Here is a 72,089-nt window from a genome sequence, read left to right on the forward strand (position 1 = left end):
CTGTCCCCAGGCTGCACGTGAGACGAGACCAGTGGCTGCTGTAATCGCCCAGATTGCCCGGGACCAGGGCCGACGTTGCCCTGAGGTCTACGTGGTTTTAGGTTGCTCGTTGCCCTGCTGTGTGTGGTGGCTCTTTGCAGAGGCCCCGAGAGGCGTGGGGACAGCGAGATCAGCCGCCTGGGTACCTGCCTCCGGAGACACAGGTGAATCCTGGGAGCACAGGCCCTGGAGGGTGAGTGGGAGGCGATGGTGGACCGCGGCCCCGGGTCTGTACCGCGTGTGCTCGGGGAGCATTGGACAGGAGTTAGGACGAGGGACCCATCCGGCTGGGAAAATTCCTCATCCCACTTTCTCCATCTGTACAATGGCCAGTGTTGGCACCGTACCTTAGAGCCACCCGGGAGCCTTTAAACATATGCTCCTTCCCCCCCAGAGAACTCAGTTCACGGGCCTGGGCAAGGCCTGGGCAGCAGCATTTCAAAGGCTCCCTTGGGCAGCCAGGGTCGTGCTGGTGAGCCCCAGGGTTCCTACAAGCCCACAATTAGACACCTGTAAGTTTTCTATCTGGGAAAACCAGCTCTCCGAAGCACTGAACTTGTCGGGCAAGGGAGAAACACCAATAAACTTATGTATTCCACAAACATTTGTGTGCAGAGCCCTGTGCTGGGTGCTGGGGGAGGGAAGGTAGAGGTGTCAGCTGTTTATCTTAGGCCACGTCAGGGTTATCAACTCATCTGCCCTCCACAGCCCTGGCAGGGGAGCACCTGTCCCCAACATCACCTCCCCAGGGAGCGTGTCCCCGGCCAGAGAGCAGGAAATCACTCAGTTCTAGTCCTGAGTGGCCCCCCGGGGGGAACCACTGTGTCAGCAGCCTGGGCAGTTCTCTGCTCCTCCCCACAGTTACAGTTCAGTCTAAAAAAGGTTATTCCGGAAGAGTTTCCACAAGTCTGCAGGGAGGGGTACACGTCTTCCTGGACTCCAAGTCCCCAGGTCCTGTGAGCTGAGTGACTCTGCTCCTGCAGGATGATGGCAATGGGAGGGGGGAGGGGAAGGGAACGGAGCAGGCCTCAGAGGGTCACTGTGGGGACAGCTGGCCCCTCAAACAGCGGGAGCCACAGGGAGGGGGCTGTGCTCTGAGCAGCCTCCCCCTTCAAGTCTGAAAGAGGCGGTGGTGTTCATTTCTGTACCCCTCCCCACACCAGTGGGACAGTGGGGCTCCCAGCAGGATCTGCACAGCTTGCTGACATCCCAGTGGGGCTGCAGCCCCACCCAATCAGATGCTCAGCGCTGCAAATGTCAGACTTTCCAGCAGAACGCCCCCCACCCCGTCCCTCTCCCTCAAACCTTGGGGCCCCCAAGTTCTGCTTCACTGACAGAGGCCCCAAAGCTACAAGACGCCTTTCCCTCAAAATCCCGAACCTTCCTTCCAGGGCTAGGCCAGGGCCTCTCACCTGGTTGACCCTGAGACACCTAGGGAGAGCCCAGCACCTCTTCTGACCCTGGTGCTGGGGTGGAGCCTGGGAAAGCCCATGGGGTCACCGAGGGAAGACAGGCCACACTGCCCCCTCACAGGACATCAGTCCTTAAAATGTGCCCCTCCCACCAGTGTGGGGGCCATGTGCTGACCTCCTGCAGCCGAGGGTTTGCTCTGTCGCTGTGCCCTGGATCAGCCCCATGCCTGGTGGGGGTGTTATGAGCATGTGCGGTGGGGGGGTGTTGTGTGGGTGGCGGGACGGGAATGACTGTTTTGGATTTCACCTTCCTCTGGAGAACAACAAACAACCCAAATACGTTGTTCATAGCAGCCGTTGTTTATAACAGACAAACGGGGGAAACAACCATCAGTGGACAAATGGATAAATAAATCCTGGTTTATCCACACAATGGAATATTATTCAGCCATGAGAAGGAAGGATATCCCAATACAATGTAGATGAACCTTGAAAACATGATGCAGAGTGAAAGGAGCCAGACAGAAGGTCACGTGTTGAATGGCTCCATTTATATGAAACGTCCGGAACAGGGCATCTACTGAGATGGAGAGCAGGTTAGTGGTAGCCTAGGGCTGGGGAGTTGCGGGGATGGTGGGGTGAGGCATGGAGGACACAGAGTTTCCTTTGGAGATGATGAAAATGTTTCAAAATTGATTGCAATGATGGTTGCCTTTATCTGTGAATATACCAAACCCCACCAGATTGTGCAGTGTAAATGGGTGGATTGTATGCGGTGAGAATTACATCTCAATAAATGTTAAAAGAAAAACAAAATAAGGACTCTCCCTCCTGGGCCTGCCAGAGTGGTGTGCACAGCCTTACATGCTGCAGGCCTCTGTCTGCACCACCAGCACCACCAACCCCAGAGCTTCTCCCAGGGCACAGAAAATGAGGACACCTGTTTGGCCGTCCTGCTGAGGCCCGGTGGCCTCCTGGGAGGTGCGGGTGAGCCTGGCTGGGCTTTGGCCCCGGCAACGGGCAGGGCTGAGCCTCTCGGAGCTCTGGCAGCTTCACTGCACTCACTTGATGAACCATCCATTCAAACCTCGTTCAGGGCCACCTCGGGCCGGGCCCCGGGCACCTGACTTGTCCCAGCATCTTGTGGCAAAGCTTAGTTTCTGGAAGCCCGTTGTACAACTCAATCCACCAGTCCCCAGGCATTCTCTGAAAGCCCCAATCTGGTGCACGAGGCCTTGAGGGGAACATGAAAAAATAGACACCAATAATACTCCACATCCCTAACATTAAGTTGGAGAGCTTGGTCTCAGGGGCACACACTGAACAATTAGATTAAAGAACAATTAGATGCAGCCACGTGAAGGAAAGAGAAATTAAAACTGAGCCAATGATAAATGAGCACCATATAAACTCCCGACAATTTACACAGCAGCAGGTAACTCAGTAACTAATTTAATGTAACCAAGTGGGCAAAATCCTGGGAAGAAGGATGTGGATGTGGGGGGAGGTGGGAGCCCTAGGACAAGGGGTCGTGCCCGAGACTGGCAGCTCTGACAAGGCCGTCCCCACTCTTGCTCCCTGGCTCTGGGGAGAAGAGCTGAGCGAGGCAGAGACATGTAGGAAGCATGTTCCGCCCCACATTCAGAATTATGGGGAAGGAAAGGAAGCTTTTGAAAGAAAAAAAAGAATGTAGTTCTCCAAATGAGAGAGAAAGAGAATTACAGGGTGAGCTCTAATCTAGATGGATATTTTTGCACAGGTCCTGCTTGTGTGGCTGCCTCCTGTTCTATTTGTGGTGTAGAAGTGCCGTCTTCTGTTTTAGGCTGGGGATTGGAAGGCACGTGTCCTCCTGTGGGCAGGTCCCTTTGCAGCAAATACAGCCACCCAAGGGCTCTGGGCAGCATGGTCTCCGGGATCATGCTCCCAGTGGAGCCCACCAGAGCCAGGCCCCCCTGGGGAGGCGCGTCTGCCCCTCGCCATCGTGGGGACAGAATTTGACCCCACAGCAGTTTGACTATTTCACATACCGCTCAGTGGCTTGTGGAGTCCAGGCCTGGGTCAGCTTTGAGAAGAACAGTAATTAACCCCTCCCAGAATCACCCACACGTTGGCACATGCCATTCAAAGCTGCCATCCTCAGAAAAGGGGATGACGCAAAGTGTCTCCGTCCTCATTCCTGGGCCCTGTCTCGCTCTAATTAAAACGTTCTCTTTCTAGTTAACCCTCGCCAGACGTTACAGCACCTACAAGTCAGGCAGAGCAGAGCTGAGCACGGGGCTGGATTCTGGCCAGCAGGTGGGGACAGACTGTGGCCCTGAGAATGACAAACACTATTTACAAGTTCCAAGAGTGAGGAACTGGGCATATATTTTTGGGTTGCGCTACTCAACCCACTAGTATGTATATGGTTTTTTCTCTTCATGTTCCAAGATAGTGCCCAGTTCTTAGACGCATCACAGGCCTCTGAGTACGTGGATATATTTTCTACTCTAAGGCAACATGTTTAGAAGTAACAGGGCCCCCATTTCTGGCCCCAGCTTTATAACAGATTATACGAGGACACTGGGCTCTGAATGTAACTTCATGTGCCTTCAAACACCCTTCTGTAAAATGGGGTCTCTAGGTTGTACTTTCCTTGTCATGAAGAATCCTTTCACTATTAGAGCTCATTGGAATAGACTGGTTTTAGAATGTTCTATGTGACGGGAAGGAAACCTGTTGGAACCGGCTCTGAGCTGAGGAGTCAGCCTGGGCAGACTGAACCAAATGAAATGACAGGGTCATTTCCAGTGATCTTGGAGGCCCTTTCCAGGTCATTTGTTAAATAAATAATTGGAGATTAGAAGTCAGAGCTCTTGTTTCCAACGCTAACTTGCTGCAGCAAATTTTAGCAAGCTGCAAGCTATCATTTACCCAAAGCAGCATCCATTCCCCCGTGGCGGGGTCAGATGCCGAGGCTCCAGACGACAGGAGAGTGGAGAACGGAGTAGGCAGCATTGCGTGGCATTGTGTGTTGTTTCAGAAATTAATTGTGTTGTATGAACAAGCGGCACCATGAAATGTAGAAACTAGAGTAAAGAGAGAAGCAAACCCTTGAAACAATGAGAATAAGATTACAGGAATCAGGTGGTGTGTGTGTGTGTGTATGTGTGTACACAGAATTCAGCACAAATAAGTACTGTCAAATGCAAAATGTTCTGTATTATTTAAAACTCTGAAAAGTTGTAGCTGCAAATAGTCTTTGGAGTCAGAGATTTAAAAGTTGTTTCAGGATTGCCTTAATGCAATGTTTAGGAGACACAGGAAACTAATTGACCCTATTGAGGTAAAATCAGATTAGAAAAATCAATTATGCTTTAAATGTTCATTTCCTCCCTACAAGCCTGGCATAGTACTGCCCACTAATTCCACCTCGAAGCATTGCCTATGGAGACAATAGGAGCAGATAGTTCTAAAAGGTCATTGAGAAATCAAAAACTTTGCAGATGTAGGGGGAAAAAAAGGCAGGCGTTGTTCCCTGTGGGAAAGTTTATTCATGTTGTTCAGAATTATTTGATTGGATTTAACCTTCAAATTATTTATTAGAAAAACTTTCATGACTAAAAAAAAATATTTTAACAAATGCTCTAAGATACGTTTAAACAAACAAACAAACAAACAAACAAGTCACATTTTCAAGACTCACCATACCCTGACCCACAGTTACACATGAGCCGCATGGAAGGCTGAACAGGTGACTTTAGCTCCATTTTTGCAAACAGATTGCGCATCCATCTACATCAACATGGCTACCATTTCCCTGTGTGTAAGTAAAAATAACTTGTTTCCATTAACATGTAGCACTTAGTCTGGAATGGAAATTAAACTCTCTAAGACAAACACTTCAGTGACAGACAATGCAAGCTCACAAGCATGCATTTTGTGTAGTTCTGACCGGCCCTTGTCCTACGGACACAGAGACCACATGTTGCATTGCTAGTGGTAGGGTCCAGGTCCAATCCTGTGGGCTCTTTTACTTTTGCTTTAATAAAACTATGTGTCTGGACACAGACTACCTGAGTCACTGCAGCCAACACTCCCGCCCAGCTGGGATTAGATACACTCTGGGGAGAGTGTGTGACTGGACACTCATCCATCTCTATCGCCCAAGAGACACTTATAGCCAGCACCCTATTGATAGTGGATCTTCCATGCCTTCGACTGGACGAAAGGATGCATTCACCTGGGATGGAATAAACAACCGGAAGTAGACCCTTACAGCCAACCCACGTGGCCAATTTGGCGGTCCAGATCAGTCTCCTTGTTATTTCCAAAATCATGTGTTGACAATAAGCTACATGCAGGCACAGGGCTTCACGATTCCCACTTATTGCCTGTCTTGTCCCAGCGACCCCTTAGAAGGAGGTATTAACTCTTAAGTTTGCTGTGGGAAGTGGAAACTGGGGGTCTTGGAGGCTAAGTTCCTGATCCACATGTGGTAAGAGACAGAAGGAATTCAAGGCTGTTTGATTTCAAAGTCTGTATCTACTGAATACGAAATCATCACAGTTGCAGGTTTTAAATGAAAAATGTGCTCTTGATTGGGGAACAACTTCAAATAGTGACACACGGGTGGAGAAATTTCTCTGATAAACACTTTAAAATAAAAACAGAAAGCCAACGTATATACTAGTGTGAAAAGTTAGTTGAAGTACCTTTTAAATAACTGAGCTTAGGGATGTGAAACGTGTCACTTTGCAGAATTACTGCCCTATCACAGTTTTCCAGAGAAGTATTCCGGTAAATCAGTATTAGTTTAGACAGCCATGTTGTGCAAAACGTGCAATTTCAATTATGTTGAGAAACTTTTAATGGGAATTTTTAGCGAACACGTTTACACATCTTTCTAATGCAAATGTAAGCTGAAGAAGAAATCTAAAAGACACTGGTGGTTAATTAGATTTGGTTCAGTTACATTTTCATTGACTTTTATAGAGAATACCCATGACATGCTTTAAACCACAAATAAATCAAAGCACAAAAGGTCAGAGGGCACCATGTGACACAAAGCTGCCCACAACGACCACAGAGGGTAATGCTTCTGGAAAACCAAGAGAATTCCAACAAACACTGAACATAGACCATGCAAGAATGCAACACGCATCCCGTGGATAGACATTTCTTGGTTTTAAAGTCTTGCTTTTCAGAGTCATCGTGTTTCCCGAAAGGACAGTGCCTCTAGATTACTTGACTCGTGCATTCACTCCCGTCCAGTAGTCAACATTTCTTTTCTACTTATTTTATGGTGCGTACAATTTCCCCCCTCTCCGTTTGAGGACCACAGACGAGGAGAACTTTGGAAAGAGTATACACCAAAGCCTCAGTGTGAATTGTGACAGCCTGGAAGCTCACAGAAGCCCACAGCCTTCCCTGGTCACAATGGTGACAGCCTTCAAGAAATAAAATCGCATCAGTTGTGGAGGCGGGCAGGAATGGAACCAGGCACCTCAGGTTACAGCAGCTCTATTTTAGCTCCATTAGTGTCATTACCAGTGATGGCCCGAGATCTACAAAGTGAGTGCATGTTTACGAAGGAGGACACTACTTAATTTGCCTCCAGTAGAGAAATGGGGAAGCACCAGAGTGACTCCACAGTGGGAAGCAGTGCAGGTGTTTACTCCCTCACCGCGCACTGCCTTACTGACCCACAAGGTTGACCGTGGAGCCAAGTGCCCCAGTTCACTCTGCCATGTGTCTAGCCCTGTTATGACCTGTAGATTCCTTTGCACACACCCTGTTCAAATACTCTGCCTTGATTATGTCTCTTTGGCCAGCACAGTGGGCTCTTGTGTTTCTTCTGCAACAAAGCTAACTAACATTGTGTAACCTTCCCGCATGTCAACTGTGTTTGGCCTTTTAAGTTCGTTGGGCGCGTCCTTCAGTTCAGGTGGGACTGAGGGCTATTCAGTACTACGTAAATTGGAGACTGTTAAAATCAGAAGGACAAGGTAGAATGTAGCATAAGGCCAAGGAACAGAGCTGTGTACTAGTTAAATGTCTTAGCAGGGAAAACAAAGACTGATTGTGATCCTGTGGATGAGGTCTAAGTGCCAATCGGGAGTGAAAACTCTGCCTTTGCACCAATTTCTTTTAGACACATTAATGGCTCAGTTCGGATGTTTCCCAGCCAGCTTGAAAGAGCTGTAGCTCCACTAACTCAGCAGTGGGCTAAACAGCATGTGCTTGGGTGTGGGCCATGGGAATTGCCGAATGGTCCATGGGCAAACCAGCAAGTGCCAGCTAGAGACAGGCCTGGGCTGAGTTCCTCCAGTTGACTTTGGAAAGGCCACCCACCTTCTCTGGGCTTGTTTCCTCCTCTTGTAGAGTGTATGATTTTCGAGAAAGTGACCTCCCAGAGTCAGTGGGTCTACCCTCCTCTGAGTTAGCAAGCTAGTTCTGCCCTTCCAGAAAGCAAATTCCATTAACAGGTTGTATGCCATTAGGTGGGTTCAGATAAGACACTGGAATATAATTCTTAGGTAAGGGGCCAGCCCCATGCGCCCTGTTAGGCTGTGCAGTTGGACTCCGTCCTGCCTCCTGAAATCAGATCTACAGACAGGCTCCGTGCAGGTGAGAAGTGGCAAAGACCTGCCCAGTCCTCCCTCCAGGGCCTCCTCAGCTCCCCCATTTCTACACCTGTCCTTCTTTCCTCTTCCCAGACGTAGCTCCAACCTGACTTACTCCATGAAACCTTCCCCAGTTATCAGTTAGGTAGCCTGCGTTTGCACAACTCTACCCTACCTGCCCTGCCATTCAGCATTTATGGGTCTTTGGTCTCAACTTTGGTCTCAACCTGTTGCTGGTTCCTATGTGTGTTTCTTGTCTTATAAGTTCCTCCAGGGAAAGAGACGTATCTCACAGTCTGCATGCCCTAAATCTGACTGAGTGGAGGGGTGGTCAGCACGTTTGGTTGACTGACGTGAAGTAGGGGATAGGAGAGAGCAAGCCAGTATGTGATTACAAGGGAATTATATTTCAACTTTCTGAGCCTTCATCCAAGGGTGTTCTAATCAAAGCCTGTGTGAATATAAATTTCTCGATAAAATAAAGATGACATGTAAAGATCATAGGACAAATTTTAGTTTCCCAAGCACTTTTCCTCACATGTAGGTCAATTCTCATACCAACCTGGGAAGAGTTTTACAGCCAAGGGAACTGAGGCTCAAGCGGTGGGCATCTGGCTTTCTAGCCTTGGTCTTTTTCACTAGTCTACAGACTTTCCTTTCAAAAAATAAGATCAAATTTCGATAAACGGAGTGAACTTTGGAGCTGAAAATTTAGGCCTAAACCCTGTTTTTTCTGAGATATGGATTTTTTGAGCCTGTGAGCCTTCTAGGAAATACCAGGGGTGCCAAAAAAAACCACGACTTGTATTCATCTTTTGTTATTGGCATATATCAAGTATTATAATTTTAATACAGTTTTTTCCTTTCTTAAAATGTGTATATGTTTTTTTGGCACCCTCTGTATGTGTGTGTATACCTGTGTGTATGTGTGTATGTGTTTGTATGTGCATGTGTGTGCATGTAAGTGTGTGTGTGTGCACGTGTGGAACTGGGCAGTAACATTGCTGCTCACATAGACCTCCGTGAGGCACAAGTAACCTTGATCTTCCAGAAAGCCTGTAAAGCACATGCAGGTCCCATCCATGGTGGCCTGCAGTGGGCAGGGGCTACCAGGGACAAAGCAATGAGTCCAGGGAAAGCAGTGGATGGAAAGGAGTTTTGGGAGGCTGGGAAGTGCACATACACTTGTATTGTTTTCTCCCTTTGGCTCTGACCTCTGGGTGGATTGGAATTCCTGATGGTAAGTAGGGGTGTAGAGCGGATGGGACGCGGATCTCCGTCCCGTTCAATTACGGCCCTGCTACCTCTCTGGAGAGGGAGGACCTTCTTGGCCTGTGTGGGAACCTGCTGGGTCTGGGTCTAATCCCTCCCACACTGGGCCTTGCAGGCAGGTGCACACTTGTGAAGGCTGGGCTGAGCCTGGAGGCCGGCACGACCCACCGTGGGGGCATCAGAAGGGCTGGCTATCTGACCAGCACCGCCATGTTTGCCTGTAAGTGTCCAGCCACCAGGAAGGGAGGTCTTGCTGCCGCCTGTGTCAAAGCAACAGTCGAATTTTCAGTTATTCCCCACCGCTTTTAAAAATGACAAGTCTTACCGACTCAAGTATTTCTTTCACCAAAGAGTATTTCTTCTATAACTTCCCGTTTCTAATGAACCTTCTGAAAATGCCATGCAAAAGAGATCCAAGTCATGGTGGAGGGAGAGGTAGAAATTGAGCCAAATGCCTCCTATTGCTGTGGACAGCAGGCCAGCCCTTTCTTAGGTTGTAAGGACCCTCCGGGCTGCATCTCGAGGGTGGCGTCCCCGGAAACAACTGTTCAACGAGCTGACAGATAGCATGGAGGTGACCCAGCTCGGGACATCTGGAGATTGGTCCTAATACTTACACAGGGTTCCTTCAAGGAAGTTACCTTTCATTTTACATTAGAAGAAGAAACTATCTGGAAAGAAAGAAACTCAGGTGCCTTCCCTAGCAAGCTGTCTCTGTCCTAGAGCTTTAATATCCACAGTGTGCTTCCATTACAACGAATAGCCAAGAGTCTAAAGACCACTCACTAAATGTCAGGTTTCCAGGACGGAGAACTCTCTATAGAGGATCAGATGAATGGACGCTTTAAGTTCATTGTCATTGAATTTCATGACTATTGTTACTCAGAGGGAACTTGAGCAGGAGGTCATGCATTCTCAAACACTGCTGCTTCGGCTGGACAGAGCTGCAGGTATATTTGGGACACATAAGAAAGTGGTAAAATGGTCAAGCCAGCAGTAAAGGGCAGATTTGGCAATGGCCAAAATGTGCTGGGAGGCGTCCACCCCTGTTCTCTGAGCTGAGGTCACAGGTCTGACAACCTTGACAGTGAACAGGTCGCAAGTAGTAGCCAAGACTGCCTGGGATTTTACGTAATCAGCAAAGGAGAGTTCCCTTCCTTCATTATGGGAAAGTACAATCGGCACCATTTCAGTTTGGCCGGATCATCCCTTCAGGTTCCGCTTTCTACTTATCTCCCTGCTTGCTTCTGGGGAACTTTTATCCACTGGATTTTCGCAGAAACTATAGGTCCCTCGGACTCATTTCCTGAACCTTGGTGTCATGCTTTTTCAAGTATTCGAAATATTAAAACTGTTAAAAATAGATTCAATATTTTCAATGGAAGCATAGCCCACAATGACTGGATTCTCGACTCAGTGTGTCAGGTATGCATGATTTTATTTAAAATGTGTCCAATAAGATTTTCCACTTGGATGAACACGTTTCCTCGTCCGGCATATTATTATAAACAGTATTTCCTCATTTCATGGAGTTTCTTAGAAAGTTCTAAGTAACGTAACAGAAGAGAGAAATGAACCTGTGGGGAGATTAAATAACAGGGACTTTAGATCTCAGCGAGGGAGCTCACGCATCCCGGCCTCGGGGGACACACAAGTGACTACGGGGTGAAGATAAACCCAGTCATGCAAATCATCGGACGATCACTTGGTTTCCTTTGGCAGTTCCGGCATTCCCTGTCGCTAGCACACGTGATCAAATGAGTCAGATGACTTCAGTGAATGGGAAACTGTCTTTTGCATTTGGTGGTGGGCTGCCCAGCTGGGACAAGACAGGAACAGAAACGCGCTGTCCGAGGAGCATCTCAGGATGTGGGAAGAGACTGTCCGCATCTCACCCGCTGTGGCGCTGAGCCCCAGGGAGCCGCACGCACCTGGCGATGGCAGCGTCGTGGGCCCCCATGTGGCCTCAGCACCCACCTCTCCTGTAAGGGCGTCTGGCCCTCGGTGGACAGACGCCCACCACCCCCTCGGCACCGAGAGCACATTGGAACCAAGAGGGCAGTTGTTGTGTGAAATCACTAGAACCTGGCAATATTACATTTTTGTTTTCGTGAGCCAAAGGTCATTTAGCACAAATGAGGTCTACATGTTGTCACATGGGGCCACAGAAAGACACGTCTTCAAGTGACGATGCCCTGCCAGGGAGAGAAACAGACACAGAGCACAGCACACATCTAGCGGTGACAGGGCTCCTTGGAGGATGAACGGTGTCACCGACAGGGAAATGGGGCCAGCAGGCCACCAGCCTCTGGTTTCCTGCCTGCTCTTCGGAGCTGCTGTCATGGAAAGAAGCCAAGGGCAATGTGACCGGGGCGCAGGGGCAGGTGGGCTGGGAAGTGTCACTACCTCAACATCTGTTCTAAAGTGACCGAGAGATGATCATTCATTTATGATCGAAACTTAATCCCGAACAGTGTCTGCTCCCTCTGTCTCTCTCTCTGTAAACACATCTGTTCATAAATAACTTAAACGTCTCTGGGCGTTCAGGATTCAGTTCCGGCTGGAGTAAAAAAGGATGGGGGGTGCTCAGCGTGGAGGAGGAGATGGTGGGTGTCCGTGTGTGTGGAGAGGCGGCGTAAGCGTCTGAGTCGCGTCGCAAGCATCAGCCGTCAGACACGGGCGGGGTGACCCAGCCGTACTTTTCATGCGTCTTCACCAAACTCTTAAAGGTGGCTTCTGCTTCCTTGCGACTGAAGGACTTTTTTGATTTTCCCGCTTTTCTACAGATCCGACCCTGCGGGAGAGGAAAAGAGAAATCAGGTTAGAGCCCCAGGAGGGATGGTTTCCCACGGTCTTTGTTAAAACACGCCGAGTGGCGGGCGTTCCTGAGGCCTGGATCTGTGTGACCAGGGCAGAGACTCGGGACATCGCGGCTGTGCTACAACACGGATGGAGGAGTCCAGGGCTGGCGAGGGGAGGGCAAGGGAGGCCCACAGGCTCATGTCTTCACAAATCCACGGCTCCCCCTGAATGTGATGCGGAAAAGCAACCTCTGCTGGTTCCCGGGAGGAGGGCCAGCTTTATGGAAAGCGCATCCCAGCTGCCTGCAAGCAAACATTGTTCTAACTCCTTCCCTCCCACCAAAGAATGCCTTTAATTATAACTTTCAGTTCCTTCCATAACAGTAGATATCTATGTTTATATACATAGATGAGTATACTTACAGTCATTTTAAAAATCTGATTTTTAAAATTCAAGCCCAGGAGTGATTAGTGAATTTCTTGGAAGTCATGTCACTGGGGAGGCATTTCTTGAGCAGAAGGTGGAGCCATTGTCATAGAGGGGGAATGCTGTCCTCCTGTCCTGAGTGAGGGGTAAAGGTGAGGTGCCAGTGCTTTCACCACAATCCCAGCAGATGTGGGGGCCCCAGGAAAGGTCCACAGCCCCTCACATGTCCCCCCCCCCAGTGACCAGCTGTGTTCTGGTCTGAAGATGGAGCATTTGGGTCTGCAGTAGACCAGAGGGTCTGATTCATGTTAGGATGGGTATAGCAGGCTCTCGACCACCAGAGAAGGAGCCAGAAGACACAGCTAATATGACCGCCGTCTCAGGCCACCCTTCCAGAGAGCCCTGGGAAATGATGTTTATTTGGCCTCAGAGGGAGTGAGCAGACTGAAGAGTACCCGGAGTCTGGGCAGCGGTGGACCCTCAATCAGACCGACCTGTTGTCACTCCCAATATTCCAACCTCATTCTTCATGACGCCTCTCCATGGCAAAGCAACTGAAACTCGCTCTTAGCCCCTGGGGCACATTTCCTGGCACTTGACTTCCCTTCTTCCTGGGAACTCTGCTGGTCTTCCTGAGTGTCTCATGCATGCATTTTGCTGCTGGGGTGCAAACACCCCTGAAAGACTTGGCTGAGTTTCCTCCACTAGCAATTGCATGCATACTATTCCCAATGTTCTCCTGCTGTCCATGAACTTTCACTAACAATTGTCTCTGAACGTGCCCTCTGCATTCCTGACACATGATATTTTTGTTATAGCACACCTGTGGGCATGTGTTGTCTGTGCTACAAAGTGACTTCAGTCAGAGCCAGGCCTCCCTGGGTTACGTCACATACCTGTTCCCTTGGACAGGCACTGAGGGCAGCAGTTACCCAGTGTGGCCGCTGGCAGGCAAGGTCCACTCAGTCTTAGCTTTCTCTGACAACCCACTGACAACTCCGGTGGCAAGAGCTGGACTGCCCTCAGATTCCACAGGGAAAATGGTTCCCGATCACTAGGATCTGGGAATGGAAGAGTGTCTTACATACTTAAAATTCAGAGCGTATGGCTCCTTTTCACCAGTGGCTACTAGCCTGATACCCCGGTGAGGAGTCAGAAATCCAGAGGCACAGTCGTGTTCTGCCCTCAGGACATCCCTGGATGAACCCGTCCATCTGCCGACCAAGGGCGGTACCACTTGTTCTGACGTACTGCTTGGTTCACAGCAAATGAGCTGCTAAAAGGTGAAGACTGGAAGAGAAGACAGGAAACCGCCATCCACTGCCGTCTAGAAAGTTCCCCACCTCTCACGAGGATATGACTCCTAGTTTTAATTTTATAACTTCCCACACTGCTTATGTGGTGCAGTTGTACTGGACAAAAAGGGACCACCAAGAGCTAATCCATGTATAATCAGCATCACCATGGGCTGAGATCCAAGTCCAAAGTCACTTCATTAAACATCCGCAAATGCATCTGTGTAGAAACATCGGCTTCGATGTCTGTGTACTAAGAGCAAATATCAAGGGAGAGATATATATGTTTGCATAAAATGCAAATTTAAACATCCTGATCATTCTTTTCTATAATACTGGAAATTTATGGTGATTTGAGAATTCTGAAGTAAAAGCAGCCAGACAAATACAAGCTCATGATAATCTTGGAATATTCTGCTGCTTTTGGCACGAATGCATACGTTGCCTATTCTTTGTGAAAGTCCCAATTGTTACAAAAAACAACAGACAAAAGCCCAAACGAACAGACCGCTCTTTGTTGCCGTTTCGTCCCGGGAAGAATTATGAACATGACGCCCCAGCACTTAGTCTGTCCGGGACACAGAGCCTGGTGTCAGCCAGCCGGAGTCGCACAGCCTTCAGTGCTCGCAGCTGTCCATCGAGAGCGGCGGTGTCTTCTGGGGTCCCCTGCACCCAGTTTACAGTTCACAGATGCCCTGCTCGGACTGGCTGCTTCAATATCACCCCGCGAAACACTGAGTTTGAAAATGATGCCTTACATTTCCTGGTTCTGCCAGGGTGGCTGGGCCTTTTTCGCTGAGATTCCCCTGAGGTGCATCCACACGGCCCCTGATGGTCCACGGCCATGCTACTGTTGAACTGGCTCCCGTTCTTCTTTCCAAGGTCCAGTCTCCTGGATTCTGGACTTTAAGGGAACTTTCAGTGTAACTCCTGTGACCCTCTGTACTTTCCTCTATAAGTGCGGATAATATCCGCTTCACAGTATCACTAAGAATGTCAGATAAGATACTGAATTTGCTTATTTTACAGATGAGGAAATTGAGATTCAGAGAGGTTAAGTAAGTTGCCCAAGGTCACACAGTCAGGAAATGCTGGAGTAGTGATTCGAAGCCAGGTCTGCTGAATTCTGCACTCCCCACCCCAGCACACACACACACACACACACACACACACACTCACAGACACATGTGTACACTCTGAAAAATATCTTCATGCAAATCCAATATTTCACATTTATGTGGCTAATTTCTCAGTAATGTCTATTTTAACAAGTTGGCACAAATATATTCATTCTATAGTTCTCCCTTGATTAGATTTTTCTTCTTACATTTTCCTTTAAAACATACTCTTGTGACATTTTGTGTTCCACTTGCCTATAATTACAGTTCTGCTCCTTTAAACATAGTTAGAATTTCCTGACGGCTCATGTAAAGTTTTGAGCTTCCTACACTCATTTCCTGGGCTGAATCACAGAGCAGCTACTTGGGAGTGTAATTGTTAGTCTAGCAGCACTCACAAAGCACAACCTCTGCAATACGGGTTTCAAATGTGTGCTGGGCTCCTTTCAGGCAGGGGAGACTTCCTGGAGGAGGTGTTCAGGAGCTGGATTCAAAAGACAAGGGGCATAATCCAGCCAGAAAGCAGGAAGGGAGGCCAGGAGGAGCTCGGGGAGGTGCTTCTGGGAGGAGAGAGAGGGAGGAGGTGGGGATGGGAAGCATGCTAGATCCTGGGGCTGTGGGAACAGAGTGGGTGGCTTAAAACAACAGAAATGGATCTTCTCCTGGCTCTGGAGGACAGGATTCCAAATCCCAGGTGTGAGCCGGGCAGTTGCTGGAGGCTGAAGGGGAGAACGTGCTCCATGCTGCCCCCTGGCTTCTGGTGGTTTACTGCAATTGTCCCTGTGCCTTGACTTGTAGACAAGTCAGCTTGCTCTCTGCCTTCACATGGCCTCCTCCCTGTGTGTCTCTCTGGGTCTGTGCCAACTCTCTCTTTTCTTACCAGAACTCCAGTCGTTGCATTAGGGCCCACTCTACTCCAGGATGACCTCATCTGAACTTGACATCTGCAAAGACCCCAGATAAGGGCACGTTCATGGGTTGCAAAGGGAGTGTTACAACTCTAATACATCTTTTTGGGGTCACGATTGCCCCCACTACATGCGGTAATGTTGACAGGAAGGTCTTCAACCCCCTCCTGCGGCATCTGGACATTTGCTGGAGGTGGCAGAGCATCGGGCCAGGTTGTCTTTTGAGATGGGTCACTTGGGAGGCAGGTGGCTGCCAGGAGGGGTGCTGGCCAGTTAAGTTATTGTCATGGTCCAGAGAAGATGGGTGAAGGCCTGGCCTGGGGCAGAGGCAATGGGGGTGGAGAGAAAGGGGCTGAGGCCAGCAGGGATGTCATTAAGGGGCAGGGGACCCAGGGCATCCATTTCTGATGGGGGAGGAAGCAGGTGTCTGGATAAGACACTGAGTCTCTGGGTGGTCCGGGCTCGAGGTGAACCCGGCACACAGTGGGGCTGGAGGCTGCTGGATGGAGTGCTTGGAGCTCTCCCATCAGGGGCTCCAAACGACGGGTGTGGCTGAGAGCCCACAAGGAGAGACGCCAGGGAGCGACGCCCGGCGTCCGCTCTGCCCACCAGCCACAGGCTTTTGAGCAAGTCGCGCTGCCTGCCCCTCGGTCTCCACGTGTGAGTCACATAACTGTGAGTCGCATACCACTGACACCTGCAGTGTGGGGGGAGCCCGTGGGGACGGGTACATCACTGGCCTGGTGTGCACGGTGGCAAGACGCGCACTACCAAGTGGGCACGGGAGAGCCTGCGGGCAACACTGTGTCAGGCGATGCCTTGGAGGGGTCACGGCGGGCCGGTGGGGGGCTCCGGCAATGGGAGGAGAATGTGCCGGCACAGGGGGTGGGCCAGGCCAGGCGGTGTTGGTGGGAGGCATCGGGGAGGGGTGCGGCTAGCGGATCTGACTGCAGGGTGACCAGGGAATGCCTGGAAAGCATCGGCCTTACCGGGCAAAGGTCTGCTCAAAGTGTGATGTTCGCTGGATTTATATAAAGTCAGAACTTCAAAAACTCTTGATTTCCTTTTTAGCCATCTCTGCGCATGGAAGAAAAATCCGGTTCTTTAAAAAAGTGCAGCTTAATAATAAAAAAGTCCCCAAACCACAACCTGTGTTTTCCACAGATTTGTGAAGTACCTGCCACCCAACAGACCTTGTGCGCGTTGCTGGAGACAGCAGGTAAGGCTCGTAGGCCAGGTGAATGAGAGGCACTGCGCTTAGCGGGGGGCCTGCTGGGTGGGGCAGTGCGTGAATGAATGAGTGAGTGAGTGAATCAATGAGTATAAATGGCCACAGTCCAGCTCCCTCCCCTGATGGGGCCACAGACTAGTTCTCCTATGGCAATAACTCTCATCAGGGCAAAGTAGAAGAGTAATGCCCGGGATGTAAAGCCATTTCACTCAAGAAGGAATGTTTCCTTACTGGGACATTTTAGAATTTTCCATTGAGAAATATTATGTAACCACACACAGTCTATTACAGTCTCTAAAATATTTTATCAAGTATTAGGTCATAAATGTCCTCAGATATTTGCTCTTAAACTTGTGAAACCTCTTAGGATGACAAAACCAGCATCAGTTTTGTGTCAACTTGGATAATATTCAACATCATCATAAAAGCTTTCTCAAGCCACTGGCAGCACCAAAGGCACAGGTCATGGAAATTTTTGATGTTTGCAAAACATAAACATCTCTTCCCTCTACATTTTAAAGAAAGTTCTAGCAATTATTGATTCTGTTTTGAGACAGATTGCATTTTCTTGGAAGAAGCAAGCAGAAAAAAGAGGAACTTTTGGCTAAAAATTTAAATGATATCGGATAATCATTTCAAAAAATGTTTTTGGAGATTCCACTAATACTTCTGCTTAAGCAGCTGGCCCCTAGTGGGTTGCGTTAGCTGCACTGGAGGCCGTCATGGCGGCTCTGTCGAGTGTTTACTGTGTGCCAGGATGGGCCCTGAACACACTCATTAAAAGCTTCTGCAGAGCAAGAGAAACCATCAAAACACAAAGACAGCCAACCGAATGGGAGAAGATATTTGAAAATAACACCTCTGGTAAGGGGCTAATATCCAAAATATATAGGAACTCATACAACTCAACAACAATAAAAACAAACAATCCAATTAAAAACTGGGCAGAGGACCCGAAGAGACATTTCTCCCAAGAAGACAAACAAATGGCTAACAGATATATGAAAAAATGCTCACCTTCACTAGCTATTAGGGAAATGCAAATAAAAACCACAATGAGATACCACCTCACCCCAGTTAGAATGGCTACCATCAACAAGACAAATAATAACAAGTGTTGGAGAGGCTGTGGAGAAAAAGGAACCCTCATACACTGTTGGTGGAAGTGCAGACTGGTGCAGCCACTTTGGAAAACAGTATATGGAGTTTCCTCAAAAAATTAAGAATAGAATTACCATATAACCCAGCAATGGTAATAGAATTACCACATGTCCCTTTTCTGCGTATCTACCAAAAAAATCTAACAACATTTATTTGTAAAGATATATGTACACCTATGTTCATTGCAGCTTTATTTATGGTGGCCAAGACATGGAAACAACCAAAATGTCCTTTGATAGATGTTTGGATAAAGAAGATGTGGTATATATACACAATGGAATACTATTCGGCCATAAGAAAATATGAAATACTGTCATTTGTGACAACATGGATGGAATTTGAGTTTATCATACTAAGTGAAATAAGTCAGATGGAAAAAGTCAAGAACCATATGACTTCACTCATATGTGGGATATAAAACTGAAAACAACAAATGAACAAATAAGACAAACAAACTCATAGACACAGACAACAGTATGGTGATTACCAGAGGGTAAGGGGGGAGAGAGGTGATAGAAGATGGTAAAGGGGTCACCAAATGTATGGTGACAGAAGGAGAACTGACTCTGGGTGGTGAACACACAATAATGTATTATAAAATTGTATACTTGAAACCTATATAATTGCCTTAACCAATGCTTCCCCAATAAATTTAATTTTTAAAAAAAGCGTTACCAGAGGGTAAGGAGGGAGGGGGGTGGGAGATGAGGGTAAGGGGGATCAAATATATGGTGATGGAAGGAGAACTGACTCTGGGTGGTGAACACACAATGGGATTTATAGATGATGTATTACAGAATTGTACACCTGAAATCTATATAATTTTACTAACAATTGTCACCCCAATAAACTTAAAAAAATAAAAAAAAGCAAAACCAAAAAGCCCTCCCTGAAACCCTACCAGGTGGGCTCTGCTATCATCAACCCTGAGGTATGGATGAAGAAACGGGCACAGACAGACCAATAATGCGTTCAAAGTCACACAGGATTCCAGTGCAGAACTGGAGGCCACACTCTGAACCCCAAGGCCAGACCGTCTTTCAGAAACATGGAGAAAGATCACGGAAATACGAGAAAGAAAACAAGATATTGACCATTCACTCCATGATTGCTGCCACCCTGGCTTTGCTGCACTGGTCACTGAACCCCCTCCATCCCTCCACACCCCAGTCAACATGGAGCTCCCGGCCTCCATCCCACACGTACCACAGAGTCTGCTTTACCCCTGAGCGGATCAGTGCATCGACTCTGCCTTCACCGCTAGAGCCCGGTCTTCCACCCGTCGTGTCCTGTGGACCCCTCTCGCTTCTGGTTCCTGTGTGATGGGAGCAGGCGAGCCTCCCTCCTGAGACACTCCTTTACTCACAGTCCCTATTCCTGCGGACGACTGGCAATCTGTGGTTCCATTTTTGCTGACACAGAATGCAAAGGAAGCTGCTTTTGACAGGCCAAGCCAAGGACACTGTGTTCCATTTTCACGGCTGAAACGCTTCTTTAGCACAAAACAGCCACTCCTTCCATGTTTTCTGTGGTGAGCTAATTCCAGCTGCCTCCGTGCGGAGTTCTGGAAAAGTCCCACGGGCACACCGCCTGGCCCTGGTACCACGGCACGCTCACTGGATGACCCATACAGTGAGTGAGGCATTGTCATCGGCGTAAACGCTTCTCCCTGGACCTGGCTCCGTTGGACAAACACGTGTTCACCTCACTGGCCTCAGCAACCGGCCTTCTTACCGAGGACAGCAGTCTGCTCCACCCTGAGCGGCTGACAGGAGACGGTGGTGTTTTCCCACCCAGCCTGACCTCCTAGGTCAGAACCCAGCCAAGCCTCTTCCCCACACCCTTGACTTTCCTCAAGGCACCATATTGCCCCTTCTTCTTGGAACACATTTTGGAAAGGATGAGGATCAGCTTCTTCCCCAAGCACCCCCCTGGTTTTTCAGTCTGCCTGTTAACCCCCTGTGGCCCTCCTGTTCTGGGGTGGGACCCTGCTGCCACCCAGCATGCTGAGGCTGCCTCCATCCTGCCCCGGCCTTGATTAAGGAAGGTCGGGGCCCTGGGGACACGGAGCCTTCCTGCTGCTGGGAGTCAGAATGAAAGAAGGGACGCCTGAGGATGAGGGTTTGAGGCAGAGGCCCGGTCTTCCTCTCCTCCAGGGAGAGCAGAGCCCCTGGGCAGTCAGGAGAACCAGCGGACTGACAGCTACCAGCGAGATGAGAACCCCACTGCCCACACCTCCTGCCTGTGTTCACTTCCTGACAGAAAGCAGCTATGCCGAATGGGTCACTCACTCCCGAAAGCTGCACACCACGTGCTCCCGACACTCTTCAGACCACAGTATGGTGGTTACCAGAGGGCAAGGGGCCAGGGAGGTGGTCAGAGGGAAAAGGGGGTCAAATGTATGGTGATGGAAGGAGAACTGACTCCGGGTGGTGAACACACAATGATGTATTATAAAATTGTATACTTGAAACCTATATAATTGCCTTAACTAATGCTTCCCCAATAATTTTTTTTAACTTTAAAAAACTTTAAAATAAATTTTTATTACACAAATGTTGTCACATAATTGGATATTTTTCTACTTTGTACATGTTATTCTTACTCTCCACAGAAGGGCTGCTTCTTAATTTCTCATCGGGTGATGGCAAGCTCTAAAATCCTGATTTTAACAGAATAGTAGTAAAAATGCCCCAGTGATTTAAGCTGAAAGCCGTACATTGGTACATGGCTCTTGCACTTAGTCATCAGGAACGTACAAATGTCTTTTTATTCCAAAATACAAGATAAATTATCCATAGGCATGGACAATGACAGCAGTAAATCATTGTATGTTGTCAGCTGAAACCAGCAACTGATGGTTATAGTGATTTTCTTGAACAGCAGCCAGCCTTTTCTCCAGTCATTTCCTTCAGCTGACTTCTCTGAAGTTCCAGGTGAGGAGCACTGCCCTGAGCTCCCTCTCACAGTTCTCATTAATAACGGTAAAGCACTGCTCTAGGAATTAGAACACGCCACCTCCCGCGCCGCCTCCCATTCTACCCATTCCAGGGTCTTTCTCTTCATTAGGAATTTCTGTGACTACAACTTCTGCTGTAGTCAACAGAAGGGCACTCTAGCAGCTTCCAATAAAGCAGTTCTCACAACCATAGTTGGATCGATGATTCCTTTTTCCACCATATTCACAAAATCTCCAAGCATAGCGTCATAACCAATTTTTTGATCTTCATTAGCTGAAGTTAACAAGCCTGAGGCTGGAATGCACCGAAGCAGGGCAGGACCCCCTCCGAGAACGACGCCTTCCTCAGCAGCAGCGTGTGTGACACTGAGGGCATCTGTGACTCTGTCTTTCTTTTCATTCACTTCAGCATCACTAGTCCCACCAACCTGCAGCACAGCTACTCCCTCTGAGAGTTTTGCCAGATGTTCATTTAGTTTTCTCTTTTCATATTCACTAGTATTTCATATTCATATTCAATCTGAGCCTTGTCACCTTTTCCCTTCAAGAGCATGGCATCATCTTTGGTCACAATGACCTCTCCAACTTCTCCTAAGTCATGAGACTGGACATCTTCAAGATTTAGAGTCAATCCTTCTTCTCCAAACACTGCATCACCACAGCGATAGCCATGTCTTTACGCTGGTTCTTTCTATTGTCACCCAAACCTGGAGCTTTGACTGCTACAACCTGAAGACCAACTTGTAGCCTGTTCGAAATGAGTGTACTAGCCACCTGCCATTAACATCTCCCCCAGTTATGACCAAGTGCTTATGGTGAGCATTGGCAATTTCAGGAGCAGGTACAACGGACTGGACACTGGAAATGTTCTTTTCACTCAATAGAATATAGGCATCTTGGGATTCACACTGCTGACCTCTCATTGTGTTAATAAAGTATGGAGAAATATAACCTTGATCAAACTCCATGCCTTCGATAATTTCTAATTCATCATTCAGTGTTTTTCCATCCTTTACTGTGATGACACCCTTTCTTCCAACTTTTTTCATTGCATCAGAAATGATATTGCCAATTTCTTTGTCTCCATTTGCAGAAATCGTAGCAACCTGAGCAATATCTTCAGGGGTTGTCACGAGTTTAGACTGCTTCTTAAGTTCAGCAATTACAGCATCAACAACTGACATCACACCTCTCCTGATTTCCACTGGATTAGCACCTTTACTAACCTTCTTAAAGCCTTCCTTGGCAAGAGAGCGTGCCAGTAAAGGAGCAGCTATGGTGCCATCCCCAGCCTCTTCATTTGTATTATTGGCAACATCCTGAACAAGTTTAGCGCCAATATTTTTATATTTATCTTTTACATCAATTGACTCTGCAACGGTCACACCATCTTGTGTAACTCTGGGACTCCCCCAACTCTGTTCAATAATCACTATTCTTCCCTTTGACCCCATAGTAACGGCTACAGCATCGGCTAAAAGGTCCACACCTTGAAGCATTAAGGCTCGGGCACCTGCAGCAAACTTTACGTCTTTGGTATACGCCCGAGTGAGACGAGGTGCCAGCGCCCTGGACGCTGGCCTAATCTGGCGAAGGATTTCATGTAATCGAAGCATTTCTGAGGGGAAGCAGAAGACTGCGCGCGGCAAGGCAAGCCGTCGGTGGCGAGTGAGGGACAGAGTACAGGCTGCACACCTACCCCAATAAATTTAATAAAAAACAAAACAAAACAAAAACTCCCCCAAAACCAAAGCAAAATCAAAAAGCCCTCCCTGAAACCCTACTAGGTGGGCTCTGCTATCATCAACCCTGACGTATGGATGAAAAAACAGACGAGAGGCCAATTGTGTACAATCGAAACCTATATAATTTTACTAACCAATGCCACCTCAATACATTTAATAAAATTCAAAAAAAACCAAACAAACAGAAAACTAAGTGTATTTCATAAAACACACTTTCTGGAGGGTCTGTGGTAAAATCCAGCATCCATACCAGGGTTGCTGGAAGGCTGGCGCATTGCACTTCAGCATTTCACTTCCATGGCTGGCGTTCCTGCTTCCTGCATCACAGCCCCTGCCTTCTCTGGCCCCCACTGGCTCCCACGCCTCCATCACCCCTTGTCTCCACCTTCCTACCCCGTCCCCAGCCTCTCACCTACACTGGTTTCTTGTTAAATTAAGAGCTCTGAGCATGAGCTGGCTCTGTGCTATGGCTCTGTGCTATGGAAAACTGGATAAAAGGAATCCAACCATCTAAGGGGTACACACTGTCAACCCACCTCCCCCAATTTGTTCATGCCACACAGGTGATGGTTCCAGAGTAGATAAAACCCTACACATGCTTTTCTGTTTGCAAGAACACGCAGGGCAAACATACGGCATTAAGAAACAACAACGGTTTACTCGGTGTTAAGCAAGGGGTGGGGACATTTCTGGAAAATGTGGTGTTCTGTTACCACCAAATTGTCTTACGATGTAATCAAGAAAGGAAGTTGGTTCTAACAAATTTCAAGTCTCTGACTGAAAAACTTAGAAAACTGAGGACTGATTTTGGCTGACCTAATAAAAATTAAAAAGTGATTTTCTATAAGTAACTGGGATGGCTATTATTACTTTTAGGTCATTACTTCAGGGACACTCTGATTTCAACTCTTTTATTTGTATAAAGGTGTTGCTATAGAATCTTTTCCTTTGGATTAAGAATTATAATAAGCAGAGAAAAGAATTCGGTGATCTTTGCAAACATCACTGAGACTCTTCAAACAACACAGACTTTATAACACGACGCGGGTCAAGCACGTGCCGTCACTATTCTGAGGGCTTCTCAGTCCTCAGTCGGGATGGACTGCCATAACATGGCTCATGATGAGGAAACTGAGGCACAGAGTGGGACTGCCCAAGGTCACACAGCGGGTGGCTGGTGGAGCTGGAATCTGAACTCTCAGAGTCGGGTTCTGGAATCCATGCTCACAACCGCTCAGCTACACTAGAAAAAGCAATGACACAGGCCAAGAGTGTAACTATTTCATGGCTCACGGTCGTGGCCCACACCCAAACATGCCTAGATTATCAGGAGCTTTGCGCAATATTGGTGCAATTTTTAATGGAGCATTTCACAACTGTATTTAAATGCTCAGCAGATTCTTAAGCAGTACATCCAATTGTGCCTGTCCTATTTGAAACAAAAATAGAGTCTCTTTATTTATTTATGTCAGACTACAAGGTCCTTTCCCAGCCTCACGCCCCATGACCACCACAGACGCTCCTCCCGTCTCCTCCGTGGTGACACTGACTTGGTGCTGCACGTGGGAAGGTCTTGTCTTTAATCAAAATGCATGTGCAGAGAACAGCAGCCACAGACCCCAAGTGGACACGTGTGTCACACATCCTTGTCATGAATGAGTACGTTAAAGCAAAACGGGAGGCATTATGATGGAGATGGAATTGCCAGGTCCACTCCTGCTCTACCTGTGGGTTACGCTGCTTTATGATGCTGTGTGAAGGAAGCACGTCTGATGGATTGATCCTCATTCTCGCAAAGCTTGCTATTGTTTCTACATCCTTTTCAAATCACCTTTGTCATTTGCATCTCCCCCCTTGGTGTGGCAGACAGAGCAACTACCATTGTTCCTGATACAAGAGCAGAAATTGATGCTGGCAGGTGGGGACATGGTCGCCCCACTAAGAAATGCTCGAGTCTAGAACAAAATCATATTCCTAAACATTTCTTCCATGCTATCCACGTCACTAAACAGCAGCTTCCTAGATTCTACCAAACCCCACAGATATTGGGAATTTTAAGATTGGGACCAAAATGAACCTATAATTTATACATTGTTAGCTACATAATCTCAAAATCGAGACTGCTGCATGGTGAGTCCAATACCTTAGTTTTCTTGATTAAGACCAGGTTGCATAACAACCAGGTATTAATAATTATACACAATTGTACATCACTGTACACAATAACAATTAATGTAGCAAAGAAAACTGATTTAGCCACAGAGGGCCAAGTAGGTCCTCTATAAAGACACAGTCTTGAAGGAAAAACAAATTCTAGAGATATGTTTGGACACACAATGCCACTAAATGGCACGTTTTGCTGATACATGACTTATTTAACTGATGCACTTGATATTAAGCCCAATGAAAACTATTTAAACTTTAACACAAACATATTCTCAGGATATCTAAAACATAACAAAAATTAAATGAAGCAATTTATATAAAGATTTCTGATTAAACAATATCATACATCAAATATTTCTAAGAATTCTTGGTTTCAAGTTTTCTGGGAAAAATTAGAATGCCTAATTGGCTGTCAGTTTCTAGGCTGTTATACACAGAGGAAATTATATTTCAATTTTGGATACTTAATTTTAACCACAGATATAATGGCTAGACCTACTCTATATGGCAAGTTTCAGCTATGGTTATTCAATTCCCACAGTCATCTATTTTCATGTCTGTGAACTTAGGGCACAACAGGAGATGAACCAAAACACTTCTTATTATGTGTCATAATGAAAACTCAAGGTCATTGCATCTTTACTCATTATCTTGGGTACTCAAGTCCCACACACCCACATACCGAGAGGGTGCTCAAGTCTCCCGAGGAACAAATGACAGATCTTGTAGAATTATTGACACTGATTTGAAATATCCTTCACGTTCCAGATAGCATTCCAGAGAAAAGGTAGTACATGTGTGTCACCATTTCCCAAAACATGTTCCACGTAGTACTTTACATGTTAGCTCATCTAATCCTTACCTGGAAGATGGAGACACACTTGTTGCAATTTTGTAAATGATCACTTAAAGAGTGAAGGGGAGGTAGTGAATGACACTGTCCCTCAACAACCCAAGCCTATTCCTGGAATTAGAGTGGAAACGCTGTGATGCAGAATTTGGGAAATGGAGCATGGTAGAACCCATGCCTAAACATTCACAAGAAATACCGGCATATTGTTGGTGCTGAGAATTTGTCATGACTTTGCATAAGGCAGATATCCCAACCTTGTTTGTCCAGAGAATACCCTGCCTCCCTCTCCCACCCCCAGCCTGCAGCAGTTGTTAGTAACAGCCTAAGAACGCATGTCCCTGCTAGGGAGGTCATCTCCAGGAAGCCAAAGCATGGCAGTGAACAGCACCCCCTAGGTGCCCTGTGTTCAGGCCAACATCGTTTTAGCCCTGCAGGCTAAAAACTTCAACCAGCCCTCAAGTTCTGATCACACCTTTTCAAAAAGTATCTTTAATAATGTATGTTCAGAAAACTGGAATTTTAAAGTAAAATCTTTCATTTTTACTGAAAACACCTCATGCAATGTGTTGTTAAGATTGCAGTCAATAATTTTGTACAGGGTCTGTTGTGATGGGCACTAATTAGATGTCAAGGGAGTCAGGGAATAAAGCATCAAAACTGCCTTTCCCTAGTAACAGGGAAGTTAATCCATGTATATTTTGCAGTGATAGTTTAAATGTCATAAGAACAACTGTACACATTAATTTTCTTGGCTTGTTATTTTATATTTACGTTGGCTTGCAATTAAAATTCAAATATACAAAGGTCAAGTTTACTCAATCTTCCTATTTGAAGTAGCAAAAATAATAGTTTTGCTCGTTTCATTTCCCTGCATCTCACGGTATTCAGTTTTTCTGTGCCACTGGGTTGCAGTATCCTGTTCATTTCACTATTTGTAGATGCTAGAATTTCCTACCTACAAAATCCTAAAGGCTCACATATATTTTTAAAAACTGAGGTCTGACTGATATGCAGAAAGTTTCCATATTTCATGTGTGCAACCTGATGACTTTAAGACGTGGCTATTTTTGAGGAACTTGATGTGGTAGAGAGCATTGGTGTTCCACAAAGAGCCATGTGCTTCCTTACACATCCGCCTCCCTTCCAATCAGGTTGTGGCCCTCTGGGTAGTTCTGGCCTATAGGTTGTGAGCAGAAGTGATGCCTGTTTGTTCTGGATGGGGGCATTTAGAAGCTGACGTGCCCACCCACTCTTATCCCCTGTTGTTGTGAATTTGGGGGCCACATGCTCCAGATGGAAAAGCTACAAGATGGAGGGGGGCACCAAACTTCACCAGACTGTGTGTAGGAAAGGCACGTTTATTGTTATACTGAGATTTTTAGGGTATGCTCTGTTGTGGCCACCACAATGTTGGAGCTCACTACTATGAGTAAAATTCTTAGCAAATAATTGTAAAACTTATGTGGAACATTAATGATCTGCAAAAAGCTAAGATGATTTTAAAAAGGACGAGCAAAGAGAGGACCTTGCCCTATCTGATGTTCGACAGACTAGAAAGCCATTTTCCTAAAGACAGTATAATATTTGTACAGGCAGACAAATGAGAGTAAAGCTGAAGAGCACTGTATTTATATTGGACTTCTACAGGATAAAAATGGCAAAAATATTCAAGGCAGCAGAAAAGGGCCAGAGAGTTCAGTAGATGGATCTGAAGAAACACATACACTACATGGGGACAAATGAAATGGGGCTTCTACCTGACAACACACACAAAGAAAATGGATTACACTTAGAATGCAAAAGGTAAAGTTAGAAAGCCAATGGAAGAAAATGTAGGAGCTGGTCTTGTGATATAATGGGGAGGAAATGGTATTCACATATGGTCTTTATCATGAAAAGACAGATCAATGGAAGTACTTCAAAATTAGACATTTACTTTTTTCCATAAAAGACACACACAGAGAGAATGAATGAATGAACATATTGGGAAAAAATATTTGCAAAGTCTAAAACCCACACAAGGAATTAATATCTGGAAAACAAAAAGAATTCCTGAAAGTTGACAAGAAAAATCAATCAGGAAACTCAAAGAAAAGTAGGGAAAGGCTATAGATAGGCCATTCAAAGAATAGAAAATCTGAATGGCTGACAAGTATATGGGTCAATGTCCAAATTTATCAGTAGTCAGAGAACTACACATTAAAACACCAACAAGAAACCACTTAATATCTACAAGGGGGCCAAAACTGAGGACGGAGGATTAATGCCAAGGGGTTGTGAGGGGGTGTGTAGACTGGCCAGGAAAGCCATCTTGGGAAATTCTGGCAATACCTGGAGAAAGTCAGTATGCACAGGCCCTATGCCCATGTGAGCTCATGCCTGGGCACAAATCCCAGAGAAAATGCATGTGTGTTCCTAAGAAGGCCAGTGGGAGGAGATAGCTGCAGTACTCACATGACTGCATGCGGCAGAGGAACGCTGGGGTCTTTCCCAGGAAATGGGTGAGTAAATGTGGTCACATTGTGGAACAAGTGTAACACAATACAGGTGTGAGTAGCAACACGCAACTCACTCAGCCTTTCCAGGTGAAATAACTATGACTCAGAATGAAATGTAGAAGACAATGCCATCCATGACAATTAACAACATGTAAGTGCTCAGATGATGCACTTTACAAGGATTGAAGCATATGTAAGAATGTCTATTAAAAAACAAGTGGGTTCCCTGGGCAAGAAAGGCCTCGCGGGGACTGGTGGGCTAATTCTCTCTACCCCAAGGCAAAAAGAAAAAGTCACAATAAAAATGAGTATAAATTCATATGGACCTATATAAATATATTGCATACATAGGAAATTCAGCAGTTTTCCTATGTATCAGTAATAACTGTTTAGAAAACGTAATGGAGACAAGACCTCGTCCACTCTATCAATACTCTATGACCTGACTCTGTAGGGACAGCCTCTAATCTGGCCCCAGGACCCCCCTCCTGGTGTCCATAACCCTGTGTGATCCCCTTCTATTAAGTGTGGGTGGGATCTGTCACTTGCTTCTACTGAACAGAATATGGCAGAAGTGATGGGATGTCACTTCTGAGATTAAACTACAGAAAGCCGTGGCTTCCGTTTTGGGTGCTCTGTTTCTCTCATTAGCTCCCTTCAAGAGAAGCCAGGTGTCCTACTGTGAGCTGCCTCACGAAGAGGCCAATGTACAAGGCACTGGGGAGACCTCCAGTCACTGGCCATCAAGGAACTGAATGCTGCCACCACCACATGAATGACGTTGGAAGCAGATCCTTCCCAAGGTCAGGCCTGCAGATTCCTCAGCTAATCTAAGCCCTAATCTCTAATGTGAGTATATTTGGAAATAGGGCCTTTAAAGATGTAATTAAGGTTCAAGAGGGTGGGTCCTAAACCTAATGATCTGGTGTCCTCATATGAAGAGGAGATTAGGACACAGACACAAACAGAAGAAGGACACAGGGAGAAGACGGCCGTCTGTAAGTCAAGGAGAGAGGCCTTGAAAGAAACCAACCCTGCCGACACCTTGATGTTGGATGTCCAGCGTCCAGAACTGTGGGAAATAAATTTCTGTTGCTTAAGCTGCCCAGGATGTGTTATGGCAGTCCTAGAAAAGTAATACAGATGCTACACCTCAATAAAATAAGACATACATACGTTTAAAATAAGATCTGTTTTGCCAATGAGCTTGGGAAATCCTAACTGGAGCAGTAGATGGGGACACCTGGGGAGGCGTCCAGCTCATGCTGTTGATGGCAGTGTAACCTGGCACAACCTGTGAGAGTGGCAACCTGACGACATGTGTCTGATCCTTATGTGGAGTGTCCATGCCCTTGGACCCAGTCATGAACTTCTGGTGCTTTCCTTCCTAGTCACACAGGCACAAGTGAGCAAGCCTGCCGTGCACGGTGGCACACAGGTTGTTTATACGAGGGAAGGGCAGCTCACATGGCACCAGCACACCAGGTGCCCTGGGCCATTTAAAGAGTGAGGCTGGTATAGAGCAGCTGACCAGACACATGTTCACGGTGCCGCTGTGCAAACTTCAGACCCTCACGAACAGCACGATCCCATTACTGTGAAAACGGTTACACCAGTGAGTGTGTGTGTATGTGACTGTGAGTGTGTGTGTGACTGTATAAGTGTGTGTAGTTGTGTGTGAGTGTGATTGTGTGTGTGACTGTATAAGTGTGTGTGGTTGTGTGTGTGTGATTGTGTGTGACTGTATAAGTGTGTGGTTGTGTGTGAGTGTGTGTGTGTGACTGTATAAGTGTGTGTGGTTGTGTGTGTGTGATTGTGTGTGTGACTATAAGTGTGTGGTTGTGGGTGTGAGTGTGATTGTGTGTGTGTGACTGTATAAGTGTGTGTGGTTGTGTGTGTGTGTGAGTGTGAATGTGTGTAGGAAAGCAGTTGTTACCCCTGGCAGGTGGAACCACGGAGTTCTCATTCTCTACTTTCTACATCCTCGTAATACACGGATTTTGTGCAATAAGCATGTCGCACTTTCTATAATCAGAAACAAACTCTTAACAGCTTTGCACATTAGACAGAAAAACATACATTAAAATTTTGCGCATGATCACAAAATCTATGCTTTTTCAGGCCCCTTCATGAAATACTGAACCCTGTATGTTCATGGAAAAATGGGATAAAAGTTACCAGTGATAACGATGATGTTGATGATGAAAGCTACACTATCGTTGTATACCTGGCTGACTGCAGGCCTGACTCGAGTGGACCCACCGGAGACAGACAAAGGTGCACCCCCAGAACTGCCCTATGGGGAGGACGGGTCTTCCGAGGTGCCCAACTTTAGAGGACAAGGTCATACACCACATTCTGTCTTCCGAGTACCTCCAAGCATTTGGTCTCAGCGTTGGTGCACAGAAACAGATGTGCATCTCAGCCCCTGACCCAGCAGCTCATGTGTCACTCGTCTGTGATCGCTAGAGACCAACACAGGCTCTTGCCTGAGACTCTGTCATAATGTGTCTCCTGTTTTCACGTTCACTGCAGAAGGACATCTGATTTCAACTCACTAATTGTTACATTAAACTGAATTAGAGCAATTTACTTCTCTAATAAGTCCTTATCATCATGAGGGCAGATCAAAGTCGACAGTCACTGGAAATCCATTTGCTATTTTCCATTTAATTGACTTTTTTGGGTTAAATGCATTTAGGGGAAAGAAAAAAACCCTACAGATCATTTTCATTATGATATCATGAAAGTTAGGGGTGTCATCCTGAAATTAAAATGTGAACATCTAACTTTATACTGCTTGAAAAAGAAAATTATATACTTTAAACATGCATTTTTATTGTCTAAAAAGCCTTGGATTATATGTATTAATGACCCAGTCTTATGACATTTTGTTAGACTCTGCTCTTTGTGACGTTTATGGCATCTCCCTCCACTCATGAAACATCTGGGAACAGCTGGCCTCAGCGATCAAGCGTGGAAAAGATGCTGAGTGTCATCTGCTGAGCTGTGTGTCTAGACACACAGAAACAACATAATTGTGATGGAGGAGATAAGGGAGGGCTCACGCAGCGTGTTGTCCTCTGTCCATGTTGGCGATGCAACCAAGTCCTTGCTCTACAGAGCTCAAGGTTCCAGGAGAGCGGAGCCAGGAGGGAAGGTGTAAGAGGGACCGGAGCTGAGTCAGGAGAATTGGCCAGGCTGGGAAGAGAGGGGCTGGCTGCGTTCACACTGTGTTAGGCTCCCCCAGGAATTATCACGCAGGGTTCTGCTAGCCTGTTCTCAGGTCCAGGCAGCAGACTGGTGGAAATGTGTAGGGATATTTGAGTGAATTCCTCTACTATTGAGTAAAACAAGAGTGCATGTAAAGTGCAAATGGCTGAACAAAATTGGTTTCCCTGATAAACTCTGAGATGGAGCTGGTGTATCACCCAAACTCTAGTTATGTGCTTCTTTCAAATACTTTGATCCATGAAATTGCCAATTAAGAATTGTTTTCAGCTGTAACTATAAAGTCAATGAGTAAAATTACCATAAAAATGAAATTGAGGGCTTTCAGAAAGCATCCTACATCTAAGTTTGATAAGAACATCTGAAATGATAAAAATAACTTTTGATTAAAAAAATGCATCAACTTGGGTGCATCAGCATAAAAACCAATTGGATTAAAACATATTCACAATAATTTTAACCTCAGTTTGACCCCAGTAGTGTGGCCTTCTAGAATCACCGACCCTCAAACTGATGTTTGAAATCATCATCAATCTAGCAGCCCCTGTCCCTTTCAGTTCACCTGGAATGTCTCCACTGCCTGCCCAAGGCCTCCCCTCTGCACCCTGGCTTTGCCCAAAGTCCTCTTTCTTTGCAGACTCCCAGGCAAAGAGTCCCTTTTCTTACCCATCTGCTCCCATGGCTGAGGTGACCCCGAGGGGAAAAAGGCAGACAAAGAGCCCTGGGCGAGTAGAGGAAAGAAAACACCGAACAGAAGAGAGGAAACAGGACAGGTGACTAGCCCAGTGTGGACAGGGACATTTGAGATAGTAACGGCTGCAAAGAAAGGAGAAAAAGAATATGCTCTTCAACCTTGGACAAAGACAGAGGAGTGGCGTGGGGAGATTTCTAGAGGCTGTGAAAAGGAAAAGTAGGACAAAAATCACAAGGCACGCAGGAAAAAAGGAGCAAAATGGCAATAGTGCCAAAGACTATGGATATAACCCCTGCTCATGGGTTTTGCTAAAAGCAAGGTTAGAAGCCCACAGCAGAGAAAGCCAGGGGAAATCCTGTAGGTAGAAAGGAAAAGGAAAGCATGAAAAAAATAAAGGCAATCATGACCATTGGGAAAAAGGAGAAAAGAAAGAAATTCTGGGAAAGCTAAGAAAGACAAAAAAACCTGGAAAAACTAAATTTCACGAAGAGAAATGTGTCGATGCTACAGGAGAGAAAGGGGGCTGATGACATGGAAGAGAGTCAGATACTTACAGAAGAGATCTGAAGGCAGCAAGGGCCACAAGGCCAGGCCCAGGCTAACGCCAGGAAGACGGGACATCTAAAGTCAAGGTCACAGAGGAAAAATAACTAATACGTGTTTGCAAAGGCTGTTTGGGCTGAATTGTATTCTGTAATGTTTACATGGTGATGTGTTAACCCGCAGTACCTTAGAACATAACTGTATTTGGAGACAGTGTCTTTACAGAGGTGATTAAGGTAAAATGAAGTCATATGGGTGGGCCCGAATCCTATGACTGCTTTCTCGTAAGAGACGATTAGGACACAGACAAGCACAGAGGGAAAACCATGTGTGGACACAGGAAGAAGGCAGCCGCCTACAAGCCAAGAAGGGAGACCTCAAGGGGGAACCAACCCTGCAGACACCTTGATCTCAGACTTCCGGCCTCCAGAACTGTGAGACAATAAATGTCTGTTGTTTAAGCTGCCCTGTCTGTGGTACCTTGTCGAAGCAGCCCTGCAATAACAATATAGACTCCAACAAGAAAAATCACAGTTAAATGGAAGGAGGGAAAGGGCAGTGGTGGGGTGGGGGGGGGGAGAGAGACAGAGAGAGACAGAGAGAGAGAGAGAGACTGAGAGGAGAGGATAGAATGAATTTACTCTTACACGGTAGCACAGAAAACTCCAATCATGATGAGACCACAAAGAAACCAAAGAGAGGTTTACAGAATTCTTCAAATAACAACGTTCACGTTAAAATTACTTGACAAAGTAAGCACCAGCCCCTCATGTGCTGACGGATGACCTGGGGACAGGGAGCGTGATCTCTTAGACTCTAAGTTCAAGCCTCCACCCAGTGTCAGCCTGATGCATTTCCTGGCAAATAGTCTGAAGACATTTCAGGGGCGCATGATAAAAAACAAAAACTCACAAAACCAATTCTCATTGACTAAAACACCATGGTCAACAAATTTGGTGTTTTTAGAGCAAAACAGAAAATTCAAATCACGTGGGATGCACATGGTGCCAGGGGTGAATTATTTTGGCACTCGGTATCAAGCAGACAATGCCTTTTTGATCAAGTGTCATTTTGTTGCTAAAAATGTCCACTTTCCCGACATTGCAATTTACAGGACACGCAACACCTATAATTTTTCTTTGATGACTCATGACCTTGCGGTACTTGAGTTACCAACTCAGTCTCATGCCACAAGAGCCGTGGAGTGCCCACTTGGTGCGAGGGCTGGGCAAGTGCCCACCGGCCCCACACGCCCAACCGGGGTTGCACCAAATTGCACCTGTGGGGAGGGGCTCCCCTGTGGGAGTTATTCCCCCTGGGAGGCACATCTAGCCCATCAGGGTAGGGAGACAAGGCACGGCTCCCACGAGGGTAATACATGACACAACAAGCTGGAAGCAGAGTGCTCTGCAGTTTGTACAGGGAAGGGGGTGGCTCTGCCAGAAGCTGGGCAGAGGCGGCAAGGAGGACATGCCCTGGAGAAGGGCCTGGGTGGGGCTTGGGTGCTGAAGGGGCAGTTAACATCTTCCCATAGCAGCTCACTGAATCCTCACAGGGACGCCAGGTGGACTCCTGCTCCCGTTCGCAGAAGAGGAAACGGGGAGGTGTAGCTTCCTATTGCAGAATTTAAACCCATGATACATTGGGAAGAGCATCTACTTTGAGTGGCAAAGGAATGGTAAATGTTGTCAGGGCTCAACAAACATCACTGAAATCTGGGTTTACAGGTGAACATGTGCACTATGTCTACTTTCCCCAATTCTACTTAATTATGTGATTCTACATTCCCCTCCCCCCCATAAAAAAAAGCTTAGAATATTCTGGAACAAAAATTCCAGTTTAAAATCACAACACAAATGCTAACCTTAATTGGGTTTGGGGGATTTCAGATCAAGGCCCAGCTCCTGGTCTCTTCCTATATCCTGAGTGGGACCCAAGGTCCATGGAGTGTGGAAGTGGGTATCAGCCACACCACAAGACGATCACTTTTGCAGTCTACACCAGTGTGGGAGAATGGAGGGTGTGCCATCCAAAACCCTGCACTGAGGAAATGCTGTGATCCTCTCATCTGTTCTAGGGGCTCTTTCTTCTCCCTTCTACTCACTACCAAACCCATATTCTCTCTCAGGCTACCTCTAGAATCACTGTAGTATACATTTAACGTATGGTATATGTTTACCGTTTCCAAGAAATAAGTTTGAAAGGATTTACTCACCCAATCTCAGTGTGAAACATTCTTGAATATTCTGAAATATTTTCTAAAACACACTATCTACTTGTTAATATTGTGACTTACTGACTTAGAAGAATAGCAGAAAGTAGTGAAGTAGATGAGAATGGCAGGAAACGAAGAAAATGAAGATGGTGTACAAATACCAATATTCACTGTAATTACGTAGAGAAAACAACATGAGAAAGAAAATATTTAGTAGCAAATGAGTGGATGATTTAGTGATTCATACTTCCGAAAGGTAAGATTACTTACAAAAAATTCTCCCTTCTTTTATCATTTACTCAAACTATGCTTGATTTATAAAACCAGTTCATCACATTGCATTATTCGTAAGGCCAAATAAATGACAGTCTTTTACTGTAGGTTCAGGAGCCAGAAATATCAGAAGCATTTCCTTGTGGCCGAGATTTTGAAATGAACAGTTAATAGTAAACATGTTTAGGTATTAGATCATAGAATATAGAGATGTACGTACCGGCTTTCACTAAGTGTTTCAACTGCTTTGGTCATCACTTAGCTTCTAGTCAGATTAAAAGGTGTTAGTCACACCCTGAAGGCCTGCCTGTATAGCAAGTTCCAGGAAAAGTGTTTAAAGTACACTTTGCTTGAGATACTAGAGACATGTAGCTAGTTAAGCATAAAGCAATGAAGGCTTAAACAATAACAAGGTCACAAGATGTTTGGTTTCTGCCTTTTGCTTTAAAGGAAACATCCCTGATGCACAATCATGAGACGTTTTGCAGAATCTTGGCTCCTCAACCCAGTTCGCTCACCTGACCACAGTTATGAAGGCTCCAGACAAGGTGATGTCAGGAACTGAATTACTCAGACTGAGGAAAACCACTGAAGCTTACACAGGATCTAACCAATCAGCTTGGTCCATGATCCCTATTCCCTAACCCTCAATTTTTGCCTTTAAATATCCTTGATTAAAAACCATGCAGGAGTTCGGGTTTTAAGTGCTAGCTTCCTGTTCTCCTGGCTTGGAGCCCTGCCAATAAATTGCTTTAATTTCTCCACTGCAAAGCTCAGTGTCCAGTGTTTGGCTCTGTTGGGTGTTATGTGGCCGGACCCTCTTTGGTTTGGTAGCATTCTTAACATTTCCTTCAACATTTTGGGGCAACTTAATTTAATGGTACAGTGTAGAAGTTTCCATTGGCTCTATGGGGACCATTCACAGGAATTTTGGGTGAGGCGTCTTCTGTTCTGAATGCATGCTGAGGGCCATCTCTTACTTCCCAATCTTGTAACAAGCTCATCTGCTCAGCCTTTCATGGTGGACCGTGTTTTCTCTACTTTGTGGTCTCTCAAACTTGGATGTTTGACAATTCGTACTTGCTGATGCTACAAAATGAGACAATATAGAGCGAAGAAGAGGCCCCCTGGAAATTCTCACTAAGGCCCTAGTTCCTATTGGAGATGTAATGGTCTGGTTCAATCATGTTGAACCAGCAGCGCGGGCTCAAGCAAACAGGCCCCAGCCTCACCCCGCCATGTGCCGGCCTCCTTATTCCTTGTACTGGAATGCCTCCCTTTCCTGGGCCCCCAGAAGCCATGCACCCTTACGTGCTTTGTGACGATAAAGCTGAATGCAAACTTTGCTCTGGATCCGGGGTCTGACTTGCTCTCACCAGCCTGTTTCAATCCCAGACCCCCGGCCAGCACCTGTAGGCAGAAACCTCACTGCTTTCTCCACGCAGACCCAAGCCTCCTATGTCTGCCTGAGGGCTGCGTCCTTCACACACCTCCACCTGCATTCGGGTTGAGAGTCCCAGGCCTTGGGTATCTTTCCTGTGGGGTGCTGACCAAGACCCAGTTGAAGTCCCTGAGGGTCTTCTGGTCACAGTAAGTGTGTGGGGCCGTCCATCCCTTTTCAACAGTTAAATGATGAGTTAAACAATGGTTACCTGCTCTTGTGCAGTCTCCTGGCCCTGTCAGGGCCAATGAGCTCATCCTTTCCAACCAGGCCGGGAGAGCCCAGTGGCACTTATCAGAATGGGAAGCCAGCAAGCCTCTGAGACTCCAAAGGCTGTGTGGCTGGGGCCAAGGTGTGGATTGAGGGCTTATAATATTTCTCTTAGGATGGGGAAACTGAAATAATCTCAGCCAAAAGATTCGACAGCTAAATATTGAGTTTGCAAGAAAGGAATAAAAAAGACAAAAATAAATGTGAAAACGAGTCTGAGCAATGCTGGACAGCTCTGTTGCTAGCTACTGACCATGATGCTGAAAACACTACAGACGGAAAGCGGTAGTTATGGCAACATCACTCAGGTCCATAGACTGACTCAGATGCGGCAGACTCCATGCCACGTAGATCGCACGCCCTCTTCGAATGAGCTGCACCGCAGGCTAAGAAACACTGGGGACAGCAGAATGCTTCGTGCCTCTGATGACCTCAGATACCAATTTCCAATTTCAATATTGCCGAACTACGGGAAAGTCACTGAGAGAGTACAACAAAAACAGCATAAAAAGCCTGGAGGATCAATGAGCTGTGTCCCATTCCCTCTGCCTGTGGAAATGCTGTTCTGCCACTCCAGTCTTAAGAGCTGAACCCTGAAGACATCTAGTTGCTCTCCTACCAAATGCAGAGACCCTTACCCTAGATTTGGGACCCATGCCCACGGCCCTAATTAGCAGCTAAGAGAAAGGGAAGCAGGCATTGGTATTCCACTGCTGATTAGCCTCCAACTGTCATGATATCATATACATCATCCCAGGGGTTTCTGAGAAAATTCAACAATTCCCGCAGGTTGAACATTTCAACTAGATTGCTTTTGAATTTCACTAAAAGAAAAGGTCTTTTCTAAAGGTTGTAGGAAGCTACAGGATAACTAACTACAGCGACATTCTCTTTCAATTGTACTGAGGCAATAATTGTGATAATGGCTGGAAGCCACAGCATTTGACAAAATTTTAAAATCGATTTCTGAACCAGGTTTTCATCTGGAAACAAAATGGTAGCCACAAAGCTTTCAAGGGGACATGGTATTCTGTAATGAAAGAACCTCAACAATCTTTAATGGCTACCATCTGCTGTGCATTTAGAGATGATAGAGGTACAGGTGTTAAATAATAATATTCTCCCACGTAATTTTCTAACACAGCAGCAGCAAAGGGAGTTGAGCTAATTTAAAGAAACTACGAACAAAAGGATTCTTAGGAGCGTCGTGCTGTGAAGGTGAGAAACAGGCTTCAGAGAGGTATCACATCAGACAATAATGTGGCTGCCATCATTATCAGAGACCGACTCCTGATGATGCCCAATGACTGGACGACAGGAAGCCAACAGAGGCAATGACAAGAGTCCACCATGAGAGGGTAAAGAGGAGGCTATCCTGTGATTTTTGTGAAATTTGCAAAATTATGGTCAAGTAAGAAAACATTGGAGCCAACTTGATCTCATTATCACGCTGAAATACTAAGAGCTGTGAAAGCAGACCCCTTCACGCAATGGACGCTGAGTGGAAGCCCACCTTTGGGACTGTGGTCCTATTTTTCTGCCGTATTTATTTCAATAAATATTCCAATTCTTTAAAAGAAGGAACATCTATTGATCACCCCTTCCGTACACAGCACTCTGTACATCGTTTCTCTTGAGTGTCACCATTCACCTGTGAAGTGGGGATTCTGCTCCTCCTCTTCAGGCAAGGTACCTGAAGCTTGGGGAGGTTGCTGCCTGCCCAGCAGGGAAGCAGGCTCAGGAGAGGGATGGTACTGGAGCCGTGTCTGCCTCTAGACCCGCGGCTTTCTCCCAACCCCAACCGAGACCTACGGTGGAACTGAGACATGACTGGGCTCCTAAACCTTGTTCCCGGTGGTTCTGGCCAGGAGCTGCACAATTAGCTTTAAGATCTTCCCCAAGACACACTCAGAGGCGGCCTTCCTCCACCCCTCCACCCCCACAAGCATATATACACTTGGATGGGAAAAATATCTTTATTTTCACTAACACCTAACTGCAATTTAGCACTTCATTTAATTATGAGGGAAAGTGATAAACCACAGCCGTAGGAGCAGTGCCTTGATTTTGCCACCAATAGAAATCCCACACTTAAAAATAAAAAATCACAGTACAATTGCAGATACCTTGAAATGTCATCAATGCTCGTTACTATGTCCAGTTAAGGGAGTTGTTGGATCTTAAATGTTATTAAAGACGTGCTTCTTAATTTGATAGTTTAGTTCATCACGTTTTGTTTTTTTTTGATATGTGATAACCATATTTAAGTATATAGAGTAGTCCCCCCTCATATGAGGAGGGTACGTTCCAAGACTCCCCGTGGATGCCTGAAACCACAGAGAGTACCGATTCTATATATACTATGTTTTTCCTATCCATACATACCTATGGTAAAGTTTAATTTATAAGTTAGGCCCAGCAAGAGATTAACAATAATAACTAATAATAAAATAGGACAATTATAACAATACACTGTAATAAAAGGTATGTGAATGTAGTCTCTCTCTCTCTCAAAATATCTTATTGCCCCATACTCACCTTTTCACTTAAAGGAAGCACTTACAGCTTCTCTTTGGCATATCCAAATCGCCAGCATCACGACTCTTCTGCTTTGGGGCTATGGCTAAGTAAAAGAAGAGTTACCTGAACACACGTACTGGGGTATCCTGATAGCTGATCTGATCATCGAGACAGACGGCTACGAAATGTCTAACGGGCAGAAAACTTGGGACAGAGAGATGATTCGCGTCCCAAGTGGGACGCTGTGGGATTTCATCACACATTACTCAGAATGATGTGTAATTTACAACTTACAAACTGTTTATTTCTGGAATTCCCCGTTTAATATTTTCAGACGTGGGTTAACCACAACCATGGATAAGGGGAAACTACTCTAATTGTTTTTCTTGGAAATCCTATGAATTTTCTTGTGTGCATTTCAAAACATTATTCTGAGGAGGGGTCTGCAGGTGTCCCCAGATGCCGAGGGGCCACCCAGTTCTCCAGATGGCCTTGTGGGGGCCAGAGGTGGCAGGAAGTGGTTCTGGGGTCTCCCATTCCTCTCTGACTGATCTGGGGGAATAATCTAGAGGCCTCCATCGCTCTATGAAAAGGCAGATGCCAGGATCCCCCTTTAAATACAATTACTAAGACTAAATCACCCTAATTCAATCCAGCAAAGTTCAGCCACTTTTTATCAGATTCGTTTTATTTATGAGTTAAAACGAGTTCCTTTAAGCTTTATGTAATTCTACTGTTGATCCTACAGTTAGAAAAATGATCTTTTATGAGCTAAGATGAGGATTTTTCCATAATATACATCATAAAAGTGATCAAAGGAAAAAGAAGCAGGTCTGTGAGAGGTCAGATGGCAGCTGCCACCCTGGGTTAGTTTTAGGCAGTCTGCATATGGGATGTGGGCACTCCCCAGAGGCCCTAACCCTTAGCTCTGCTGTGCCCTGCCTTCCCTGGACAGCTCTGGAGGGGGCTCCCACCTCAGGGGAGAGCTCTTCCACACACACACCTGGGCCGCAAAGCAAGCTTCCAAGAGATACAGTCCCTTTGTACCAAGCGAGATGAAAGAAACTACGATTTAGTATTATGATGACTTTTTAAAAGTTACATTTGCAAGGCTTATAATAGTCAACTAGTTACAATTAATTCAAGCTAGTAACAAATTCAGTTTCAAGTTTCCTCCATATTTCTACTTTTTCCTGGCTGGGAAGCAGAGTAGAGAGTAGGGACATGCCACTAATCGTGAAAGGCCTCAACACAGATAAATCCCTGCAGCCATTCATGTTTTTGTTTTTACTGTTTTTGTACAGTTACATTCCAGTCCCGACTGGTAGTTCCTGGGAAGCAAAAATAGGCACCCAGCTTGATGCAAAAATCGCCCTAATTCATATGTATCAGTAAGGCAAAAATGATTGTTCTAATTATTATGTCCAACTTTATACAATAGTTATAGCTGCTTCCTACTATAATCAATATGTAATCAATTCTGTAACTCCATATTCTAATTTTTGGAAATGTCTGAATTTCAAGATCAAAAAATGGCAAGCATCCCCTTAACATTTTTCTAGATTTTTTTCCCTCAATTCCCAAGTGACCTGACAACATTTCAACTTCAAGTGTAATCAGATCCATTGTGAGAGAGCAATTCCTTATCTCTTTCCTCAAAGAACTCTTAATAAAAAAAATATTGAGAATACTTGCCAAATATTGTGACAGAGAATTAGTATTTCTTTTACAGAAATTATTTTTAAAGTATTAATTTCTTCAATCTCAGTGGCTTCCAGCAATGTAACAATTATGTTCAAAGAGCATTTCTTTCTCGAGTTATTTTCAGAATTTTTAAAATGCCTTTCCCTTTTGTGTATCGAAGAAATCAAGCAGCAACAATTATCTTCCTTCTACAGTTTGAAAGAATGCAAACGTTCTTCCATTTCCCACAATAGAGACAAAAGTTGATGGTATGTTTGGACCGCCACTGTGGTCCCACTCCGCTGATAATTCAGTGCCACGTGTTAGATGTGATGCACACATCACTCCTCCCCGGGGAGCGATTCTGGGTGTTGTAGGAAAACGAAGCACAATGCCATTGCCAAGCTTCCCCTAAGGCCACAGGGACCCCTGGGGACAACCAAGCTACACGTGCTACTTGGTGGGGTGGCTTCCACTTGCCTTCCCGACAGCTCATTGGAACCACAGGGCTCTGGCACTTTACTAACCACCTGTCCTGGACACAGATTTGACCTCAGTTTCCTCCTCTGTAAGATGGGAATGACAACAGTACTCATCTCATAGGCTGTTGGGAGGATTTAATGGAATGACCCAGAAAACATTTTGCACAGCAGCTGATATATGTTTGCAACTCGATGGTGCATTGCAGGAGGGGTCAAAGCGAAGGGACGGGGGTCTGCTCGGACCAGCGAGTCTCGTGGGTGGGCAAGGGGCACGTTCAGGTGACCTTTCCTAGCTCCTGCAGCTATGCCCTGCCCTCCTTTTCTACTCCTTTGCCACCTGATTTGTCCCAGATGTGCTTCGTCCCCAGACTTCCTCAACCTGGGTCCTCTGTCCTCCCACTTACCTCAGCTGCCTTCCTCCTGACCTCCCCAAAGTAGCTGGCCCAGCAGATGGCCAGGAAGAAGCCAGAAGGACGCACAGAAGGGGAAGTGGTGCCCTGGGAATGCCAAGAGGTGGCTACGGTGCTCAAGTCATGGCAGACCCTCAGCACATGGGTGATGAATGAATGAATGAATGAATGAATGAATGGTGTGACAATGAGGAAAAACAAACAGGTAAACCTAATCTTAGTTTGCTGACTCCCTGGGAGGAAAGCATGGACGTTACAGGAAATGTTTCTGCCATTACAACTTGGTGTGTTTGGGGAAATGCCTGCTCTTTCTACTTATTAGCAGTGAAGCAGTGTTCAGAACGACAGGCTGGGCCTCCCCATAAGAGTCAGGTCTCCCCCACCTGTAAGCACAGTGTTCCTTCTGAGAATGTCACAGAGAAGTGTGAAGACCCTGCTGATCCCTGGACCCCACCTCTCCCAAGCCCAGTGCACACACAGGCCACTGCCAGTTGTCAGCTCCATGTATAGTCAACACATGACTTGTACCCAAATGTTAAGCAAAATGGAACTGTGAAGCTGGCCGGCACGCCGAAGGCATATGAATGGGTTTGCAGTATCCTCACCGGACAATCAGTTCTCCCCAGCAGGCACTTTCCGTGTTTCTTCCTCACCATTGTGTGACTAGCATGTCCCTGGTACATGGCTCTCCATCCCTGCGCCGCGTGAATCAGCCAGGCAGCCACAGTTCTGGGTGGTCTGCACCTGAGCACTGCCAGCCACGTCCAATCGAGGGTGAGCGACCTGTCTCGAGCACACGTCCTGGTCTCAGGGTAACACCCCGCTTGGTCTACGCAAACCGTCCAGGGAGGAAGGACTTGGTTCTATGATGGCAGGGCTTCCAGTGCACTCCGTCACGATTGACAGAGGACAGGAGTCCCAGCGAGGTGGAGGGGGGAAGGTGAGGGGCTTGGGTTACACCCACCACTACCTGATGCTCCCTGCCGTGGCTGCTGGTGGCGGGACGCACCCCAGAGGGGGCCTGGAAACCATGAGCCGTCCAGGTGGCTTTTCTCACTCTGGCTGCCGAGTAGAATCACGTAGGAGCTTTTCCAACAAGCCTCTACGAGGAAGCCAGAGTCTCCGAAGGTAGGGCCCTGGCATTAGGAGAATGTAAACACTCCCCAGGGCATCTAATTTATGGCCTTGGCAGAGAACCACTGGCAGAGAGGAAGGGAGTTATACCTGTCACCCATCCCCCTCCCTCCCGACTACCTTATCAACACAGCAAAAAATGAAGATTCAGGAGATTTGAAATGTGGCTCAAAGAATCCACACCTGGTGGCTGCTTTTGTTTGTTTGTTTTAACCAAATTGCCATCCCCAAAGTGGTACCCGAGGCTGCCTGACTGCTAAACCTGGATTCACACACAGCTGTTCCTGCGGGTGAGAAAGGGTGCGCTGGGTGGTGGGTCTCAGACTTGAAAACAAACTTCAACTTATTGTCCATGTTGGCACTTTCCATTCAAAAACAAACAACACCCCCAAACTATGCTGTCCCTTAAAAAGAAAAACAAACCTCTCACATCCCTAGTGTCAACCAGAAAAGTAAATAGAAACACATTTACACATTCTTCTTGCAAGTTTAGATTCTCCAAAGCCAACAACTGAGGGCAAAGCGAGTCACTACTATTATTAACTGTCCCATCAGCCCTGGTGGAAGCACCGTGCCAGGGAGCTGAGCCGTGGGGCCGCCCAGTTGGCGTGGGACTATTTTTAGGAGGCAGGGCCCTGCCTGTGTCCTCCTGCCTGCCCTACTTGATATCGGAACGAGCTATTTTTTCTCTGAACAGTCAAGCACCTGGATTGCTCAAGCTGCAGAGTCATCTTCGTGGGCAAGCTCACTGTCACCTACACATTTCCGTTCCTTTGCAAACCAGCCTGGCCTCTAGAGAAATGAGAGGTTGAAGTGGTTAAGGAATTCCTGTGGGGGCTTGTTATGGGCTGCAATGGTGTCCCTACAAAATCCATGCTGGAGTCCTACTCCAGCACCTCCGGATGTCACTACACCAACCGAAACAGATCATGAGGGGGGGCCCTAAGCCAGTATGACCGGAGTCCTTACGAGGAGAGACTGGGACACAGACATAAAGAGAAGGAAGATGGTGTGAAGACACGGTCCACGCGCCAAGCAGAGAGCCCCGGAGCAGCTCCTCCCTCAGCCTCAGAAGGACGCCACCCTGCCGACGCCCGGGTCTCAGACCTATAGCCTCCAGAACTGGGAGATGACAAACGTCTGGTATTTAAGCCACCCAGTCTGCGGCACTTTGTTACAGCAGCCCTAGCAGGCTAATATAACACGGTTTGGAAACACGAGAAATTATTAGTGTGGGAACACAAAGCGCTGTTCATCCTCACCAGTTTTTCTGCTAAGACCTGGAGATTTTGCAGCCATAAGTCAAATAAGTCAAGGGCTGTTTTTAGGCCTTGTGCTTTGGAAGAAGCTCTGAAGACAGCTGTGGGGTGTGTGTGCGTGTGTGCGCGCGCGCGCGCACACACACGATTCTCAATGACGTCCCCGGTGCAGACCCCTTTAAGGCCCAAAGTCAATCTCAGAGATGTGTGTTATCACCAAAGCTGATCTGCAGAGCCCTTGACTTACTTCCTCATCACATTCCAACAAGCGGCCACATCTGCCGGTTTCCTTTATTCAAAAGCCCCAGAAGCCAGCGCTGTCGAGCAAACTTAACCGTGCTGACCAACTTTTCTAAGATCTGAGGCTGCTTCAGTCCTCATTCTCAGTCTTTTGCTGACGGCTGGAGGCACATCTGTTTTCTGGGGACACAAAGGCTTCTCACGCAGCTTACAATTCAGACCACCACCTGTAGACAGCAGGGGCTTCCACGGCCCGGCTCTGCCATTTGGACAGCTTTTGCTGGTGCGGGCTGTTTTCAGGGCCTCTGTACTCACTGCTCGTATTCTAACAGGACGTGTGTGCACTAGAGCTGAGTGTGGGGCTGCAGCTTCCTCACCTGTCCGGGGACCATCCGCACGGCAGAACAAGAGAGGCGACACAGCCTCGGTGCTCAGCTGGCCAGAGCGTGGCCCGGAGCACACAGCCAGTATTAGCTGCTGCTGTTATCACCATCTTTATCATCATGACCATCGTCATCGTCTTCATGGTGGGTCCAGTCATGTGGTTGGCTCTGAGGGGACAGAGGAGGGCTAAGGAACTGTCTTTCAAGTGTCATCTGTCCCCTCTTCCTGGTCACGTCTAGCAAATTTAAAAAAGGGACACTCAAGAAGTGAGCAGGTATGAAAACAGAACCCTGAGTTATTGTTCCCTCAAGTGGCTTTTGGGGACCCTTCTGCTCACACAACTGCAAGAAGAGGGTCTCTGTCCAGTCACCCAGTTATTCCAGGACCCACACCTGGAGGATAAGCCAGCGAGCTCCGGGCATTTCCGGCAGGACCACGGAGTCACCACTGGAAGCCATCAGTCTAGGTTCACAGCGCTGTCCTGTGTCATCTCTGCGCACGTGATCTTCTACCTTAAGCTGCCTGCAAGATGCAAGCACTGTGCTTCCATTGCAACTACTCATGGTTTCAAGACCAGCATCGTACAGCTTTCGGATGTCAAAAGTCCTGTATCGGAACTATGAGCAGGCTTCTTTGGATTCAATGAAGGATAAACGGTATAAAAAATGGCTTAAACTTTGAACATTGTCAACAGTTCATTTTAAAAGTACAGGAATTTTCATCCAATTGCAGAGAACCACAACAGTTACCTGAAATGCCTCTATGTAGTCAAAAGAGGGCCTAGTCACGGCCAGTAGACAAGTGGGCAAGCCTGTACGTTGCTGTTTCCACACAGGATGTAGCAGACAAGAAATTTATGTTGATTTCGTCTAAAGCAACCACAATCCATAAAGCAGCATACCAGAGATTTTGATGACATGGAGCAAAGAGTCAGGTAAAGGCCTTGGGAAATGACTGAATTGATTATATCATGTGATAAACCCTCAGTTTTTTATTTTGCACACAAAACAGTTAAGCAGATCTTTTTGTCATAATATTACCAATTAAATCCTTAAAATTATTTTACAGTTTGTCTAAAGGTGTAGAAACAAAATCAACTTTGTACATCCTCAATTCAGAAAGTAAAGCCAAGTGATTATGAAAGGGGGAAAGGAGCCTTTTCACTTAAGCAAAACAAATCCTAAAAAGAAATGCCAACAGATGGAGGAATGGAACTAGAATGAAATGATTTCTTTCTTTTAAAGTAATTTCTGGTTCGGTAGCAGTCCTGGTTCTCTCTGAATACCTAATCGGGTATTTTGAGGGCTTCCCCAAAGCCTTACCTTTCACTATAGTATGTGCAGTGAGCAATCTGTAGGGAAGGAATTCATCAAGGAGGAAAGGCACCACAGCACTTAGATTCCCGAAATGCGTTAGCACCCTTCGGTGCACGGAATCCTGAAACATTAATGACTCTTCATTTCTCCTCTTCTTACCCTGCATTTCAACTAGTTTATGTGTATCCTGCATTACTCTCTTATGGATGTTGAAGTCAGCATGGAAAACACAAGGAAACTGAATTGCTATTTTAATACTTTGCTGAGTTCTCACCTTCATTTCAGTTATTTTATGCACTAGAATTTAGAATAGGTAATACAATGCAATATGCTGGGTGACGGGCCCTTAGTTCAATTAGGTGCGATTTTGAAATTAGTAAATAAACTTGTTGATAATTACTTTCAGCACTGAAGTCTCTAACTTGCAAACTGTATGCAAGACTCAATTCTGATTACGAAGAAAAGAAACATATGCACAAGGATCTGTCTATTTTAATAGAAGTACATGAGCGCAAATAGAACTATTTCTCATAGCATCAATATAAACATGAAAAACACTTACTTTACTAAGACGTATCTTTTAAAAAAACTCCTTATTTCTAACTTGAGGTCTTCGTTTTCCTGCATCTTTGAAAGTGAAGGCTGTAGTCCAGGTGACCTCTAGGACCGCCTCCAAGTCTAAACTGTTACAATTCTGTGATTCTATAAGGCAAAACCACATCCCTCTCCCCCTGGGCCCCAAAGTCAGCCTCACTCTGAAGAATGAAAGAACGTAAGACACTGTTCCAGAGAGTTCTGAGTGGTAATGATTTCAGAAACAAATAACAAAGGCATTTCTGCAGAACCTTCTTCCACACCATTTGTATAATCCCGTTTGAAAAATAAACTAAAGGGACCCCTTTGCACCCCCATGGGTTGTGCTGACTCAGTCTCCTCACACCAGCGGCAGCATTGAATTTCTGATGTTAAACCTTGCTCAGTTAGATGTCTTTCTGGACCTGCCACATCCATCCTATTTCCAACTCAAGAAGTAAGTGGAACCTAAGCCCCGGAAAAGACAGACCAGCAGGACAGTTACTTGGTAACAACAGACCTCAGTCAAGAATTAAGTGCCTTTCTGCCCTGGAGTGAGGATGCTGCTACCACGGTACCCCAGGAGCTCCAGCTCTAGTGAAATTGGCAGAACGAGCGTTATTTGACTAGTGTGAAACATTCCGCAGTGAAAGGGACAGGGGTAGGTGACAGGGGACTGATCGCTTCTGATGGGCCAGCTGTAGAAAGATCAAATTGAGGTCATTCAGGGTCTTCTAAACAAAACAACGATTCTTCATAAATCTAAAAGATGCCTGTATAAAAATGTCATTTTATTAAGTACTGTTTAATATTGATGCTGGAAAACATCAGCTGACTTGATTACGACCAAGAGCATGTACCGTGGGAATACGAAACCTCACACTCTTGTCTGCAGGGAGTGGTGGCAGTGGGGGGAACGTGGTACTTCAGAAGATTCATTCATTCTCCCTCTCCAGTCCTCCAGGGTTTCTTTTCAGTAAAGCTGCCATCTGGGGCAAGAGGTGAGGAGACTCAACTCATCCCTTATTTCAGTATTTAGTGAACAATCTTTAGCCCTGATAAAGGATTTAAATTCTGGGAGCACAGGAAACCAAAGGAAGAAAGGAGTCTGAGAGACCAAGACCTTGAACACCTATCCCCCCAGAGGAGAAGGTCCTGGAAGGGGCAGGGACCAGGCATTTCCTTGACAGAGTCTGGCCTTGTCCCTTAAGGAACCAGTCACACCACACCTCTGCCTCTCCAGTGAAATTTCTCAAGAGTGAAATTCTCACCTTTGCACTACGTGCTCTCAGGAAAAGCAAGCATAGCCTCGGGAGCAGATTCACCAGTGGGAGGCTGACCCTCTGCAAAGCACCCACCTGAGATGTTGGGGAGGAAATGTGTGTCGGGGGGGTTATAAACTAGGTTGGACATTTGGATCCTGAGGCAGACATAAAGTCCCACCTTCACGGAGATTATGGGGACAGAAGATGGGAGACGCAGATGGGGGGAATGGGAGAGGGAAGGGAGGAGAGTGGGGGAAAGGGAGAGAGGGAGAGGGAGATGGGAAATGGTGGGCAGCTGGAAAGGCAAGAGTAGCTGGGGAGTGGAGAAGGGGACGAAGGGCAGAGGATAGAGGGGTAGGGCTGAGGGACCACAGGGGAGGGGTAGGGAGAGAAGAGAAAGAGAAGAGGGAGCGGAGGGTATAGCGGGGGCGAGGAGGGGAGTAAGGATGGGGAAAGCAGGACAGACAGAGCGAATTCTGGGGACAAGGAGAGAGGGAGCAAGCGAGAGACCAGCGCGGACGGGGCGGGGGGACCGGGAGAGACGGGATGGAAAAGTAGGCAAGGAAGGTAATGCTTTGGGGAAAGGAGCGGGGGCGCCGGACGTGTCTCGGGGTCGGAGGCTGCCCGGGTCCGGAGGGCGAGGGTCGGCGGAGCGCGCGCCCAGCCCCGGCCGCTTACCTGGCCCTTGACCAGGCTGGCGGCGAACTGGCGCATGACGGCCTCCACGGTGTAGGCGCTGGACCAGCCGCGCGGCGTGAGCAGCTCCATGCAGATGGCGCCGCCGTCCAGCACGTAGCCGTTCTCCAGGCGCGGGCTGAGCACCCGCATGAAGGGCGGCGAGAAGGGGAAGTTGTCGGGGAAGGTGAGGTTGAGCAGGATGAACTCGGTGTTGGTCTCCTTCATGTCCTGCCACAGCACCGAGTCCCTGTCCACCTGGTGCAGCTTCACGTTCCAGTCGAAGAGGCTGTCGTCCACCAGCTCCACGGAGATGAAGCGGTCGCCGAGGCGCGCGATGTCCTGCAGCTCCTTCATGAGCCGCCGGCTGCGCACCTGCGCGCAGTGCTGCTGGCGCGCCGCGGGCACCAGGCTGCCGCCCGCCGCCCCCGCCGGGCCGGGCCCCGCCCTGGCGCCCGCCGCCCGCTCCCGGGCCCCCCCGGAGCCCGCCGCCCCCGCCGCCCCGGCCGCCGGCTGTGGCGGCTTGTCGCGCGGGGCCGGCTCCGGCGCGCGCTTGCCCTTGCCCTTGCCCGGCCCGGGGCTGGCGTCGCCGGCGCCCCCGGGGGGGTGCTGCTGCTGCTTGTGGCCGCCGCTCTTGGCGCCGCCCTTGCCGCGCAGCGACGCGCTGTGCTGGCCGCCGCCGCCGCGGTGGTTGTGATGGTGCTTGGGGTCCTCGGTGTCCCGGTTGTGCAGGCGGATCAGCCCGATTTTGCGGAGCAGCGTGGCCATTTTAGGCTCGGCGCCGGCGTGGGGCCCCCCTCGGCTCCGGCCCCCGGAGCCCGAAAGCCTGGGCGCGGGGGGCGCGGGGCGGCGGCGACAGGCGCACACTCCCCGCCCGCGCTGTGGCCGCGGTCAGCTGACGGGGCCCGCGGGGCTCCCGCTCCGGCCGCCGGGGAGCCGAGGCGCGAGCACGCGCGGCGTGGCGGGCCGTCCCCGCGCCGCTCCCTGGGCGCAGCCCCCGGAGCCCGCTGTCCACAGTCCTTTGTGCGCGGCCGCAGCCCCGCCGGCCTGCAGTCCAAGCGCCGCGCCGGGGCGCGCAGAGCCGCCCGCAGCGCCCCGGAGGCAGCGAGGTGGCCGCGGGCTCCCGCCGGGCCGTGCGCCGCTGGCGGCTACCGCGGGGCCCCGGCCGCTGCGGCTGCTGACATTGCAGAGGCGGCTGCTCCGTCTGAGCCGAGCGCGGCGCGGAGGGGGCGGCCCTGCCGGCCGGGGGGGGGGGCGCGGGGCGGAGCCGCGGGCGTGTCTGCGCCGAGCCGCCCCGCCGCCCGCCCGCCCGCCCGCCGCCCGCCGCCCGGCTCCCGCGGCGCCACGCGCTCGGCCGCTGGGGGGAGACAGCGGCGCGCGCCGGGCCGAAGGGGTGCTCGGCGGCGGGGCCGGCGCGGGGGTGGGCGCGGGGGTGGGCACGGGGGGGACGCGGCGCGCTGGAGCGAGCGCTAAGGCGGGTCCCGCGGACTCCGGCCCTTTCGCCCGGGATGCGGGCTCGCCACCCCCACCCCCACCCGCCACCCCCACCCCCACCCCCACCCGCCGCCCGCCGTCCCGAAGCCCAAGCCTCCGACCTCACTTAACCCTCGTAGAACAATCTGGAGGGGAAGAGGAAGTGGGAAGCGTGGAAAGCAACCTGGGTATTGATTCCCTGGGACCAGATGGAGCCTGACGTCCCACACGGCAGTCCTGGGCCGGGGTGGGGCAGGGCCGGGGGACCAGGGGCGGCCACGCTCTCATAAAGGCTGATCAAAGGATCAGGGCCGGCGGAGGAGGATGCGGGGATCTCGCCCAACGCAACCCTCCTGAAGTCCCTTCAGTCACGACTTGAATGGGTTAACGGTACGCGAATTTATCTTTCTGCGCCGGCCGATTCCCCTCGGGTCCGCCACGCAGGAGGGTCCCTGCATTCTGAAAAGGGATCCCCCGAGGAGGGGACCACGGAACACTGGCTTTCCGCTGGTTTCCAAAAGACTGCGGGGAAACGTCCAGCGTTGGCGCCCGCGAGTGCTCAGGGCGCGGGGCGGGCGCCTCTGCGGAGTCCTCTGTACCCACAGCTGACCCCGGGACTGCCCGCGGAAGGGGACGAGAGCCTCCTGGAACCTGGACGCTTTCAGCCCTCCCCTCCCTTTCTGCCTTTAACCCTTGAAACTTATTTTTATCTGTGGAAATTTCGAGCAAAAAAAAAATGGTCAGAGCCTCAGAAGCTGGAACGTCCTGGGAACCAGGAAAGCTTCAATGTTTGCAGAAAGCGCGCTGCTATGCACAGTCTAGTGAGTCTGGCCAACCCCGGGCAGCGGTGAGAGGCGGAGATGACCGCTGACGTACAGGGAAAATTACCCCGTCAACCTAAATGGCTAAGGACTCTAAGCTTCACCGCTATTCCTGGTTTGGTTTTCAACTTGGGGAACCTCTAAGTTTGTCAGTGGAGCATGTTCATTCTGATGCCACCATGATTATTTTAGTATTAAATTTATTGGGGTGACCATGATTTTTTAAAAGAATGTCTATATCATTTTCACTTTTTCCAGATTATGAAACATTTTTATTGTGAACAATACCTCTTCAGGCCGCTGCCAACACGAGTATGGGTCTGGGGTTCGGTTTTCTGGGGTTGCCTTCCAGGAGAGCCAGGTGTCAGCATAATCCTCACAAGCCCAGCAGGTGAGTAGGCTTGAACCCTGCAGTGCTGTCCCCAGCCAGGTGCAGTTCTGGGAGGAGGGGAGGGGCAGTGCTCAAGTGGGTGGGACTGGGCACTGCAGTGGCCCAGGCAAGACCAGTGGCTGGTGGCAGAATCTTAGCTGCAAGCTACTAAAGGTCTGTTTGTCCCGGTCTCATGGGCTTCTTTGGTGACTCTGCCCCATCTTGCTTTGTTTTTTAAAGATGAGTTGAGAAGGAAGATGACAATGTTTGTCTGTTAAGTACTTGAGTTCATTTAACCTGTGGGAAGAGGGATATGAAAAGGCTGAAAAGTGACATTGGTAGGATACGCAGGCATTACAGATTTTATCACTTCATGACCACAGAAACCCTCTCAGGTTTTATCTGACCCATTTTATTGGTGAAGAAACTGAATTTTGAAGATGCTCAGTCATGTGCTCCTACCTGGTCCCTGTGCCTCCGTGCCCTGAGCTGGTGGTTGACCAGCTGCTCCAGACAGCACACTGCATTGCCGGGTCTGTGACCTGGGCCTCTCAACCCCAGGTCCCAAGGTCCTGGAGGTGACAAAGCCTCCATCATGCCATTGTCATCACCACAGAATCAGTTCACCTTGGGCGGGGCTCAGGATGTTATCTCATGTGGTTTGGGAATGGTTTAACTAAAATCCCAGGGAACTGTCTGCAAGGCCTTTAGTTTTGAATGGAATTATTACTAGAGTGATCATATAAGTTATTGTCTGAATACAGATTTTCTTTTTCTTGAGAGTGAAAAGGATTGCAGTTAATACTGAGGCTGGGACAAGAGGCCAAAGCAAGACCGGCCGACACATGAGATGGTGGTCACCTTCCTTGTTACATACCTGGCACACAGCGTCAATGATCAGCTCCTTACAGGTCTATGGCCAAATGTTAATTAAAAATTGGAAACAACTTAGTTACAACCAGAGGGGAAGTGTTAAGTAAATTATACCTAATCCACCTGAGTGTATATTGTGCAGCAATAACGTTATATGGCAAGATAAAAATATGATCAACATAATAATTTTAAGTGACAAGACAGAGTGCAAAATTCTATCCACTGTAGCTACAACTACGTAAAACCATGGGTAGGAAAAAAGACTAGAAGAAAAAAAAATAAATGGTAACAATTATGATGTTAGTACAGGTAAGTGTTCTCAGCTTACTCCCTCCTCAATCCCCCGGTCCATGGACCCAAACATTTGCTTATGTGACAGAATGGTAGGGGCAAGGTCAGGAGAAGGGCCAGTGTGGCTTGCAAATGCCCTCCTTCTCATATCCCAGAAGATTCTATCCACTCAATGAATGGATACCTACCCAGACAAGCATGTGTAGAGATGACATTTTGTTGCTATAGTTATTCGCTTCTATTTGATTTTCAAATATTCTGAAAATGAATATATTGCAATTATAATGAAAAAAATATTAGCAAACTTTAAAAATTAGCTAACTGAAGATTAAGTTTACAACATTGGGAGAGTTGAATTGAGAGTATTCAGTTAAATAAAATAATCTCTAAGGACCACTGTGGGTGTCTAGCTCCTCCTCTGTTCACAAGTAGTGATGGGGAATGGCGGGGAATGGTTAGGGGATGTCTGCAGAGAGAGAGCTTGGGCCAATCCACCATGAAAGGAAGAAAGGGAGGAAGAAACACTGGTTATCACAATTGTCCATTACTGGGAAATTGCATTGTACCTGCCAATGACTCCCCATAAGCATCCAAATCAGTGGTTCCAGGGGTCAACGGTCTCCAGGGGCAGTTTTTATAAAGTGATGCAGAACTGGGGTTTGCCCATTTATTCGTTGCTTCAGAGGACTGTGCCCCAATTTTCCCAGTTGGTCCTATTTCTGCCAATCTCATAGAGTTGTCAAGGCATCCGCTAGCCCACCTCAAAATACCTGCCCCCAATTCATACAGATTGTTTATCGTCTGGGACAAAGGTGTTAAGATCACTGTCAAAATTAAAAACAAAAACAAAACATTTCCTGCTAGAAGCATTCACTGCAAGGCAGCATAATGTGGATCTCTGACATCATTGGGTGACATGACCTATTAAGTCATTCATTTATCCATCATCAAGTTAGCACTTAGATGGCACTCTGCCTTATCTCAAATGCCCTTCCAAGCAATGTGTGTGTGTGTATCATATATAAGATATATAATATACAGTAACTTTCCTATGTATTACATCTTCCTCTATATTATATAACATCAAGGCATGTTCCATACTTACCTCGGCAGTTGCTTAAGACACACAGTGGACACACACGTTTTGTTGTTGAATTAAAAACTCAACCGTTCATTTTATAGCACAGACATCCGAAGGCACAGCAGTGAGGCTCTTGCCCAAAGTCATACAAAAGGCGATGGGAGAGGGAGCCTGGTACCCACTCGTGGTGCCTGTTCAAGGCTCTCCTCGCAGTGCCACATTCCACAGGCCTTTATGGAGGTGAAGAGCAGGAGGGCAGGAAGAGAGGAAGGAAAGGAAGGCTAGAAAAGGGAAGAAGGGCGTTGCATGAGGTAAGCAGTGCTGATTTAAAATAGATGGTGAAGGACGTCTATCCTGCTTTTTGTCCACTAGCACTTTAGCAACCCTTCCTATGTCTGGAAAATTTCCCTCTTATAGCAGACGGGCTTTGCCAAAGCTGGCCATGCCTGGATATCGGTCCCATCCTACGCGTCCTTCTTTGTCCTGTCACTCTTCGCAGGAAAAGGTGGGCTCTGTGCTCCCTTCTCCTGAGTCTGGGCGGATGGGGCTGTGAGCACTCTGATCAGTGGAGTAGGAGCATGCAATGAAGCCAAATCACTTCTGAGGCTGGGTCATAAAAAAGTGCAGGCTCTGACTGCTTCCTTTCAGGATGCTTGCCTGGGGGACCCAGCCATGTTGTGTGGAAGCCCAAGCTGCGTGGAGAGGCCAGGTGAGGGTGTCCAACCTTCAGTCAAGTGAAGGTCTTTGCAGATTCCACCAGACATGTGAGTGAACTTGTCCTCACATGATTCTGGCCCCAGCACTTGAGGCTTCCAGCTGAGGCCCCAGACATTGGGGAGCAAAAACAGGCTCTCCCCAGTATGTCCTGACTGAGTTCCCTACCCAAAGAAACTATGAGAGATAAGAAAGAACATTGTTCATTTACGCCATCATGTTTGGGGACAATTTGTTATGCAACAATAGATAACCAATACAGCTCCTATGATTCTTGTCTCTACCCACCACTCCCTAACTCACTTGAAGCCAGAGACGTGTCTTCCCTGACTTCCCTGCAGCCATGCACAGGCTTTGTCTCAGCCAATCTGCTGCACCAGAGCAGAATTTCTGGTTAGAAGATGGAGGCCCACAGAGGGTTAGTCCTTGCTAGGGGACCTGGGGATTCAGCTTTCAGAGGCAGCAGCCTCTCCTCCCGGGGTTTGAAGCTCAGAGTGCACAGCTCCATCTCCATGCTTTTGTACCCTGGCCGCAACAGTAGGGTCTGCATGGAGGGATTCAGTGGTATAATTTGAGTGTCATTCAGCCGATGTAGCCTCCAAATCAAATCTCTGACCATCCTGGAGGTTCTTTAAATGACACTTATACATTCTTTGTAGTAGATGAACTCTATTGTTTGTAAGCAAGACTCTGGCTTGTACAATGCCTATCCAATGCGCACTGCCCCTGCTGGAGATGGCGCCCACACGGAGCACAGCTCTGTGGAATCCTTCATCACGTACTACCCGCCACTCCCTAACTCATCCTCCGTCACCCACTACCCGCGACTCCCTAACTTAGTTCTCAGAGCCTTCACTTTAGTGACCACCTCAGTTTGCTGTTTTCCATACAAACCTCACTCAGGATGGCAAGTGGGTTGCCATCACCTTGACAACTTGGATCATTTAGTAGAAGCTGCCAGCGGTGTTGAGTTCAGAAGGGTAAGGGTTGGGCTTAGAGGGGAACATGGTCATTGATTAAGGAAGTCTGCTATGAGCACTGGGTGGGCAGCCTTCCAGGTACCAGGCTGTCTTTGACTGAACTTCAAGGTTTCTGGAAGAAAATGCCTAGTTAAACTAAGCCATGTGAAATTTTAAGTATTGTATAGTTGTGGGGACGGAGCCCCAGAGGGCAGTTTCCAGGCTCTCGGCCTCGTGTGGAGAGGTGCTGACTCGGATAGTAGATGGCCGTCAGCTGTGGCTGGTTGGCCATCAGCTGTAGCCATTAAGCCATTGGTCACTGATATAACTGCCGCGGCTACGGAGGGGAGCCGAGGAGAGTGAAGGAGGAGACTGAAGGAGAGTAAGGAGAGTCGAGGAGAGTTGGTCGGTTGGCAGCAAAGCGGACAGCAGGTCGCACGTCGTGTAAACCCAGCCTCCAGTGAGACCACAGTGGTATGACTTCCCTACCTATGGCTCCGTGGGTGTTCCTTTTTGGCCTCACCATGTCCTGTGTTCTTATGTGGGGAGCGGGAGCAGAGACCCCACAGCCCGCCCCGCCGGACACCCCGCATGACAATAGTTCCCAGGGTTGTTTCTATTTTTAAAATAATATATCTTGTATTAGTTAAAACACTTTAAAAAATAATCTAGAAGCTCAACGACGTAAGAAGTGTATTGCTCTTATATGTAACAGAACAAGGCAGTTATCACATAGCTTCTGGGGCAGTTTCAGTTGCTGCCTTTTGCTGATTCTGGAAATGACTGTAATTCAATGCCGTGGATGTTACCTACACCACCTTTAGTCATATCCCGTTCCATACCCAGCTCCAAAGCAGTCTGAGAGACGTACACTCTTGCTGGAAAGCAGGTGCCAGCTTCAACTCACTAGAAAGAAATGGAGATATGGACACTGGGAGTCAGTTAGAAGTTTTCACGACATGTAGTTTCCTAAGTGAATTTTTAACAGCTCAAGTTAGGGGAGTAAAACTATAAAATGAAGGGTTTTAGATCCTGCATGCATGTGATCTTTATTAGACATTTTCTCCAGTCTGCACCTGAGCAATTCTCACTCGCCCTTCCGTTTGGGACACAGGGTCTTCCAGTATAATTAACAGCATCTTGCAATTCCTTAGGAGTATCAACTCTCTCCTTTTGGGTCAGCATGGAGATGGAGCTGTGCACTCTGAGCTTCAAACCCCGGGAGGAGAGGCTGCTGCCTCTGAAAGCTGAATCCCCAGGTCCCCTAGCAAGGACTAACCCTCTGTGGGCCTCCATCTTCTAACCAGAAGTTCTGCTCTGGTGCAGCAGATTGGCTGAGACAAAGCCTGTGCATGGCTGCAGGGAAGTCAGGGAAGACACGTCTCTGGCTTCAAGTGAGTTAGGGAGTGGTGGGTAGAGACAAGAATCATAGGAGCTGTATTGGTTATCTAGAGGGCATCTGTCCTCTTGGGTGAGCTGGACTCTGGTTTTGTGCCAATGAGGAGTCATAGGTGAATGTTGAGGATGGCAGGGCTCCCCTAGAAAGGCACCTTCCCTGGGCAAGGTAGTGTGGGCTCTAGGGAAAGGAAGGCTGGTGTTCCCACTCAGGTGAGGAGAAGCTACTTCCGGCCAGCAGGAAGTATGCTCAAGGGGTTTTAGGGTAAGTTTCTCAAAGCTTTCCGAGTCAACCTGGTGGACTCATTTCAATTGTCAGGTGCTGCTTCTTTACAGCTAATGCTCTAACTCGCCAGAGGGTTGGCACAGCTGTGAATTCACTGTATTTATAATTCTATAACCACAGGAACCAAACATTGAGGACTGATTTCAGGTGTACCAGCCCTGCAGCTCTAAGAGTTACAATAGTCTTTAGGGTCATCATGGAAAGTCCTGCCTGCTCTGACTCTTCTGGAGCTGAGAGTTCCAAGCCCTGAGCTTGCCATTTTTCTTCTGCCGGCTCTCTACTGCCATCAGAAGCAGCCCATCCTGTGCCTTCCTGTTGTCATCCTGGTTCCCACCATAAGGTCAAGGGCAACAGGTATTCGCTCCCCAAAGTTTTTCTCTAGGACTGTCCTTCATCTCATGGAACCACGGGTGGTGCTAGTCACAGAATTGTGCTGCTGCTGATGCTTTTTACTGACTACCAGTTTTCCGTTTGCCACTGGCATTGAGGCCATCACTGTACTTAACGGCCAGAGCTGTTAGGTCGTCATTCCAATCTTCAAACCCGTTCCTAATCCTCAGCCTTGTATTAGCCAATCAGGAACACAGACATTCGCTAGGTATGTCAGTAGAAGAGATTTAATCCAGACAATTGGTTACAAAGGTACTGAAATAGTCGGGAAACAAAAGAAGAAACAAGGGTGCCAAAGAAGTCAAAAGAAAGAGGGTGATGGCCCTAAGATTTGAGCTACTCACGTCCCAGAGCTGGAACACAGGGGTCGCCCCCTGAAGCTGCTATCAGTGCTGGAATGGCTACAGAGGCACAGTTCCCAGGGCTGCCATCCTCAGTCCACAGCTGCTTTACTTCTGCTGTCACCGTAGTGACTGCCAGGAGCTAGCATGACATCATAGATCCTTTGTTAATTTATGGCCTCCAAAGTCAGGTGGCCCAATCCCACCTCAGGTCAGCATATGGACTGCCTGGAAAACTGTGTGAACCCCCATGACAGTCTCTGAAGGGCAGAACTTAGATTTATGGGCAGAGAAGAAAGGACTTGAGATGGCTTTTATAATTATGGAATACAGATTGTCTCTGGCAGTTGAAGGAATGCTGGAGCGATAAAATGAGTCATGCATTCTTTTCTGAAGAAGAAACCGCTTGGTCCTAAAGAGATTTCCAGAGATAATAATCTCATTTTCCCTGTCCGTTTCATCCTTGCTTGAGGCAAAGACAGTTATTTTCTGGTTGCGTGGAAGTGTGAAATGACAGCTGGTTTTGTGTGTCAAAGTGGCGTCTCTATTCAATGCTACTTTCAATATCAGGTCTTAATATAGGTCCAAATATAGTTTTCTGAAAAAGGAAAGTCAATTCTGCTTCCTGGCACCGCTGAGGGGTAGTGAGTGAAATATTATAATTAGTTGAAACCGAGAACCTGTATTATATTTATCTTATGCATTTTCAAAGCATCAGAATATAATGAAATCTTTTGAACCCTTTTGCTATTTATCTTACCAGCAGTATAAGACAGTAAATGTCATTGCTCTCCTGTCAACTTTAAAAAATATAATTAAAATGAACTTTGCAAATTTGGTACTCAAAAATAGTACCTTATTTTCAACAGAGGATTCTTTTACATGCAGTGAAGTGCACAACTCAGTGGGTTTTGAAAAATGTATGCACCTGTGTAACTTACACCCCAATCACGACATAGAATATTTCCATTATTCCAGAAAATTCCCCTATATTCCTTCCAGTCAAGCCCACCCCACCCCATTCACCAGATGCACCCTTTGTTCTGATTTCTATTACCATAAATTAGTCTGGCTTGTTTTTGAACTTCATGTAAATTGAATTATACAGCATCTACTCTTTTATATCTGACTTCTATCAATCAATATATAATCAATATATGACCCCATGGTGAGATTTGCCGTGCGTGTGCGCATCAGTAATTTGTTTTTCTTGATCAGTACTATTCATTGCACAAATATACCACATTCTGTTTATCCATCTTCCTGTCGAAGGACATTTGTGTTGCTTCCAGTTTTGAATATTGTGTACATAGCCTCTGCACACTCATGTACGGGTATTTTTGGACACATGTTTTCACTTCTCTTGGGCTATAACAGGGAGTGGAATGGCTGCATAAAACACATCTGTTTAACTTCACAAGAAACTGCTAAACTCTTTCCCAATTTATGCCATTTACACTCCCATTGGCATAACTGCCAGGAAACAAGAAAAAGGATCACCAGTGGAAATGACATTGGAGGAGTCCCTGGAAGAGCAGATTGGAGCAGGATGTACGTAGCTCGTCAGAGGAAGTGGCCCAGGGAAGCCACAGCGTGGACGCCCTCCCATGGAGCTGGGGGCTGTTTCAGAGTGAGGGAGGCACAGGACAAGACAGGGGTGCCAGATAGTCACCAAGGCACTTCTGGCTGTCCAGCAACAGGCGACATTGGAAGATACACCCAAACTTAGGAGAAAGCCTGGGTGCAGCAGGAGGCCCTGGGATGAATGGGAAGGTGCCCCCCACCCCCAGGACCAGCTCCAGTTCTCTCCTCATGGAAACGTTCACCTCATCCTCCATCATGGGAGACTAGAAATTCAGAATCAGCCTCTCCCAGGGGAGCGAGCCAGGATTCCTGAGCAGGCACTATACATAGAGAATAAAACTTCATCTAGGCAGCAAATGTTTGAGGAAAAGCAACCCTCACTAAAGAACTAACATCGGAAGAAACAAAGCTAGAAGAATAACAAAAGAGATTTTAATATATTCAGTGAGTATCTTCAAGAGCAATGTGAGATGCCGTTGAGTCTGCTCTCCGTCAGTGGGTGGCATTTCTGAATGCATTCTTACTGAATGACTGAACATGTGCACAAATGAATTAACCCAGGAATGAGTGTTGGAACAGAAAAGCCCCTGTCGTGATCAAAGCAGTCCCCACCGGTAATGCTGCCTGTCCAGAAACATTCTGCGCAGCTTTCCTTGTGTAGAAAGCAGGCACTGCAGGCAAGGAGGGGCGGCCGTCTCACATGAGTCGTCATTTTGTTGTTGGTGTTGTTGTAGTGATACATGGCCTCTGCGGTCCTACCTCTTTGCTTTGTAAGCCGTGTGGGGGGGTGACTCTCACTGCCTCTCAACTCCAGGAGGCCGCCCCAGAGAAGTCCCGCATTTCCTGGAGAAATGTGACCGCACCAACAGTATGTTGGACCAGGCACCACCAGGATTGCCCCCCACCGGAGAAAGTCATGACTGCTGTTTGGCAGCAGAGACTGTACCACAGCACCACTGAGCTCAGGGGTTTTTCCAGAATTCTTGACACAGGGTTTAGGGGAGGGTTTATCCCTACTGTGTGACAGGAGTCCCTTCAACCAACAAATCAGACAGCAGAGGGCCCAGGCATAAGAATTCTTTCAAATACACAGAAAGGGCTGCGGGGTGGAAGACAAAGCACTGAATTCTTGCTTAATTTAAGGTAAGTGTTCACTAGGGAAAACAGATAGGAAAAGCCAGTGTCACACATGATGGTGACTTTGATGGCATGCAGTGGCTGTAGTTAAGGTGTACGGCTGTTACTGTCCAGTTGTGATTTTAGAATGCCATAGTAGCCCTAAGCGCAAGAGTGTGTAACTGCATGAAAGCCAGATATCTGGGGGATGAGGCTTGTGGTTCGAGACATCCAATATTTATCTCAGGAGCTAGTGATATTTTTGGATCACTGCTGCTGACTCTGAGTTGCCTCTTCGCTTCTAATCCCATGTTTGGGTTTCATTTTCTCCTTCATCTTGTGAAAAATGTAAATTTTAATTATAAACATTGTGCAAGACATTTATGTGTTCTGGACACATGGGATATGTGGGTGGGCTGTAACATACCCCTGCACGAGGACGAGAAAAATCTGTAGTAATTCTTTAGAAGTAAGTGGAGCCTTTTGGAAAGTGTCTAAAATGTCCCATTTTCGTGTTTGCAAAGGCGGTGTGTTTTAGGGCACCTTGATATGGTAGTAGTCCTTTTCTCTGTGCCTCAGACTTGCATGTCTCTTCTGAAACCATTTAATGAGTCAACAAGAGAAACCGATTGGCCTGTTCGTTCTACAGCATGGGCAAGCAGAGAGAGTGACTCTGCGACACTTGCTGGTTTAAGTTACCTTCCAACTCTTCCAGAGCTTTTTGTCTCAGCATAAATGGCTCAGGGGCAGCGTTAACCCTTTCTGCCCAGTAGGTAGGGGACATGTGAGTGAACATCTGTCACCCTGGAAGGGTGAAAGGTCATGTAAAACACTTACCCTTCCTATGTGCTAGGCTCTGATATTTTCTTATTTGCCCTATTCTAGTCTAGTCTAGTCTAGTCTAGTCTATTATTTCTTTTTTTCAGAAAATAGGCTTTGACCTTCAGTATTAAAATTCTGCCCTACATCATCTTTTACTAGTAGGAAAACATAATCCCCTCTCCCTCCCACACACCACAAAACATATGTCTCTGTGAAACATTTTATAGGCAGGAAAGCATCGTCTTGGGCTATGGCTGGAATACTCGATATGAAGCCATCTTTTGAAAGGTTGTGGTCCTCTAAGATGTTGGGAGGAATCCTCAAATGTTGGTAACGCCCCCTTTCTCTCCTCCCCTCGCCCAGCGAGTGGCCAAGTCCTCACCCCAACCTGCCCCGTGTGTCTGAGCAGAGAACCCCGGAACGCATCAATGTACTCTGTGCTGTCACATGTAGCTGGGGAGTAAAGCCTTGGAAGACCTCCCTTTGAATCTGTCTCTCTGCAATCTCATCTTTTCTGAGAAAACCTTCCATTTTTTAGGGCTGCTTTTTCATCTAGGCCACAACATTTTCTCTTGAAAAGAGATTTTCTTCAGAGTTAGCCTCTGCAGAATGAAACAAAATTAGGCAATATAACATGATAGCTATTACTTCCTCAAAATAGATAACTTAAAACACATAAGCCACGGGTTGTGCACATATATTTTTTTAAAAAGCAATTACCATCTGCCTGATAATAGGAGAGTTACTCTGTTGGAATTGGGCTTTATTGTATAGTTTTATAATTAGGATACCTCCGAACAGAATAATATCCCCATCAGAATTCATGAAGAACATCTTCTAATATGTTTCTTTTATTTTCAAACGCATTTTATAAACAGTGTTTTGGCTTTCAGAGAGGAATGTGGAATGTTGTCCTGCAAAGCAGAGCATTTTGGGATACTTACATTTTTTGAGAGGCGGAGGAACCACTCAAGTTGGCTATGGGTCCTTTTTGACTGACATCAGTCATTTTGCTCACATCCAATATGTACGTTGAACAGTGTGCCTGGTCTCAGCACGGGACCGCTTCTGGGCTGAGAAGCAGGTGGGATGCAGCCCTCATTTCCACCCTGCGGCCCCCACGGGCCCCTCCCTTCTGCACAGCTCCTCCAGGCACTCGTTCAGCCTGGCCCCCGCCCTGCCCACTTGTGTTCTCTGTACTTGAAAATGAGCCCAAGAGGCTCAGTGCTGCCTGAGATGCCCTTGCTTACCTTCTTCAGTTACCTGTGGCCCCCAGGGATGCCAGTTACTTGGATTATTCCACCTTGTAGAGGTGAGCATGGGTGGAGGGTAAGGGGATGCTATACCTCTCTTCTCCCCAAGACACACATCCACAATTTCCCCTTTTCTGGGTTGGATTATGTCCCCCCCCCCACTTCCTGCAAATTCATATTGAAGTCCTAACCCCCGGGACCTCATAATGTGACTGTATTTGGAGATAGGGCACTTACAGAGGTGACTGAGGTAAAATGAGGTTGTATGGATGGCTCCTAATGCCATATGACTGGTGTCCTTATAAGAAGAGGTGACCGGGACAGAGACAGGCAGGGAGAAGACACAGGGAGAAGCTTGCCATCGACAAGCCAAGGAGAGAGATCTCAGGAGAAACCAGCCCTGTTGACACCTGGACCTCAGACTTGGCCTGCAGAACTGGGAGGAAATGGCACTTTGTTATGGCAGCTACTACACCAATACTCCCCCTGAAGGGGTTTGTTGACCGAATGCGTCTACATCTGTGCGATACACGGGGACATGCTGTTGAGCATGGATTCCTCACCTATTCTACACGGCTGTGGCTTCTGTTTCCAACCTTCTTCGCCAGCTAGTTTGGGAAGCACTGTGTCACCAAGGCTCACTTTTAAGTGTGCTAGAGAACAAGTGGCATTTGTCCTTAAGACATTGTTATGTGCAGAGATAAGGTGCCCAGACCACCATACAGTGGCCTTTTAAGCCTTAATATATGGATTGTCTCCTAGCCATTCTTTGCCTTCTCTCCCAACCACACACACACACACGCACACTGGAACCCCAGCCACAGAGGCTCACGTTCCTTCTGTTTTCCTGGTACACTGGCAGCTTCCCCAGCATCTCATCCCAGGGTGTGGGGCTGAATCCCTGGGTGAGACCCCCATGGAACCTGGGATGGGGTGTGAGGCGGGGGAGAGGAGCTGAGCCCTAGCTCCATCCCTCTATTTGAAAGCACGCCGTTTTCACAGATGGTTTTGCTTGTTCTTCTCCCCCTGGGGGGTGAGGAGTTGCCTGTGAGCAAGGCCCTCGCCTTCTCTTCTGGAGTGCTCGATGCCCAGGGCGCCTGGCACCTGCAGGTGTTCACTGGGGCCTGGGCAACTGTGCGATGGGTTCTGTGTCCTCAGTGTAGGCTGTGCGGAGCACAGGGGACATCCCCTCCCCTCTTATCCCTCCTCTCCCCTTCCCTTCCTCCCCTGGACAACCACACCCAGAAGGTAAACATGTCTTTTCTCCCCCACCCCAGCACTGTTCTTGGAGCGTGGAAGGGTCACACCTCAAGGGGTCTGTAAGGGAAGGACGGAGGGAGGGCAGGTGCAGGGAAGAGGAGTTGCCCAGCGGAGCCGTGGCTGGCATCTGTGGGGCTGATTGAGTCAGCTTCCTGGGCCAGGAGCTGTTTGCTCCCTCATCTCCCAGCTGGATGAGCCCCAAAAACATATCTCATCCAACCCCCAGAATTCAGGGACAAGCTCGTATGTGGTGTTGCTGTCATGAAAAGTCTTCAGAGGCGGAACCACAGCAGGTCTGTGGTGTCCTTGCACCGTGGGCTGTGTCAGGTTTGGCTGCGATCCACAAGCTCCCACACAGCTCCTGCAGACCCTCCAGCCTGGGAAGCTCTCCAAGTGAATGCAGAAGCAAATGATGAGCCTGCTCAGCACGGAACCGAAGCAGGCTATTTTTAAAAGTAATACACAAAAGCTGTGCCTGTGACATAGAACCAGTCTGTACACCAAGAGGAAAATGTGGTCCCTCTGTGATGCTTTGCAAACGTCACCCCGTCTGCGGTCATTAACACATGGAAACTCATGTCTTAGAGGCGTAGGGTTTGCTGAATTTTATAAAATAGTATTTTTTTTTTAAGTTTTAGATTGGGAATAGTGTTAAAATATTTGATTTGATTTCAAAGTGGTGTTGAACTAGAAATATTTAAGTGGAGAAATTCTTGAAACCATGCCTGAAAATATTGCCCTGTCTTCACAGACTTTTCCCTGAATTGATGGCTGAGACTTATGTGTTTCTAAATATTCTGTCACTTCCTAAGCTGAACTAATTGGCTGTCTCCAGATTTTTCCAAAGGTCTCCTAGGGATGCAGTCACCCTTGGTTGAGGTCACTGCTTTAACTTAAAAAGATGGAGTTCCTACTTATGGAGTTTTAGGCACATCGTGAGTCTGAGGAATTCTCCAGACATCACCCCTGCAGCTCTCTACCTTGTCTCTGTGTTACATCGTCTTTGCCAAGAGAGGAATGGGCACAGCACTCAGAAGAAAGCCTGCCCAGAACTCCTCTGTGCCCGAGTGGTGTTCGTAGCAGTGTGGGTAACAGCATATGGCTCTGAGGCAATGACCCTAAAGAAAACAATACATACTGGGAATTTGCTGCATTCTTAATTCCTCTGACCGTTCAATCATAGTCTGCTTCCAGAAAAATGTTCAAATAATTTTACATACTGGAGTTGTACTAGGCATGATAGTCTTTACAGTGATCCGAGATTACAAATGTCATGGATCCTTTCATCAGTGGATCCTTTCATCCATCTAGCCACCATCCATTCCTCCACCCATTTGTCAAAGATCTTTAGGGACAACCTATCTAAAAACGCAAAAGGCTAAAGTGTCTTAGTGAAGCCCAGAGAGGCTTTAGAATCTCCAATATTATATACTTTTAAAGATTATATAATATATATTATCTTATAATTAAATAAAATTATGATTATGTAATAATTAAATAGGCATGATTATATGTAAGCATAAATAGTTATGGTATGTAATATATTGCACAATATTATTTACATATCATACACATACATATGTTATTATAAATGACATAATTAGAATAAGGTACTCTAGGCATACGCTCCCTATAAAGCAGCTTTAGGCATAGATCTTGCATGTGTTAAGAAGAAGGAAGACATAATTCTTGTTCTCAAGGACATTTTAAACCAGTGGAGCCCAGCAACTGAATTAATACAGCATATTTTTAACAAAAAAGTAGCTTAATATATGAACATTATTAAAGATATATTTTCTTGTGAAGTGAAAAGATGGATTAGAGACTACGAGTCCGTCTAATGCGACTACTTTCCTTATGAAAACTTATTTCCCATGTTCTTCCAGGCAGGGACATCATTGTCTGAGCATCTGCTCCCCCCCTTAGAAAATGCTTGCATTTCTATCTATAATTGGAAAGTTTTGTTAGGTCTCATTCCCTGTAGAGTTTGTGACTCCTACATTGGATGTTATCACTTAACGTATTTCTACTTTCCTTCACTACTTACAAATTTTCAAAATTATTGTTTAATCTCTTGCTTGTCTGAAGGTTTTGTGTTTTTTCCTACTGTGTAAATATTTGAGTCCAGTAGATGAGATGTTGTTTGTTTGAAGCTTAATAAATAAGATGTTATTTACTCTACAAAGAATGGGACAGTTTAGTAAATTCTAGCAATGCCACAGCACAATCCATGACACGGCTACTCTCACAAATTGTTTTATTAGAAATGCCCTTTTACTCACCAATTTTCATTTGCATCCCATTTTAGCAAACTATGGCTTATGTCTACAACTCATCACATTAATTCTAATTCAAAAGTCAAATTATTCTTGGTTTATTTCAGTCAAATGAGGTATGTTATTAGTCAATTTTGCAGGTGTGAAAAATATATTGTTCACTTTTCATACAGCATTTCCCCTTTCTTATCAAATGACAAATTCTAGTGAATCAGAATATAACAGGAAAGTAACCTTCATCTTTCCATACTTAGAGTCAGCAGATCACATTTAAAACTATTCCTCTTAACCTGAGGAAGGCACATAAAGCTTCCTTCCTTCCTTCTTTCTTTCCTTCCGTCCTTCCTTCCTTCCTTCCTTCCTTCCTTCCTTCCTTCCTTCCTTCCTTCCTTCCTTTCAACATTTGTTAAATGTGATAGACTATGCTAGGCTTTTATAATTAAAAGAAAGAAAGAGAGAGAGAGAGAGAGAGAGAGGGAGGGAGGGAGGGAGGGAGGGAGGGAGGGAGGGAGGGAGGAAGGAAGGAAGGAAGAAAGGAAGGAAGGAAGGAAGGAAGGAAGAAAGAAAGAAAGAAAGAAAGAAAAGACTAGAATGCAATACCAAGGACTTCAGGGCTTTGTATTCTAGTTCAACCTTCTCAACCTGGCTACACAGACTCATGTGGGTGGGAATATGGGAAAAATTGATGTCCTTCCTGAGGGCCAATTAAATAGAACCTCTTGGGTAAGGCTCAGATGTGGGTAATATGAAAGTCTCCCCAGGCGTGATGTGCAGCAAGGTTTGGATTGCTAGCCTGGTTAGACAGTTGGTGAACAAATCTCCCGCTGTGCTGAGTGCTCTAATACAGTGCCAGCTCTGGAGGAGGAAGCGCCATTCTGCCTGGCAGCTCAGAGAGGGCATGGCTCTCACAGGCATGCCTGCGAGTGGCAGCTTTTCCAAACATTATTTCTGCATGGCCTCTGTTAGGTGAGCCTATCTGCAGTGGTGCTATGGATGGTGCCATTTCAGGTGGGGCCGACTGAATGCCTGGGTGGAGCAAAGCATGGCCCCGGGTGGACAGTGCTCTCCTCCATGGCAGCACACTGGCTCTGGAACCCCAGGAACAACTTGCAGCAGGCTCTTAGAGAGCGACCTGCACCGTTTGGCACAACAATTCCACGAAATGTGGAAGCTGGTGGAGTTACCCGAGGGTCATTCTGTGTCTATATTCTAGGCCTTAGTTTCAGTGGTGAGGCAGATGCAATTCTCCTAGATGGGGACAGAGCCTCTCCTGCAGACCTCACTCCCAGCTGGGACAGTGCAGCGAGCTAAGCACGCTGCCCCTGGCATCTCAGGCTCCATTTGGGAAATCCACTGAGAAAAGGGCTGCAGACCTGGCAGTCCCTGATCGCTGTTTAGAGACCTGCTTAGAAACAAGTAATGAGAACGCCCTCCCTCCTCTGTTTTGTTCGCTAGATGTAAACTTTTGGGCCATTAATGGCCATTAGGGAAGACTGATAGATACTCATAAAACTCTCACAGGCATAGATCCTTAAAACTAGGCCTTTGTAGCACAATATTCCAAAGGGGGCCAGTGGAATGGAGAAGCATCTATACGAGACTACATGCACATACATTCAGAGCTAAGGTCTTCGCCTGTGACTATTACATCTGAGGTAGGCGGTGAGGTGATAAAGGTGTCCACGGCCCTTCTCACGGCCCACGCTCTTCTCTCACAGGCGTGGGGCTGTCCTGTCGTCTGTGCCATCATAGGGTGTCCCTTGAGAGCCCTCCACTCTGGGCACAAGCGAGGTCACATCAGGTCCCGGCTCTGGAGAAAACAGGTAGGTGGGGGAATGGTGTCCATAAAACTGAGGAAAGCATCAATTTTCCAAGGAGAGTTTTTTTCCTTCTAAAATTCAGCTTTTTATCCCTAGCAAAATTTCTCTGGCATGAATTTTAGTTAGATGGTCTGTGCCTCACCAGGGGACGGTTGAATCATAACATGGAAGGTGACCGACTAAAAGAAGGTGTATTAGTCTCCTGGGGCTGCTGTAACAAAGTACCACAAACTGGGTGGCTTAGAACAGAAGTTTCTTCTCCCTGAATTCTGGAGGGTAGACATATAAATCAAGGTGGTGGCAGGGCCGCGCTCCCTCTGAAGCTCCAGGTAGAGTCCTTGCGTGTCTCCTGGCTTCCAGGGGCTCCCATAGCCCTTGGCGTTCCTAGGTTTGCAGCTGCAAGGCTCCAGTCAGTCTGTCATCACATGGTGACCTCCCTTCTCTATGTGTCTCTCTTCACATGGAATTTCCTTTTCTTATAAGGACACTAGTCTTTGGATTAAGACCCACCCTAATAGCTTCCTTGCGATTTGATTACATCTGTAAAAGAGGCTGTTTACAAATATGGTCACATTCAAAGATCCCAGGGACTTCTACGTATCTTTTCTGGGGACACAATTCAGCCTATAATAGGTAAGAGAAAATGAAATAGTATGCTTGCGTGGAAGGTGGCAAACAATGAGTGAAGTAGTAAGAAGGAGATGGTGAACAGAATATGGGGACGAAGGGGCCCTTTGTTTCATATATATTATATACAGAGGTTGCCAAAAAATGTATACACATTTTAAGAAAGGAAAACTGTATTAAAATTATAATACTCAATACATACTGATAACAAAAGATGAATACAAGTCATGTTTGACTTCTGCAATGACAAGAGGTGATCAAAGTGGTTCCCATCAGTGTTTAGACACTTCTGATGACGGCAAACTACTGCTTGAGCAACGGTGACCAAAGTGTCCACTTGTATACGTGTTTTTGGCACCCCCTATATGCGAGTCTACTGACTATCACAAGCCTTCTATCTGCTGTCCTATACAATATGTTTCAGTTCCCATGGAAGTGGTTTTCTATTTGTCAATATGGAATTATGTCATGGATAGAATTTAAAGGGACAGAATTTGAATGTCTTGATTTGTGGGGCAAAGTACAATAGCTGTCTTCCAAATCCAGTGTTGCCTAGACAGGGAGGTGGAACTGGGTCAAGGTGAGCAGAAATAAGGAAGAGCAATGGCATCATCTAGAATTCTGACTCCAGGTACTTGCTTCTAAGTCAGGTTCCCATGGGGCCCATTAATCTGAGGTCCATGTGAGGATGGCATTGCCCTGGGAGCTGCCCTCACCACGATCACAGCTTGCATTTCTCCCTGGACTTTGGAGTTGCGCAAAGCTATTTCCTGCTTCAAAAGCAAGACATTCTGTATTTAGAAAAAAATAGAAAAAAAATACTGAGATACAGGATCCCCAGTGTCATAATGACAAGACTTGGAAAAATCACTGGAAAGCTGAAAGGCTGTACTTGTCCCCTAAGTTGAAAAAATAAAATCATAGAAGCAAATTTCACGATGACACATTTGTGACACACAAGGGGTTTCTGGTTTTCTCTAGGGCAGCTGTGGGGCTCTTAGATACTTATACAAGCTCAATTAAAGCTCATTGACTTTAATTACAAGGATAAAGAAAAGCAATTGGAAGTGGCAGGTTGGAGTGGGCAAGGGCACAACCTTTAGAATTGGTCAGACCCAGTTTTTAAGCCGGATTCTCCAGCACCCTGCTGTGTGAACAGATCAAGTCACTTAAATGTCCTCTCAGTTACTTCATACAAGTGGGAGTAAGTTTGCGGAGGGATTAAATCTGGGAATGAGTACAAAGGACTTTGTGTGATGTGTGGTGCGTAGTAGGCCCTCAGCAAATTTGTCCCCCACAGTGTATTTATCAAGGAACAAATCGATGATAGCAATGCATTATAGGTTGAATTGTGCCCCCCCATTAATGTTGAAGTGCAAACCTCTAGTACCTCAGAATGTGATCTTATTTGGAGGCAGGGTCTTTACAGAGGTAATCAAGTTGAAGTGGGCTGCTGTAACATATTATCGTGGACTGGGTGGCTTGTGCTACAGCATTTATTTGTTGTAGTTGTGGAGGCTGGGAAGGCCGTGATCAAGGTGCCAGCAGATCCAGTGTCTGGTTTGGCCTGCTTGCAGACGGCCACCTTCTTGCTATGTCCTCACATAGTGGAGAGCAGAGAGGAGCCGTGCTCGCTCCAGTCTCTTCTCCTAAGGGTACGAACTCCATTGGTGAGGGCTCCACCTCCCTGATCTAAGACCACCCAAAGGCCCCTCCTCCTTACACCTTCGCATTGGGATTTAGGCTTCCACACCTGAATTGTGGGGCACACAGACATTCAGTTCACAGCCGGAGGCCATTAGGTGGGTTTTCAATCATGAAAGGAGGAACTATGGGTATTGAGACAGGAGAGCACAGGGGAGAAGCATGGTCTACCCACATCTTGACCTTGGACTTCTGGACTGCAGCCCTGTGAGCAATCTATTTCTGCTGTTTGTTTAAGCCACCCCTAGTTTTGGGGCTTTGCTATGGAAACTTATACACAGGGGTTGGGACGTGACAAAAACAGGGTTCAGTGCACAGATTTAGCTTACGTTACATAAGTTGGGGACTCCTTTCACTGTATGATCTGCATGATGGCCAGTGCAAGATAAGCATCGCCTCCTTAAATGCCACTTGAGGACATACCGTGAGGACACGAACATTCAATATAAAGATGCTCGTTTCAGCAGCTGCCTTGCTATTCTTTCTCTATTTTTATTAGTTACATCTATAAAAAGACTAGAAGTCTCGAAGATTGGGAGAGCGTTTGGGTGTAGCACAGCCACTGAAGAATGCCCCCCGAGAGAAGTATGGAGTGTCTGTGACATCACATGCTGGAACAATATATAATTATATGAGACTTTATTAAATTATAAAATGTGAAGCTGGAAAATCATGAACTTGGGTAAGCTGGGTCTCCTGCAGGTATAATTACATGCCTCTCCTTTGGGTGACATTGTATTTACAGGGAGATGTCACGTAGGCTATTGCCATTGTTACTAACACAAGACATGTCAGAAAACATGTCAAGGTGTCAAAGTCAGCATCAAAAAGGACACTCATATGGTCCCTAATATTTCATTTACACTATGATGTGATAAGATTGACTGTCCAGTTTTAATGAACACCGGCTGGGAAGTGGCATACTGATTTCCCCCCTCTGTACTTTCTCCCATGACTTTGTTTTGGTCTCTGTAATATAACTATTTACATACTTTAGCTAATAATGATTGGCTTGGTTGAATGAATCTGGACTTTGAAAACACTGTAACAATTTAGAACCCAAATCTGTGGGGACCACAGCAGGCTTCTCACTGTGGCACTGTCAGCGCTGGGACAGGGCCATCCCTGTAGGATGTTTAGCAACATCCCTGTCCCCACCCGTAGATGCCAGCAGCAGCCCCACCCGGTTGTGACAACCCCAATGTCTCTGGCCATCACAGGGTGACTCTTGGTGAGGCCAGCTGGGTTATAGGAAGGGGGTAAAGCTATGCAAGCAGAAAAGAGTGAAGGTCAATTGAGTGAACCCTCGGCTGCTAATCTACAAGACCCGATACTGCAGAGCTGACAAAATCACGACCACATTTAATCGCTGGACAGTCCCACTTTCTGAAGGGTTATCTCATATATTTTCCCAGGTTTACATGAGGAAATCAAACGCATAGTTATTAATAAAGCAGAAGTAAATAGTGCTGTGTTAGTCTGCTTGGGCTGCCGTAACAACAGCGGAACACAGACAGGGTGGCTTAAACAACAGA

The 72,089-nt window shown here is 47.1% G+C and overlaps 1 protein-coding gene and 1 pseudogene across 2 annotated transcripts; both read right to left on the reverse strand.

The window, feature by feature from the left end:
• Positions 1-10,749: 10,749 nt before the first annotated feature.
• On the reverse strand, positions 10,750-49,999 carry UBE2QL1 (ubiquitin conjugating enzyme E2 QL1). The gene is made up of 2 exons (XM_081054649.1): positions 49,102-49,999; positions 10,750-12,122 (listed from the first exon to the last, which is right to left on the reverse strand). Exons 1-2 carry the CDS (start codon positions 49,864-49,866, stop codon positions 11,991-11,993), a joined length of 897 nt encoding a protein of 298 aa, XP_080910775.1. The 5' UTR covers positions 49,867-49,999; the 3' UTR covers positions 10,750-11,990.
• LOC308499797 (60 kDa heat shock protein, mitochondrial-like) lies at positions 21,274-22,928 on the reverse strand (annotated as a pseudogene). Its single transcript has one exon. The product of its transcript is annotated as a 60 kDa heat shock protein, mitochondrial-like (transcript).
• Positions 50,000-72,089: the final 22,090 nt, after the last annotated feature.

The sequence above is a fragment of the Rhinolophus hipposideros genome (assembly GCF_964194185.1).
Source record: "Rhinolophus hipposideros genome assembly, chromosome: 7".
NCBI classification, from domain to species: domain Eukaryota; kingdom Metazoa; phylum Chordata; class Mammalia; order Chiroptera; family Rhinolophidae; genus Rhinolophus; species Rhinolophus hipposideros.

Bases quoted from the DNA above. Each gene is read 5' to 3' on its own strand.
- UBE2QL1 (XM_081054649.1), bottom strand. From the start codon at position 49,866: ATGGCCACGCTGCTCCGCAAAATCGGGCTGATCCGCCTGCACAACCGG. The intron at 12,123-49,101 runs GTAAGCGGCCGG...CCTCTCCCGCAG, and splicing joins CCAGCCTGGTCAAGGGCCAG to GGTCGGATCTGTAGAAAAGC.